This window comes from Heteronotia binoei, chromosome 14, assembly GCF_032191835.1.
Source record: "Heteronotia binoei isolate CCM8104 ecotype False Entrance Well chromosome 14, APGP_CSIRO_Hbin_v1, whole genome shotgun sequence".
Taxonomy (NCBI): Eukaryota; Metazoa; Chordata; class Lepidosauria; order Squamata; family Gekkonidae; genus Heteronotia; species Heteronotia binoei.
The window spans coordinates 31,025,550-31,097,638 of NC_083236.1; the positions used below are offsets into that span (position 1 = coordinate 31,025,550).

The window sequence follows — 72,089 nt, forward strand, 5'->3', positions numbered from 1 at the left end:
AGAAATGTCTGCCTAGGCAAGGCTCCGAGGTCTACAAATTAGAGCCGGGAGGAACTTGGCAATTTCCGATTGGTTTTGGTCTTTACACACACAGCACCCCCCCACCCCCACCCTCCCACTTTCAGCTTGTGTCAAATCCCCAGGTGGCATTGCCTTAGCAAAAGTTCAAATTTTAATTAATGCAGAAATATCTGGTCTGAAATAGAGGTGCTCTGGAGTCTATTCAAAAGAATATGCCAGAGGGCTACCTCGTGGCACCTTTGGATCTTGACAATTTGCAGCTTTATAGCAAAATGTGTTATGATTTGGATTTGAGAGGAACCTTTTCAGGGTACTTCCCACACATTACAAGGGAGAGGAATTCTTGGGACCTAATTGGAAGCTGCGTAAATAGCAAAGAACTGGAACAGTTGGTATCCATTTAAACGCATATACCAAGAAAAGTTTGTTTATCCCCAACTCTTCCTGTTCCACACCGAGAGCCTGCAGATCTCGGGGCCTGCCCCTGGTCGATCATTGCCTCTGTTTTGGTCCTCGGAGAGAATGTAGGAAGCTACTGAACAATGCTGTTTAGTCTAAACCTTAAATTCTCCATGGGGAGGGAGGGATGACTGGAGAGACATCATTCTCGACTTGCCCATGCGCGTGGAAAAGGGCACAAGATGCCGGGGCGCTGCTTCCCTCCCACATCTCCATGGCATGACTTTTCAAACAGCAGATGTTGCTGAATTGTGCTTCACCTGCAGCTGTTCTTTAAAGTACATCCAGATCTCACTGTGAGTTTAAATGTTCTACTATATACTTTTTAAAAACAGGAGGGGGGAGTCCTTCTGTGTCTGCCCCAGGCCCATAGCCATGGGGCTCTTGGAGGCAATGCCCCCTCTTGAATGTGCCCTGCCCCCTCCTCCCCTGGTCGCTCTCCCGTGGGAGATAGAGGCAGCAAACTCTGCCCATTCCTCTTTAAAGCAGAGAACGCAGGGCTCAGATCTTAACTGAGATAAAGACGACTGAGGCTGAACTCTTCTCCACAGCCTTACATCCTGGCACTCAGCTGCTCACATGCATTTAGAAAAGATGATGATGATTATATTGGATTTATATTCCACCCTATACTCTGAATCTCAGAGCGGTCACAATCTCCTTTACCTTCCCTCCTCCCCACAGCAGACACTCTGTGAGGTGGGTGGGGCTGAGAGAGTTCTCACAGAAGCTGCCCTTTCAAGGACAACTCTGTGAGAGCTATGGCTGACCCAAGGCCATTTCAGCAGCTGCAAGTGGAGGAGTGGGGAGACAAACCCAGTTCTCCCAGGAAAGAGTCCGCACATTTAACCACTACACCAAACTGGCTCTCTACCATATACTTTCCCACAGACAGGGTCTGGGGAAAAGAGGGATGGGGGAGAAAGGCACAGCTCCTTCCTGCCCTGATTCCGGAGTCAAGGAGACCCCTCCCCCTATATCTCCCCTGCTATGGGAATGGTGTAGCCATGCAAGTAAACAAACATGGCTGCCACTGCCACATCTGACATGGTCCCCCCAGTGACCTGCTTTAAGGCAGGCTGTTTCACAGGGAGAATTGCAGGGCTTGTGACCTTGCGCATGCGCACCATGGCTTGGAAGAGGAAGCACAGAGTGCAGCATGTTCCATTAGTACCAGCAGGGCTAAAAGCAGCATGTTCGCATTGGGCTCTGCTCCTTCCCTCTGGCCACCCCCACCATCCAGAGATGGTAGGTTGTCCCCAGGAACTCCTTTGCATATTAGGCCACACACCCCTGACGTAGCCAATCCTTTGGGAGCTTACAGTAGGCCCTGTACTAAGAGCCCTGTAAGCCCTTGGGGGATTGGCTACAGCAGGGGTGTGTGGCCTAATATGCAAAGGAGTTCCTGCTACAAAAAAAGCTCTGGCTATCCCTATGACATCAAGAGGTCATGGGACCATCTGTCATTTCTATACAGAAGAAGCACCCAAGGAAGATGAAGAGTCAGTTTTTATGCTTCACTTTTCTCTACCCAAAGGAGTCTCAAAGCAGCTTCCAATCGCCTTGCCTTCCTCTCCCCACCACAGGCACCCTGTGAGGCAGGTGGGACTGAGAGAGCTCTGAGAGCGCTGTGACTGGCTCAAGGTCACCCAGCAGACTTTGTGTGGAGGAGGAGTGGGGAATCAAACCTGGTTCTCCAGATCTGAGTCCACCAACTCTTAACCACTACGCCATGCTGGTTCTGAGTATGGGACCTTTGGAAGGACCCCAAGGCAGCTTGCTCACACTCCTTCAAGACCTGCCTGGCGTTGAGGGGGACAAGAGAGCTCTGCTGTGTTGCCCTGGGCTCCTCCTGACCCCACAAGAAATGGGAGATTGTGCCAAATGCCCATGAAGCCCCAGGCTGCAATTGCTCACTGCCTGGAAAGAACAGAGTGGACTGGAACACATTTGTGACAAGCAGGAGGAGGGGAAACTTCCTGAGGCAGTAAGCCAGAGCCATATTGAGAGAAAAGTACAAGCCTAGGGCCTCACATTTTTTCCATGATGGAAGTGCCCTGTCAGCAGAACACAGCTTTCCTGCCTCCCCCTCCCACTGCAACTCACTGGTTTCCCCAAAAATTCTGCTCCTGGGGGACACGGGATCCTCAGGATTGGCATGAGGGGCAAACTGGGGCTTTACAGAAGGAAAGCAGAATTGGTGGAAATAGCACCTCCTCTTCTGATAATAGGCTGGGGGGCAGAAATGTCTGGATTAAAGCCAATACGACGGATTTCTCAAAGTTGCGTGACTGTCAACTTGCCAGCCCAAGGAAAGAGACTGCGGCGGGATAATACTCTAAGCTGCTTTTGTGTCCACAATTAAGTGGAGAGAAATGAATTAAAAGTACTCTGAATAAACTTATTTTTAAAAGTTCAATCACTCCCAGCCTCCTTTAAATCGTGTGGTCTTAAGCAGACTGAGGCTACAATCTTCAGAGGGCTTCTCTGTGAGCAAGCCTCATTGAAAAACATGAGACTTACTTCTGAGTAGAACTGTTTACAACCTCATCTCAATATAATCCCATCCCAACTGAAGCTCCTCAGCTACCGGACGGCCAGACTCTGGAAACCCAGCCCTGCCAGCAACAAAAATTAATGTTTGCACTGAGCTCGCACAGAGAGGCTATGTATATCGGAAATGAGTAAGATCGGAAATTTTGAAAATGTAGCACCGAGTACGATCGTATGAAATTGTTGGTTTTAATTAGATGGTTTTAAGGGAATTTTAAGGAAATTGTATAATGTAGTAGATTATTGTTTTATTGTGTAATCTTTGTATTTTATATTACATTGTGAGCTGCCCTGAGCCTTTGGCGGGGAGGGCGGGGTATAAATTAAATGTTGTTGTTATTATTATTATTATTATTAGAGAGTTTGTGTTGTTGTTGTTCAGTCACACAAGTCAAGTCCGACTCTTTGTGACCCAATGGACCAAGTCACGCCAGGCCCTTCTGTCTTCCAACATCCTCCGAAGTCTGCTCAAATTCATGTTAGTTATATCAGTAACGCTGTCCAGCCATCTCATCTTTTACCTTCCCCTTCTTTTGCCTTCTGTCTTTCCCAGCATGAGAGTCTTCTCCAGGGAGTGCTCCCTTCTCATTTGATGGCCAAAGTATTTGAGCTTCAACTTCAGCAACTGACCTTCCAAGGAACAGTCAGGCTTGATTTCCTTTAAGACTGACTGATTTGATCTTCTTGCAGTCCAAGGGTTCTTTCAAGAGTCTTCTCCAGCACCACAGCTTGAAAGCATCTATTCTTCTGCACTCGGTCTTCCTTATGGTCCAACTCTCTCAGCCATACATTACTACTGGGAATACCATCGCCTTGACCATGCAGACTTTTGTTGGCAGGGTGATATCTCTACTTTTTATTATACTGCCTAGTAGAGAGTTGCTGTTACTAATTAGCACTTCATCAAAGGCTGCAACCTTTCATCCTCTTTCACCACTGGCGGGTGGGGCCCGACTAGCAAAATCCTCCTTGGCCTTTTTAGAGTCTTAATCTTTCAGAACAATCTTAAAGAGGTGCTGCCCTCTGCTGGCTCAAAATAGGAACCTGTTTTAGCCATACAGCAATTCTCCTTGTCAAACAAGCCTCTTGTGATTAGACAAGTTGCCAACCTCCTGGTGGGTCCTGGGATTATCCTGGAATTTCAACTGGCCTCCAGATGACAGAGATCCCTGGAGTCAATGGCTGCTGTGTAGGGAGGCCTCTAGGGACTTATATACCCCTCCCCAACCCCAGAATCGCCAGGTATTTCCCAACCCATGTCTGACAGGATATAAATCCAATATCATCATCATCAATGGTGGTCTCTGATATTTTTAGGACTGCATACTTCATGTAGATCCCATTGTATACACACTTGTAAAGAAACCTAAACTAATAGGAATGACTGCAAAGATCTGATGTGGAGGAGCTGAAGCTGCCTTCTACCAAATAAGCACATTGGATAATCTAACCCCAGTACAGTTTACTGTATCAGCAGCTCCCCCACACACACAGGTCTCAGGAGGAAAAATCGCAACACCCTCTCAAAACCTTTAACAGGTGCCATAAATTGAATCTGGGATCTTCTGTATACACACCATGTCTTCGATTATTGACAGTGCTCTTCCCCAGCTGAATCCTGCATAACATGCGCTCCACGAAACCAAACGCAGCCCACCCGCTGCATATTGTGACCTGCCCTGCGCTTGATAACACAGAGGGCTGTTGTGATCTCAGGCAGCCAAAGGAGTCCATCAAGCCCTGGTGAGCCAATGAGGTGCACAGGGCTTAAATCCTGTCCAATACTGGGTATTATTATATTGCAGAAGAGGGAACCCAGCACTGTGGTCATTTTCAGCAGGGCTTGCACATTTAGCCCTTGGAAATTAACAGCTAAGGGCAAGTGAAAAGGACATGGCTAAAATCTGTTTGTTCTTAATTGATGGTTTAGGGGCCCAAAATATGACAACCAGAAAAGATCGTTTCTGTGACCAGCCTTTTCCTGGAAAAGCAGCCAGCACCCGATTCTGCTGCACCTGCTGAAATCAATCACATTCTGTTCCAAAAATATGCTACATTTAACCTTGGCTCTGGAGTATTTTAAGGCACAATAAGAGGTCACCCCAAACCAACCTCTGTCAGCTCCTAAGGGTACTGTATGTGAAATGTGATGTGCCCAAAAGACACAGATAAATAGCAAACCCACCTCTTCCTTTTCAGGCCTGGCAAAGGCCAATTATTCCAAAGAATAAAATGGTGGAATTCTGGAGCTAATCTAGCACATGCCTTTTGGGTGACAGACAGAAGCAGCTGTTAAAATGCAGAAAAACACAACTCTCATCTCACAAAATTGTCAGACAACATTAGTGTGCACATCAGCTTATGTCACAAATTCTTAAAATTTGTTTTGCCAAAAGTTTTCAGTGCTTTCTTGGATGAAGTTTAATCTTAGATGTATGGGGAGGCCAGTTACAGGTGATCAGTGAACTAGAAAGCACCCTGCGCATGATCAGAAAAACTCTGTAATAACTGTTAATAGCACCAGTTAACACAGAATAATAAGGCTTCCAAACTGCAACATGACCTTTTGAAACAGAATCCAGGAGACTAACGGAGTGAGTCACTAAACCTGCCCCATTTCACTATGAAACTGATCAGCATAGCCAGAACTACGTGGCTTGTTTCTTGTTCAAAGCATCTGGAGAAATATTTGTTGCCATTTTAAATGTTCTGGGATTTTTCTACTTGCAGGGAGGTCTTTGTTGTAGGGGGAAATTCAAATCCTTTGAGACTGCCACCAAACCACATAAGGAGAGCTGCAGGAGACAGTCTAAACCAGGGATGGCCAAGCTGTGGCTCTGGAGCCACGTGTGTCTTTTCCACACATGTTGTGTGGCTCTCAAAGCCCCCATCGCCCCATCAGCCAGCTTGGAGAAGGCATTTTTCTCCTTAAATCACTTCTCTAAGACAGCTGGCAGCTTGAAGAATGCATTTAAAGTTACTTTCTTTCCACCTTGTTGGAACTATCTGTCTGGGGCAGTGATGCTCTGTATTCTTGGTGCTTGGGGGGGTGGCAAAGTGGAAGGGTTTCTAGATCCACTTGTGAACCTCCTGATGGCACTTGGGGTTTTTTTTGTTTTTGCCCATTGTGTGACACAGAGTGGACTGGATGGGCCGTTGGCCTGATCCGACATGGCTTCTCTTATGTTATGTTCACCTCTCCCATCTATTTTCCTTCCTTTCTGTCTTGCAGCTCTCAAACATCTAATGTTCATGTCTTTCAGCTCTCAAACATCTGATGTTTATTCTATGTGGCTCTTATGCTAGCCAAGTTTGCCCACCCCTGCTCTGTACTCCACGCTTCTGACAAATCCCTCATGATCCATTCCTGATTAAACGTAGCCAGTCATGACATCAGGGTGGGAGGATGGAGCCTCAAGAATGAGGAATTTTTTTAAAGCGCAGGCGTGAACAGAGGCTCCTGAATGAAGCGAAGGGGTACTGTTTAAGCTGTTGACAAATTAGCATCTAAAAAGCAGCAGTCCCTGTGATATCCCTCGGTGCATTTCTTAGAACTCAGCTTGTTTTTGGGTTAAAGTCCAGTGGATAGAACAGGGGGGGGAAGAACAGGGAGTTTTGAATTGCTCCACATCAGCTGACTAACAAAGCATTGAGCTCATATCAGGCAGGGCTGTGTCACAACTACGTGCTGTTTGACCAACTTTTTTTTTTTTAACAAAAAATTCCTCTGGCCATAGAAGAACTCAAGAAGAGCCCTGCTAGATCAGATCAGCAGTTCCTGTTTCACACAGCAGCCAACCAGTTGCCTTGGAGGACCCACAAAAAGGACATAGAAGCCAAGGCCTTCCCTCAGCACTGTCTTTGCATATGGAGATTCCTTTAGCTCACTATGCCTAGCAGCCATGAAGCCTCTTTTTCCCTGCACCCACACAGAGAGCAAGCTTTCCTTTGGAAGCCACACAGCAAGACCCCACTAAAAAAAATAATAATAATCCCAAATTTCCTGTGACTCTTCTGTAGTGCTAAGTAAGCATCAGCCTTTCAGAGAGCCAGTTTGGTATAGTGGTTGTGGCCTCTTATCTGGGAGAACTGGGTTTAATTCCCCACTCCTCCGCTTGCACCTGCTGGAATGGCCTTGGGTCTGCTGTAGCTCTCGCAGGAGTTGTCCTTGAAAGGGCAGCTGCTGTGAGAGCCCTCTCAGCCCCACCCACCTCACAGGGTGTCTGTTGTGGGGGGGCGGAGAAGATATAGGAGATTGTAAGCCACTCTAGAGTCTGATTCAGAGAGAAGGACGGGGTATAAATCCGCAGTCTTCTTCAAAAGGGCATTAGACAAATTTCTGGTGAGTAGTTCCATCAAGGGCTATCAGCCACATTAGGTTAATAGAACTTTAGGCTTAATAGAACCTCTGAACAGCAGTCGCTGGGAGCCAAACAGCAGAGAAGTGTTATTTTTATGCCCTGCTTTTGAGCTCTATGGCAGAGCAAAGGGGTAAGGAATCACAGAATCAGATGACCCCCCAGGGTCATCTAGTCCAACCCCCTGCACAATGCAGGAAATTCATCAATACCTCCCCCTAAATTCACAGGCTCAGCATTGCTGTCAGATGGCCATCTAGCCTTTATTTAAAAACCTCCAAGGAAGGCGAGCCCACCGCCTTCCGAGAAAGCCTGTTCCATGAGGAACTGCTGTCAGAAAAGTTCTTCCTAATGTTGAGCCAAGTTGTTTTTCCTCCCACCTTTACTTAGTAAAACATTGATACCCCCTCCCTTTCTTTGTGGTTCAAAGTAGCTTACAATAAAGAACATTTTCAGTTAAAACCAAAATAACACCCCCTCCCTTTAAAGGATGCCTCTCATTTCAGTCCCCTCAAGCTTGTCTTGTAGTACGTCCTGAAGAGGGGTGGGGGACTGGGCTCACTTCTTCAGGGACCCCATCCCACAGAACAGGAGCCACAATGAAAAAGGCCCTGGCTCTCATCAGTGCCAGCCAGGCCATCCTAAGGGGTAGGTAGGATAGACTGTAGATGGTTGCCTGACCACTGTAGTTGGCACACAGGATACAGGGGACAGTCCTTCAGATATCTGGGTCTCAGGAAAATGAAGGGCTTTAAAGGACCATAACCAGAAACTTGAATTGTACTCAAAAACTAACTGACAGCCAATGCAGCTGTTTCAAAACGGGCAGCATGTGTTCCCAGCAGCTAGTTCTATTTCAGAAGGCATTTGGCAGAGCGTGATCTGTCACAGCACCTGAATGCTTTTAAACCTATTGATGGTCTTTGTTGTGCAGTTTTGTTACTGCAACTCTGCTAAATACGCAGGATATAAATGTTCCAAATAAATATATCCAATCCTCAACATGGCCCCATCTGCAAATTCTTAAATCCACAGACCAGGGCCATGCAGAAAGGGGATTCTTCTACAAGCCTGAGGGGACACTCACGTTTGCAGAAAAATTACAAATCTTTGGGGATAATTAACAATTACAATTCCACATGTGCAAACAACTGTGTCCCGGCACCACTGTGGGTAGGTGGGGAAGAGGACTAGGGACTGCCACACCCCCACCCACTACAGCCAAGGAAGCGCAGGAGGATGGGCAGGGAGAAGCAGAAGTCACTGGCAGGACTGGAAGTGGCAGTCTGCAGGAGAAGCACAAGAACTGTGGAGGCAGCAGGCCGGAAGTGGGTGGCAGCAGGAAAGAGGACCCTGTTGCTAGCAGGTGGGCAACCAGGGGAGGTGGGAGAGGCAGGGAGGATTCTGGCGGAGAGCAAGTGAGTGGGGGGGGGGGGAGCAGGCAGGCAGAGCAGGCGAGATCCTCCCTCCCCCACAAGTTTACCAGGGCCCTGCAGGAGGGGTGCAAACAAGTTCCATGGTCGTAAATGTATATAGGTCAGGCATGAAACACACACTTATTGCACTAACAGGAAACATTTAGTATTCGATCGACTTTATTATGTTATTAAAGTAAACAAATATGCAAAAAACAAACTATTGAACTCAGTCATTCACAAAGGATGTGTATAAAAATGCCAGGCTTCGCCAAGCACTGTTCTATACAAAATACTGTTAAAAGAAGAGAACGGCAGAAGTTGTTGCACAGTCCCTGAATTTCTGAAAGGCTCAAACACTGTCATCCTCCACAAAAGCCAACCTTCGCTTTGGCCTGGCAAGCTCCTTTGCAACTACTGCTCAGCAGTGAAACCTCCCTGAAACCTCACACAGCAGCATTACTTACTTTCTTTTTAAAAGAAAAGGGCCAAAGTCCCATCCAGCACTCACTCTCTACATTTGTCAGAATACATTTGGTCCTAGAAAGGTTTAAAAACACTTTAAAAAAAAATTTTTTAAAGCTCTGATTTTGTACCACAGGGGCCGCCTAGAGAGGTACTGTGAAGAGGGGAGCTGTTGAAAAAAACACACAAGAGATGTTTTCTTCAAGACAACAGCGGCAGTCTGGGTGCAAAGAGAGGCTTTTGGATTAATTAAAAAAGCTTTTGAACCCTCAGTAGAAAAAAAAATTTTTTTTGTCTTTTTGTAGTTCTCTCTCCAAGCTGTATAAAACCTGTTTTAAAACTCTCCTGTTTCAAAAGCAGTTTGTCCTGGCAGATGGGAGGATGCTGTCCTGGAAAAAAAAATCTCATGGGCCAGGTTGCAGAATGTGAAGGATCCTGGTTAAAACCCAAAGCGGAATTTAGAAGAGTGGGCAAAGTCATCCCAATGCATTTTGATACACTGAGGTCTGGCATGTGGCAGGCAGACATTCACAAGTGGGATTACGATCTATCAGACTGAGCTGTGGATCAAACACCTGGAGTACAACTATGACTGACAGCGAATGGCTGAAAACAGCCGAAATGAAGAGCTTACATCCAAAAATCCGTAAGCATGAATTAAAAAAAAGGCATTTACAGGACGCTGATACTTTTATGAGCCAAATGCAGGAGAGGGAAACGGTTATGTTGCCAGGAGACACAGATGGGACATGCCTGAAGATATTAAATGGATGACAACAGCTGGAACAACAGATGAGAAAATTGTCACAGAACTGGAGGCAACAGGGAGGCATGGAATGGAACAAACATCCGGCCCAATGAAAAGGGGCCACACAACAAAGCACAGCTTTGTTACCACTCTGAAGTGGGATTATGCAGTGCCTCGGCAAATAGCAGCAATAGATGCCAGCAATCACCTGCATTGGTATGAGCTCTACCAAAGGGATAATGGATTGTAGCAGGCACATCACAGAGTACACCATCAGGGTTTTGGCTTAATCCCTTAGCTTTCCTCCCCTACTGAAACTAAGCCTGTGCAAGTTAAGTGAACCCCTAATTCTTCCCATGATTCTTGACTGCAATGTCCTGCCCGCTTCTCTGCCTGAGGAGTCAAGATCTACTTTTTTGCAAAGGTTACTCTCCTAAGGACCATTTTGATGGCGCTTATATGCATGATAAGGTACGGGTCAGCAAATGGCTCAAGAAAAATCAGTGTTTTTAGCAATGGGTATTCCTCTCCCACCTTTCCTTTCTGCCAAGACACAAACCTGCTTCCGCAAACACTAGTTTGCATGCAAGTTATTGGGGTATTGGATGGGATTTACCCTCTGTTTCTTTGCCTCAGCCCACCAAACAAGCTCCATGTGCAACAAGAGCTCTGCTTCATCAATGGAAGGGGAAGGTTTTAGCTGCACACTCATCCACAAGTCACTGAACATTATGGTACCTTTAGACTGCAAGGGGACTTAGACAAGATGAACAATCTACTTAAGAACCATAATAATAACCGGGGCAGATCAGCAGGTTCTATTAGCATGAGATCTTGACAAAATCAAAACTCCACAGACTTAAGTTGATATTCAAAGACATGGCTTGAGGAGATGATCTGAGAGGGCCAAGTGTGAAAGAATGTCTGCTGGAAGAATTTGCACAATGACAGGTGCACACCCACGGGGCTGGCAGCTGTGAGTGGCTTTTACTTACACCAGCTGCTGAAGAACAGGAAACCAAACAAGACTGTGCATTTCATAAGGCAAGAAACATACACCAAACATAACTACCTTGGTTTATAAAGGACCACAATTAATGCTAAAGATACTGCACATGTAACAATCAATTATGTCTGAGAACAGGGTAACCTTAAAAGCTTGAGGTAAAATGGAAAAGGTTACACAAGACCAGTAACAGAACTCCATTTTCAGCCTGTGAACAATCACTCTCACTCAAACAGTTTGGCCAGGATGAGGCCTGGAGACTAAGAACACCAGAATGTGTCCACAACTTGCTTTCTTAACTGAAACAACCAGGCTGGCTATAGCTTATTCGGACCAAAGCCAATGCGTCCATGACAAAATAATGAACTTCGAACTTGGGGTTTTGGCACATGCTTGTGGGAAATAATCCCCCTCACACCCTGTTACCCTGTGTAATCACTGACTGAAGCAGCTTTCTTTCTTGTGCTTTTAAGGCTTGCAACACCATCAAGCAACCAATATCCCACAGTACGCCAAGTGAAAGGCAAGACCGTTTGCTTCTTATCTGCAACTGTTAGACCTCCATTATTTTTTCTGGCAGTGAGCACTGATTTGGGAGGTTGGGAATAACATGCACAGATTCTGAAATTCATTCACACTGGGAAGAACTCAGACCAGAGCACACTTGCTGGTGCGTCCTGTTATTTCACTCTTGAGTTTCTCCTCCCATAAGGAACCTACAGAAGAGAGCTGAAGCAACAAGGAAAGGATATTCCAGTGGGACACTATAACCTAGGAACTCCCAACATTTCTGAACAGAATTAGTTCTCTGTGACCCCTTTAAACTCCATAAAAGACCTCCAAGTGACAAGAGCAACTTGCTCATAGAGCAAAGTATTTCGCAAAATATGCCTGGAAGGTAGCCAGCATCTCCCTAGGATTGGGGGAGTGTTGCATCTGGCTAGACGAGTGTTGGCCATCACCCTGTATTTCGAATGCAGCAAGATCAAGTATTACCACTGACTGCCAACTGTTCTCAGTAGTGCAGAGAGACCACACTAAGTTGGTAGAATATATCTCACCTGAAAATCTGCAGCACTACAGTCTCCAAATGACAAACTTCTCCAAATGACAAACTCCTCCTAGGTTCAGTAGCACTTGAGATTTCATTGTCCACAGCCTCTGAATTTTAATTCCACCTCACAAAGACCAAGCAGACAAATCTAGCTCAGCACTAGAAGATCCTGCCAGGAAGCCAAATTCACCAATAGCCCAATGTATGGCTGAATGTGGCTAAACGATGGTAGTATTAAAAACCTGTGTCAGCTTGTCATACCCACTGCTGGGACTTCCCTTCATGACAGATTTCTCTACCAGGACCAATAAAGAAGAACTTGCAACCCTCAAGTTCTCATATCCTCTCCCTCGCACTACAGCTCAACATATATGGAAAGAGAGAAACATCCCTACAATCCTGGAGACCAGTGAGCATAGCACGTTCTCCATGCGAATGGACGCTCAAGTGTGTTGGCCTGAGCATGAGCACTAATCCAAGACAAATGATCATTAAAACCAAAGCAGCTTCCCCACCCTGTCTAGTAAATGGGATTTTAAAAGAGGGAGCCAAAAAAAGACAACCCCCACCCTGCTTTGAACAGATCCCCTCAAGTTAATGCTGTGAATAAAAAAGGTCCTCTGCCCTGTGTCATGAACCAGTGAGAACCTTTTCTACATAGGAAATTGTATGGGCGTCATACAGCATCTCGATGTGTTCACTTCCTGGCAGCTCGTGAAGTATCACCTCCTGCTTCTGCTTCCCCACCCACTTCCGACAATGCAAGGCACTTTCTAAGTTCACCGTTCCATCACCGTCACCGTAGAATATCTTTGGCTCCTTGTCTGGGAAGCTCTCATAGAAGAACGAATCAGGGGTCTCTACTCCAATGCCATACAGACAGTGTATGCGCACCCCTGGTGGAGGCATCTCGTAGACTAGGGCTTCGGTCCCTTTTCTCATAAGCCAGCCATCTTCAAAGCCGATATCTTTGTAGAACTTCTGGAAATCCTCAAGAGTGTAGTTGGCAGTTGGTGTGCTGATGAAGATCTTATTGGGAGGCCATGTGTAGTTGTAAGGCAACAGCCAGTTGGTCGAAACTGCAGATCTCTGTTGGTCCCTGATCTTAAGGGAGCTGATGACTGGGATCCTGTTGTTGTCTCCTGTGGTATTAAATGCAGGTATTGTTAGGTGATCATGGGTCATAACAACTGGGCTCATGCATACTTTAAAATACCTCACAAAAAAAAACAAACAGAAATGAAACTGGACATGCGTTCTGCTTGAGAGGTCACAAAATGGACATCAATAGCTCAAATATTTTATTTGATGGGTGGTCTACACAAGAGGTGTGAAAAACAATTGTTTTCCCCCAGATTTGGATATATTGGACCTGGAAAATTATTGGTATTTCCCAATGTTCCCAAATCTCAAAACCAGAATGGTATTCGGATTTGGAATTTTTCAGGAATCCTGAATTTTTGGGGCGGTACTATGCCCTATGTGGACCATTATACTCAACAGGAAATCTATCTTGGGGTATTCCAAGGGTCTGGAGGGGCTGTTTTTTGAGGTAGAAGCACCAAATTTGCAGCACAGCTGCTGATGCTTCTCCTCAGAAGAACCCCCAAGTTTCAAAAAGATTGGACCAGGGGAGAAAAAAAACAGGAGTGGGAGAAAATATCCAGTGGAGGAAATAACAGCAAAAAAAGGCAAGGGCAACAGAAGCACGGTAGAACAGAATCAAAGTCACAGAGAATGTGCAGTAGAAACTGAAGGGAGGGGCATTTTTGCAAGCCCAGCAGAACCAGCACAGTACAGAGTGCCCAACAGTACCAGTGCAATCACAGAGTGCCCAGAAGAACCCACTGCCATTGTGGCAATGCCAGTTCAACATGACTTATGTAAAGGGAATCACAAGCCGGGGGGGGGGGGGGAGAAGGAAAACAAAAACAAACCTCTTGAAACTGCCAAGACTAGGTTGAAATTGACAGGGGCAATGGGGAAGCACACAGAAACCCCAGACACAAACAAAAAGGGTGGGGGAGATAGACCCCAGGAGCCTGCAATGCCAGCTCCTGACCTTCCCAGAAAATCCCAAGTATATCTGGATTTCTTCAAGAGGAGGCTTTTTTTTTTTTTGGGGGGGGGGGGGAGGTGCTTTCTGAAAAATCCCAAATACTTTTGGAATGCTGAAATATACCCTCCAAATACCAAATACTGATCAAGTCTTTTCCAGTAAATTTTTGGCTCGGCTGTACCCAAATGATACCACTAGTCTACACTAATACAAATAACTTAACTAGTAATCCATCCCTGTATATTTTACCCTTCCTGCAAGAAACTTCGGGCAATATACACAGTTTGTATTTCTCCCTTCCTCACAACTGTACACGGTGTGAGAGTTAACTGTCTCAAAGTCACCCAGTAGGCTTTAAGGTTGAATGGAAATTTAAACCCAGGTTGCTCCAGTCTTAATCCAGCACACTATTCACAATACCGAATAACAGTAGTGTATGGAATGTCCAGTAACCTACGCTCCTTTTCTCTGGGAGAACACCAGGTTGATTTAACAGACTAAACTAGATGAAGATCTCAGACTGCTTCTGTTCTACCCGTTTTGAGTGCTCTGACGATTCCAACTGTGCAAATGCATTCAACTAGAGCACTTTAAGACTATCAGTGGCTTCCCACTGTCCCATAATTATGGAATTCAGTCCTCCTGCAGGTTTCAAACTCCTATTATCCAGAAGTGGTCCATTCTTCCTCTGCTTTTCAGCAGTCGAAACTAGCATTGACATATTTCACAGTTACAGGTGTCAATGGGTATTTTTACTCTGTTCGTTTTATTATTGTTATCTGTGTGAACTGCCTTCAACATAAATTTTTGAAGTCTACACACAGTATCAAAAATGTAGCAATTTTTGCTGTGAAGAATAAGCCTTCCTGAGTCCATTCACAGAACTGCCACTACATTTCAGCCCAGAAATTGCCATCAGGTTCTTCAGAAAATTATATTTTTGGAAGCAGACTGTGGAGGTACAGAAGCCTTCCCAACCCAAAGGCCACTGCACCACTGTAAGACCCAGGCAGAACTATGACAAATGTCCTTCCTTTCAATGCCAGACACAAATTTTCCTTTCTTCCTGAGCCCTCCCCATCAGCATGAGCTTGGTCAGAAATAACTAATTTCAACAGGTGCCAGTCTGCTGTGAGCAAAAGCTGTCACTTCCCTTCATGGTTTTCAGCCACATTCAGCAGAATCAGAAAGCAGAAGGAGCAGTGACTGCCCAGCTTCCTGAGGCTAACTAAAACAAATTCCAACACAACCAGTTGCTAAACTCTGGGGATGCTGAATTGTTTCTCATCACTGCACGCCTTGTCTAGGAAAACCCCTTGTTGAAAGCAACCAAAGCCCAATCAGAAGTAAGCTATGTTCAGGAGTTCTGTGGAACTCCACACAACTGGAAAATAGAAATAACCACGGATTTTTCATCTGCACCACTTGGTACCTCATTCCCCAATGAAAAGATTAATGCCAAAGAATTTCACATGCAAGTTCTTAGGGCAAAAGCCACCTGTCCCAAGCGACCTTTTAATTTGTAAAATTAAATTCATCCTTTCTTGTGGGCAAAAGACTCCTCAGATTCTCTTGTACAGATGTGGGTCTTTCTCCATCATCCCCAGTGAAGGCTGAAGAAAAGAAACGATTTAGTTTCTCCACAGACTTTCCCACTTCCTTCAGTATGCCCTTCACATTTTTGTCATCTAAATGTCCTATCGCCTCCTTGGATGGTTTCCTGCTCCTGATGTAAAAGAAATGTATGTTGACTGTTGTTTATGCCTCCAGCAATGCTCCCCAAATCTCTCCTTCGCTTGCCTTGTCACCTTACATTTGTTTTGCCAGTGTCTGTGTTCTGTTTCTTCATTACAGCTAAACATAAACTTTTTGAAAAGGAAGACTTGACAAATTTGGAAGTGGAAAAACTGCTGAAGCAGATGCCTTACTGTTTTCCATCCCCCCAAAATGGGAAATCCATTTCCAATGCCCACATCTCACTGGACAGAAGGCATTTGGACAAGTTTGCTCAGTATAACTTTTTGCAATGCATTTTTAACCTGCCCCCTCCTCCAAAGGAGCTCAGGAGGGTATTCATTGTTCTCCCCATTTCCATTTCTACCCTAAGAATCCTGTGAGATAGGTTAAGCCAAAAGAAAGTGACTAGCCCAAGGCCACCCAGAGAATTTTATGGCAGAGTGGAGATTCACCCTGGGTCCCAAATTCTAATCCAGCACCCTAGCTGCCACACCACGATGATGGAATGCTCTATATAAAGGGGAAAGTGTACAATGCCATCCAGTCCTCTAAGCTACACCAGATGTGAATCAGCTAGGGCTTCAGTGTGCAAAATTGCATCAGTGCCCTCCCCCTGAAACCTTTAGCCCCCAGTGTATTCCTGGTACCTACCTGATGCCAATACACGGAGGGTTTTAGCCACACCTCCCCAAGGAGCACCTAGTGACACAAAGTCTCTTATGTATTTGTCTTTCCAATCCTGAGGCTGATGGTTGAGGAAGTAGAGGGTGTACATATTCCCCATGCTGTGGGCGATTAAGACTACTGGTTCTTTGAACTCTTCATACATTATCTCTATCAGCTTCTGGAGGGCCACAAAGTAGTCTCTGTTCTCATCTAGAATGATCAAGACAAGAAAATTTATCATATTAATAAAATGAATTCATTATCAGTTTTTTTTCCCCCACTGCAAAATTACCACAAGCATAAAATGCTTTGACACTCTCTGACAAAATGGTTTTATACATTATAGACAAGGATGAACCCAAGAGGTGTTTATATATTATAGATGTATGTGGATCAAGGAAGCACACTTGCTCAAGAGGAGAAGCATGAATTTCACTACTTTGTCATTCATGCACCAGATGTATGCAGAAATTCATCCATCTTACCACAAAGGAAGATGTACAAGTCACATCTTCACTGTTACACAGGAAGTTAAAATCACTTGTACTTCCTGTGTTGGCCCTTGCTTGTCAGCTTATGAATTCTGGGCAACATGTAGCTCAAGATGCACTGATTCAATCTACGAGGGCATTCAGAGAGCTGGCTCTCATTTTAAAAGAGGTTTAGTCATCTCAACTACAACAACTGCTTAGCAGATATCATGACTCTTACAGGAATAGCTGGTGAAGTAACTCTTTGGCTTGTTGTAACATCTTAGCTCTGATGCATGAAGGTCACCACAGTCTGTTTATTAACTAATCAGGTGATACTCAGCTGCATCAGAAGCTCAGCAGTTAACCAAGAAAATTCACACCAGCTTCCAAGAACTCTGTGTTCAGTGCACAGAACTGTTTTTTGAGCAGAAAAAACCTGGTTTTGGTAATCCCCTTCCCCTTGTCTCAGAAATGAACAAAGAAGAAAACAGAAGTTGGGAAAGCTGTAAGCATGAACATTTTCCCATCTGGATACACGAAATTATTCATGTCAAACACACTACCTATAAGAACATAAGAGAAGCCATGTTGGATCAGGCCAATGGCCCATCCAGTCCAACACTCTGTGTCACGCAGTGGCCAAAATTTTTTTATATATATACACACACACACACACTGTGGCTAATAGCCACTGATGGACCTCTGCTCCATATTTTTATCTAAACCCCTCCTGAAGGTGGCCATGCTTGTGGCCACCACCACCTCCTGTGGCAGTGAATTCCACATGTTAATCACCCTTTGGGTGAAGAAGTACTTCCTTTTAACCGTTTTAACCTGTCTGCTCAGCAATTTCATCGAATGCCCACGAGTTCTTGTATTGTGAAAAAGGGAGAAAAGTACCTCTTTCTCCACTTGCTCCATCCCATGCATTATCTTGTAAACCTCTATCATGTCACCCCGCAGTCGATGTTTCTCCAAGCTAAAGAGTCCCAAGCGTTTCAACCTTTCTTCATAGGGAAAGTGTTCCAGCCCTTTAATCATTCTAGTTGCCCTTTTCTGGACTTTCTCCAATGCTATAATATCCTTTTTGAGGTGCGGCGACCAGAATTGCACACAGTACTCCAAATGAGACCGCACCATCGATTTATACAGGGGCATTATGATACTGGCTGATTTGTTTTCAATTCCCTTCCTAATAATTCCCAGCATGGCGTTGGCCTTTTTTATTGCAAACGCACACTGTCTTGACATTTTCAGTGAGTTATCTACCACAACCCCAAGATCTTTCTCTTGGTCAGTCTCTGCCAGTTCACACCCCATCAACTTGTATTTGTAGCTGGGATTCTTGGCACCAATGTGCATTACTTTGCACTTGGCCACATTGAACCACATCTGCCATGTTGACGCCCACTCACGCAGCCTCAACAGATCCCTTTGGAGTTCCTCACAATCCTCTCTGGTTCTCACCACCCTGAACAATTTAGTGTCATCCGCAAACCTGGCCACTTCACTGCTCACTCCCAACTCTAAATCATTTATTAACAAGTTAAAGAGCATGGGACCCAGTACTGAGCCCTGCGGCACCCCACTGCTTACCGTCCTCCACTGCGAAGACTGCCCATTTATACTCACTCTCTGCTTCCTATTACTCAGCCAGTTTTTGATCCACAAGAGGACCTGTCCTTTTACTCCATGACACTCAAGCTTTCTAAGGAGCCTTTGATGAGGAACTTTATCAAAAGCTTTCTGGAAGTCAAGGTAAACAACATCTATCGGGTCTCCTTTGTCCACATGTTTGTTCACCTCCTCAAAGAAATGTAACAGGTTAGTGAGGCAAGATCTTCCCTTACAGAACCCATGCTGAGTCTTCCTCAATAACCCGTGTTCATCAATGTGCCTACTCATTCTGTCCTTGATAATGCTTTCTACCAACTTTCCCGGTATTGAAGTCAGACTGACTGGCCTGTAATTTCCCGGATCTCCTCTGGAACCCTTTTTAAAGATGGGGGTGACATTTGGTACTTTCCAGTCCTCAGGAACGGAGGCAGATTTCAATGAAAGATTACAGATTTTTGTCAGAAGATCCACAAGTTCAACTTTGAGTTCTTTCAGAACTCTCGGATGTATGCCATCCGGACCCGGTGACTTATTAGTTTTTAATTTGTCTATCAGTTCTAGGACCTCCTCTTTTGTCACCTCAATCTGACTCAGGTCTTTCAACACCCCTTCCAAAATTAGTGGTTCTGGGGCAGGCAAAAAGTTCTCATCTTCCACAGTGAAGACGGAGGCAAAAAATTCATTCAGCCGTTTCCCTATCCTCCTTCAATAATCCTTTTACCCCATGGTCATCCAAGGGCCCCACTGCCTCCCTGGCTGGTTTCCTACTTCTAATATATTTGAAGAAATTTTTATTGTTGGTCTTTATGTTTTTTGCAATATGCTCCTCATAGTCCCTTTTTGCCTGCCTGATCACAGTCTTGCATTTGATTTGCCATAGCTTGTGTTCCCTTTTACTAATCTCACTTGGACTGGTTTTCCACCGCTTAAAGGAGTCCTTCTTACCTTTTACAGCTTCCATTACTTTGTTTGTTAACTATGCAGGCCTTTTCTTATGCCTGTTTATGCCTTTCCTAACTTGTGGTATGTATTTTATCTGAGCTTCTAGGATTATAGTTTTAAATAGTGTCCAAGCTTCCCCAAGGGTTTTGACCGTATTTACCTTTCCTTTCAGTTTCCTTCTCACATGCCTCATCTCAGTGAATTTACCCCTTTTAAAGTTAAACGTGGTTGTGGCGGTCTTTTTGGGCAACTCCCTATTTATACAAACGGTGAAATCAATAACAGCGGCGCAATCACTTTTACATCTCTCACCAAGTCTTGGGCATTACTTAGCACCAAATCCAGGATCGCCCCACTCCTGGTAGGTTCTGAGACCATCTGCTCCATAGCACCTATATTCCACAGAATTATATAAACCTGTCTGAGTTACAGTTTCACAGACACATTTCAAATGAGATGTCATCTGTCTGCAATCCCCCCTTAATCACAACTAGTGCTATTTTATTTACTTGGTGCCTTCCGCCAGTCATAAGGAGCGCCTCTGATGTCGTCATCCCGTCGATAACCCAAGCTCACCAGATGCTGCACCAGTGTGTAGAAGTAGGTGCCTGTGGATAAAGGAATAAACTTTAACAGCAAGACACACCAGCACAGCACCTTGTGCAGAATAATCCTAGAATTTTAGGATTTCCTTTAGCCTGTTCCCATAATCTGGCACTGAAGCAGGAGTGAAAACAAGAGTGGCCACATCAGTAGGCAGATAAAATGTAGAATAGGTGCAAGGTGAAATTTTTTTTAGTTCTTGTGGATCCCTACGCATTTTGCAATTTGCTTTGTGAGAGGATCTAGTATAACATAAGTTAAAATTACAATTCAGTTAATTAAAAATATATCATACAGAAGTCAAAACTATATTTGTAATAATCAAAGCTTTTTTCACCTTGCACCTGTTTTTCTACTTTTTTTTTAACTGAAGTAGGGGAACAAACTCACCAACTTAACATGCTTCAAACAATGCAGGCTGGGCAAACAAAAAGAGTGGTTAATATTGTGTTAGCGGTTAATTTGTTCCCATTAAGCAGACTTCAGTGCAGGTCATAGATTTTGCAGTGCTGATTATCTGCATCAACACTTCAGCAGCTACAAAACTAAAAGATTTTCAGATATATTTTGGAATTTTAGACAGCAGAAGCATTTAACTGTTGCACTAATTAAAGTTTTTTTTCAAAGCATTATGTTATATGCCTGCCTGGAGGCATGAATATTACAACGGAGAGTTGCTGCCAGTCAGAGCAGACAATTTTGAGAGAAATGGACCAACAGTATAAGGCAGATACACTTCTTCATACACAATCGCTGCTGTTTTTAAAAAATGCCATTCGATGACAGACTACAAACTCCATGTCCAGACTGGACATCAGGTGCTGACCTCTGGGAAGAACAATGTGTTTTGTATAAGCAAAAAACCTGAAAGTCTAAAGTCAAAAGTCTAGCCATTCAAAATCAGAATGCCTTTCCTCATTTTCAAGCCCTTGTACCCAAAATATGTTCTTGTGGTCTTGTGGCCTTTTCTCTTAATTTCTGTTTGCTAATCTGATGTATAGTGTGTTTCTTGATTTCAGCTTTTTAATCAAGCTCCAAACTTTTGGCTGCATCCTGTTCCTTGTCACAACATTGGAGCAGCTTAGTTCTGCGACCTTTTAGCACAGCAATGAAAAGCTACCCTTTTTGTGACAATATGTAGTTCAACGAAAAAACTTTAAACAAAAGAAAACTACTACACCGGAACAAAATAGGATTTTCTTGGAAGAGAAACCTGTGATATGTTTAAAGAATGCAAAGCAATGACCACTCCCATATTGACAAAGGTCAGGAGGAGAAAAAACATCACACCACAAAAGAAGGCAAACAGGCACCTCCACCACAACAAGGCTATGAGTGATTAAAGCCAAAGGTTACAGAAGTCCTGCCAATATACCCATTATCATGGTCAGGCAGCAACTGGCTTAAGTCTTGACTATCCTGCATCATTGCCATATACTCTGGGGCTTTCCAGTGCTCATATATTGCAGACCTGTTTCACATAATCAGCTATAAAGGTACATGACCACACAGAATACAGGCAGCCAAGGAAAAGGCTACTAGCTCACTAACTGGTCAAAGGCTCATGTAGTGAAGATGAATGAGTCCCAGGTTTTCCATCCTGTCTCCTGTTAAGTTCAGGTGAGAGGAGGAGACCGGAAGCTGCCACAGCACAGCATCACTAACAAGACGGGAAGATGGAATGAGGGAGATCATGGACAAGTTTTATGCTTGAGCCCTACATGATTAAAGACTGGCCTTATTACCCCAAAGTTCTGTTTTCACCTTCAAATGCAACATAACCCAAACCAGGACTTTCAAAAAAGCAATCCATAAACTAGTCTAAGAGCACCACTGAGAGCACATTCAACCACTGCTCCACCAGCTGCACTGGCTTCCAGTTGAATACCACATCAAGTTCGAGATGTTGGTTTTAACCTTTAAAGCTCTATGCAGTCTGGGACCAGCATACCTTCAGGACCGTCTCTCCTGGTATGTCCCCCGAAGAGCGTTATGCTTGATAGATCAAGATCTACTGGTGATCTCCAGCCCTAAGGATGTTCGCTTAGCCTCAACCAGAGCATTCTTGGCTCTGGTGCTGGCCTGGTGAAGCACTCTCCCTACTAGGACTTAATGCAATTCCACAGGGCCTAACAAAATAGAGATGTTCTGCCAGGCCTGTGGTTGAGGTGGCAGAGATCTATTTATATGGGCCTGCCCATGGCACTGTTATCAACTTGTGTTATCTTTCATCCATTGGCTCTCTCCCCTCTAGTACTGGTTGCCAGCCACCTGTAAATATAGGGGAACCCACGCAAGAGCAGAAAGGGATGGATTGGTTAAGTAATGCCATCTACTTGTATTGTTAATATTAATTGATTTTAGTGTTACTTGGGTTTTAAGAATAGTTATTTTATGCCCTGACCTGGATAGCCCAGGCAAGCCTGATTTTGTCAGATCTCGGAAGCTAAGCAGGGTTAACTCCAGCAAGTACTTGGATGGGAAACCTCCTCAAAATACCAGGCGTCGGGAGGTGGGGGCAGGCTTTATTCAGCCACCTCTCTGAATATCCCCCAGATCCCCAGTAAGGGTCAGTCACCAGAAGTCACCATGACTTCCAGGTGCAGACATACACAAAAAATGATATATATAGAGAGAGAACACTATATTACTCATTGCTTTATTGTAACCTGCCCTGAACCTGCTTGTGTGTGAGGAAGGGTTAGAAGCCAAAGTAAATTTTCTGCTGCAGGGCTTTTGCATTCAAGAATTTTTAGGAGAAGTGGTTGTTTTTGTTTATTTGCATTGTACACATATATCTGGGACATTTTTTGTCACTGGCCTGAAGCTTTAAAGGGGTCTGACAGAGCACAAATACCTACCAACGCTTCTTTTACTTGGGTCAAGGAATTCCAAGGAAAAGGTTTGCCCAAATCCAGGGACTTTGACATCCACCCCATCAGGTGGTCCGGTGGTTCCACTTGTTCGGTTGTACAACAGCCTGGAAAGCAATAAAGACAAAGGTAAACATCATCCTTTCCTACTGTAACCATGCATTCCAGTCAAAATGCACACAAAAACTGCAAAGAGAGCAATGGTTTTCTAACTCCTTTAGGTCAAACCGCTCAGTAATGGATACCACTCACTCCAAAGCTTCTTTTGCTAACTCATCTCTAAGTGGGACCTGCATCAGGGAACATATTTTAACCAAGTTCTTGAAGAAGTCACTCAATAAGCCCGAGAAAAATAGCTGCTTAGCCAAAATAGTATTTGAGAAAGTCAAAGCTAAAAGCCATGGAAGCTTCTTGGGAAGTAATTGGTTAGTTCCATTATAGCTGCAAGACAGCTATCCCTCCTTGCACTTTGTGTAATGTAGTTAAACTACAAGCACAGTAGATGTTTGCCCTAAAATACCTGCTTCAAACAGCTGCAACCAATATTCATCTCAAGTGCCAAGCATTTGGTTTTCAGTCATAAGTGATTGAAGTAATTAATGACTCTGCTTTCTTCTGACAGGTAGGTGAAAAAACAGGTTGTTTAACTGTAACTAATGATTTTCAAGTGGTCATTTGTGCATTCACACTCATGGGATAGAGCGTCTGCGCTGATCACTGGATTGGTACCTAAAAAGCCTGGGATTTTTCACGCTCTGCCCCAGTGAGCATGCGCAGAAGCCCCAGTACGTATGCTCACAAGGACCAGCACGAGGATCCCGCCAGTTCCTTCCTGACCGCTGGAAGTCCCTACAGCAGGGAAACTGTCAGCAGTGGGGAAGGTGGACAGGTAGTGTGAATGCACAGATGACCACTCAAAGATCAGTTACAGATAAGCAACCTGTTTATCTTCTTCGTGGTCTCTGTGCCTCACACTCATGGGAGATTAGCAAGCTAGACATACCTGGAGGCGGGAGTAGACGGTCAACCAGAAGAGAAAGTTTGAAGCACCACAGTTCCCAATCGAGTCCAGAGCGTAATGCTTCATGAAAGTGTGAGGAGAGGACCACGTGGCTGCCTTGCAAACATCCGTCAAGAATATGCCCTTCAGGAATGCCACTGACAATGGCATAGCCCTAGTAGAATGCCCTTGTATGGGCCCAGGCAATGGCTTTTTTGCTAGAAGGTAACAAAGTCTGATCATCTCAGTAAGCCACTTCGAGAGACTCTGAGAAGAGATTTTGGAGCCCAACTGAGGAGCAGCATAGAACACAAAAAGATGTGGGTCCTTTTGGAAGCTCTTTGAGCGACTCAAATAGAAAAGCAGTGCACGCTTCACGTCTAGTGCATGCAGCCACCGCTCCTCATCAGAGGTAGGCATTGGGTAAAACATGGGGAGCCAGACATCCAAATTGAGGTGAAACTGGGAAACCACCTTAGGGAGAAATGAAACGTCTGGAGCCAAAGACACCCCTGACTCATGAAAGACTAAGTATGGGTGGTCACAACGCATAGCCATAAGTTCTCTCGCCCTTCGTGCTGACGTAATCGCAGCCAAGAATGCAGTCTTTCAGGATAACAGTTGGAGGGAACAGATCGCCATTAGTTCAAAGGGTTGCCTAGTCAAGTCTATCCAGAATTAAAGGCAAATCCCATGACTGTGGAGGTGATCTCGTGGGAGGATGCAGCCTGAGGAGTCCCTTCAGAAACTGTTTCGAGTGAGGATGCGCAAATACTGAGTGCCCCTCAATCGGTTCGTGCTGGGCAGATATAGCCGACAAATAAACCTTCGCTGAGGAAAAAGCAAGGCCAGCATCAACCAGAGGGAAAAAAAATCGAAAATCACAGGTAAACTCACCAACCGGGGTGGGGCATCAGTAACAGACAAGAACTGGACGAACTTAGCCCATTTTATCGCATAGGATCATCTAGCAGACAACTTTCTGCTGTTCAGAAGAACTTGCTGGGCCTTAACTGAGAACCCTCGAGGTCGATGAACCAGGCAGTCAAATTCAAGTGAAGAACACTGTGGTGGAGTACTTGGCCTTCTTGTGCCAACAGGAGATCTGGCTCCACTGGGAAGTGATGGAAAACTTCCTGCACGAGTTTGAGCAGAATCAGAAACCAGTTCTGCCGAAGCCACCAGGGCGCTACCAGAATGCACCTCAGCCGCTTCCTCTGAATCTTGTTGACTACTTTTATAAGTAGTGGAAGAGGTGGAAACAGGTAAAGAAAAAGGCCTTTCCAAGGGAACAGAAGACCGTCCCCCAAGGACGTTGGATCCAACCCTCCCCTGGTGCAAAACAAGGGACACTTCCGATTCAGAACTGTTGTGAAAATGTCAATCTGGGGATAGCCCCACTGCCGGGACACTGGTTGGAGAAAACACCATTGTATTTCCCATTCGTGGGGAGACGCAGCTCCTCTGCTCAGGGAATCCGCTTGCAGGTTGAGTACCCCAGGAAGATGAGAAGCCTTCATGAAAATGTCCAGCTCCAGGCACTCTGTCCACATCTCCAGCGCTATGGCAAAAAGTCTGCGAGAGACCGTCCCGCCCTGCTGGTTGACATAGCAGAGGGCTGTGGCATTGTCCGTAAGCACTGCTACAGCTTTCCCTACTATCAAGGGATGGAAAGATCGAAGAGCAAAATGGATTGCTAGAAGTTCCAGGTAGTTTATGTGGCAATGGGTCAGAGGTAACATCCAAGGTCCCCACACACACAGAGTGTTCATGTAAGCACCCCATCCCCACAGGAAAGCGTCCGTAGTGATCGTAACTGTTGTGATAGCTAAGTGGAAGGGTGCTCCTTAACATATATTGTCTATTGAGGTCCACCATTCTAAGGACTGTAGGATAGAGGGAGGAATCATGAACTTCTTTCGCGGGAAATCCTGTAGAGGGCGAAACCTCTTGAGGAACCAAATTTGGAGTACTCGCATGTGGAGCTTTGCAAACGCTAATACATTGGTGGTTGCCGCCATCAAGCCCAACAACCTCTGTAGCTGTTGTGTCATGCCCCACCTCCTGCATTGGAGGGGATAGATGAGGGTTATAATGTCCATCACTCTCTGCTGAGGTAGAAACGCCCAATGTAGTTCCTTGTTCAGAAGGGCCCCTATAAACTGAACTTTCCTTGATGGAAGCAAATGTGACTTTTTTTGTGTTTACCTGCAGGCCGAGGGTTTGAAGGAGCCGAAGAGTTATGGAAATATGACGGGACAGACGATCCTCCAAATCCACCACCAGGAACCAATCGTCTATATATGGAAAGATGACTATCCCTTGAAGCCTCAGATATGCGGCCACCACACTCATCATCTTGGTGAACACCTGCGGCGCAGTGCACAGCCCGAATGGAAGAGCTTTGTACTGAAAGTGGTTGGGGCCAATTACAAATCTGAGGTACCGTCTGCAAGATGGATGGATGCTGACATGGAAGTAGGCATCCTTCAAGTCCAGGGTGGCCATCCAGTCCCCTTGGCAGATGAGAGGGAGGATTGTTTGTAGAGTGGACATCCAAAATTTCTGGTACATGATGAATTTGTTCAAGTTTCATAGGTCCATTAGTCTCAGTCCACCATCCCATTTGGGGACCAGGAAATACCAGAAGTAGAACCCCCTGCTCCTGACTGCTGAAGGAACCGGTTCTATGGCTTGTTTCTCCAAAGGTTGCGCACTTCCTCTACCAGAGGAGGGGAGGGAGGCGTGATGATGAAGATCAACCGAGTCGGAACCTGAACTCTAACATGTACCCCTTTTCTATAATGGAGAGGACCCATTTGTCTGTGGATATGGACTCCCATGCAGGTAGGTAGGGGTGGAGGCGGATGGGTCCAGAAGTGGGAGGGAGAAATGTGGTTGGTAGGGCAGGAAAGTCAAAGGCCCTGCTTCGGGGCACAGGAGCCTTTGGGCTTGTTTGAGTTGTTCAAAGCTGAAGTAAACTTTGATTTGTTGTTTCCCCGATAGGGTGACCTGCTACCAGTTTGTGAAGAACGAGGTCTCCAGGATTGGTCAGGTGAGTATTTCTGATAAGGTCTCTTTGGCCAAGGCTTCTGCCACGGCTTAGGTTTTCCAGGATGAGAAGCAGGCACCCCAAGATTCCAGGAGGTTTTAATACTCTTGTCCAATTCTTGCAGGACACTGTCAGTGGTGGAACTAAATAGCTCTGGTATCTGGCTGAAGGGCGATGGAATGCAACCAGGAGTGGCGGCATAGCGAGATGGCAGAGGTGAGTGTCTTGGCCGAAACATCCACCATGTGATTGGAAGCGGCTAACTGCTGTTTAGCTAAGGCAAATCCTTCTCTTTGCAACTTCTTTGCTAGAGATCGCTTATCCTCCTGCAGAGAGGAGAGTATGGGTGTAAGTTGTTCCCAAAGAGAGTACTGATACCGTGCCATACAGGCTGCATAATTAGAGATCTTCACCCCCAAAGCCCCAGCAGAGTAGAAGCATCTACCAGCATTGTCTATCTTTTTCCCTTCCTTATCCGGAGGTGTAGAATGGGTTTTGCGAGCCTTCAACGACAAGGAGACCACCACCAAGTTAGGCTTGGGATGGGTAAAGAGAAATTCCACCCCAGATTGTTGGATCCGGTACATGTGATCTAAGCGGCGTGAGAGTGGTGTGGATGCAGGCTTCAGCCAAGGCTCCTTGACCACTTGTAAGATAACTTCGGTGACAGGAAGAGCGACTGCTGTTGACATGTCCCACTGCATAATGTCAAATACTGTGTCGTTAATAACAGGATGCGGCTGCAGCACCGTAAAGGAGAGAGATTGTGCCATGCGCTTGATTAGGTCCCCATAAGATTTGAGGTCTTCTGAAGGGGATATAGGCAGGTCATCTGCAATATGAGAGTCAGGTGATGGCTCAGCTTGTGTCTTATCCAGATCCTCCTCCCCGACATCAGAATTCAACGTCAAAGATGCTTCTCTCATGTCGGAATCCTCCAAAAGCTGCAGAGTCGAAGCACACTCCGAAGGACGTATCGATACCGACGGGGCCACCTGGGAGTCTCCAGTCTTCCCCTTGTGTCTATCTGGAGAAATCGCTATCAACACCGAAGGAGTACAACTTACCCGTGAATGGTGCGAAACTCTCAAAAAATGGGAAGCTTCTGAATGCTGATCCCATTCCGGTAGTTCACGAGGAGGATACCACGGGTATGGCGAATGGTAAGGGTAGGCCCCTTACTAGTATGGCCATGGATGCTGGTCCCACATCGGGGGTGGTGGAGGTCTACGGAGAGGAGCTGTTGACTCTACCTCTCTATCCCACAGATGTCCCTTATCCGGCCTGAGTGGAGCTAGCGGCTTGGTCAATGCAGATGCCTCTAGCTTCGATACCGAACCGCTGTTGCTCCGCCAGCGCAAGCCTGACCGGGAGGAAGTTATTTGCTGGGTCAAGTCGAACTCTTGCTCTGATCCCCAAAGACGGATTGGTTCTGATCCAAATCTCCCCAACGCTGATGGGCTTTGACTACTGGGAGAAGCTAGGCGCTTCCATGGTGGAGTGGCTTGCACCATCGCCGGACTCAGCGTTGAAGCATCCCAGCATGGGGAAGGAGCGCAAGAAAGTCTGTCCTGTCTCTTACGCTTCTCCTTCGACTTGTGCTTCTTCAGGATCGACTGTTTGGCCCCTGAATCATCCCAATGCTTTTTAGTCATGGTATATTCCACTGCGGTGTTGGCTGCCCACTTCATGGCCTGACCTCAGTCGGGAAGTGTAGCCGCCGATGACTCGGCTGAAGGTCCCGTCGACGCTGCGACTGCAGGCTGTGTCAATTTGCCCATTGATGCCAAAAGGCCCGACACCATTTTCAGTGGTAAGAGCCGATTTGACTAAGGCCACCGACAACCTGGCTGCTCAATTTTTCCTCGTCTGTTTGGAAAATGTTGAGCAATGCGGGCACAAGTCAACACAGTGTCCCTCACGCAAGCACAGAAGGCAGAGGGAATGACCATCTGGGGTAGCCATCTTACTTCCACACTTCAGGCACTGCTTGAAGAAACCCCAACGTTTTTCCATAAGAAGCAGGAGCTGAGAGGTAAGGGGGGAGGGTGCCCCTAGGGCGAAAGTCCAACTAAGTCACTACAGTCTTTTTTTTTCAAAGTAACAAAGTCCGGAAGAACTAAAGAAGGCCAGCGGGCTGAGGAAAACACTGAAAGGAAGAAAACTGGGAAGAAAAAACGGGTAAGTACCGACCGGAGAACTGAAGGAGATCCTTTCAACACGGCAGTCAAGAAGGAACTGGAGGGATCCCCACACTGGTCCTTGTGAGCATGCATACTGGGGCTTCTGCACATGCTCACTGGGGCTGAGTGCGAAAAATCCCGGGCTTTTTAGGTACCAATCCAAGGATCGGCGCAGGCACTCTATCCCATGAGTGTGAGGCACAGAGAAGATCAAGTTAAATGATCACCCATCAACATGGGTTCTGTTGACCTACATGTGCATTTCAACAACAAAAGAAAGACATTACTTGTGTCTCCTCTAACAGATAAACTGCTCTCAGAAAGAATTCTGTGTCCACATGGCAAGTCAATTCATCATTAACTCATAAGCTAACATTTCTGACACACAAAGATAGTAATTAAGTGCTAAAAAGCGCAAAAGCAGGTTGAGCAATGTGCAGAAATCAGAGCCACTTGCCATTGCTCTTCATGTACTTCAACAGCTATTTAAACCCTGGAGTGCAGCTCTTTTCCTTAAGTAGGTCATGTGTCATGGCAGGTCTCCCAATCAATTATGAACTCAAGTCACTGGATCAATTCAGACATGACACCAAAGCACAGTTTGTGCTCACCAATGAAAGCCACAGTATGAACATCACGGTTTAAATCTGCATGTTGGCTTTTGTTCTCTGCCTGTTTATTTCCAGTTTCTATAGCACAAGTAGCCTCTGAAGGTGTAACTACAGCCGTAACATGGTTTGTCAATTAAGGTATCACTGCAAACAATCTTGGCTAACATGATGTCACATGGCAGCCTCTGAACTGAGACACTTTAGTGCTAAAGTGAGTGAACAGCGACTCTGCACCACCACTATAAGCTTGCAAAGAATGGCACTGGATTGTAACTCCAGGAAGAAATGTGCTTGGTTTAATTTGCCACCTGTCCACTAGATCAACTGCCAGCGTGGCACCCTTTTAAACACAGCATTCTCTAAATTATGCAAACACCAATGTACAAGGTGTCCTGTTTGAACTTGGTCACCATGTGGCACCATTTATGTAGCAAGGGGTCACAGCATGAAGAAAGATGACCTTGGGACAGGAGGCTGAATTAAATTATCATCTTGCTACCCTTCCATTTATAGCTCAGTGCCAGTGTTTCTTCTGCATAGATGAAGCACAGCTATTAAGTGGTCTGCTTCATAAGAAACAAAACCCCTTCTACAAAATATGTTTCCACTAATGGACTGATATGAACCCCACAAGTAATTCACGTTTTGATGAAAGCACATATTCTGTCAAGTATAATAAATGCAGCAGTAATAATTGTAATCAAGAGTTCCTGCCATGCACAGTGTTCCTTACAAAGGAGAATTAATATGCACAGCACTACTCCATATGGCAGGGGTGGCCAACGGTAGCTCTCCAGATGTTTTTTGCCTACAAATCCCATCAGACCCAGCCAGCATGACCAATGGCTGGGACTGATGGAAGTTGTAGGCAAAAAACATCTGGAGAGCTACCAATGACCACCCCTGCCATATGACATTTTTTTCTTTTGTCCACAAATAATGAACCAAAATGGTTAACTCGCTCTTACATATGGGGTTGATTCTTGTTAATGCTGCTGCATCCTCACCTGATATTATCAATCCAGCAGTCAATGATCACAGGAAGAAGCAGTTCTAAGTTCAGCCACAATGTGAAGTAACTGTCTGTCTTCTTGGAGCAGAGGTAATGTACCACAGAAGGTTTGTCCAGTTTTGCTTCTAGCTGGTTACCCAGATCTCCTGGCACTGAAATAAGAATGAGGGGAGGAAAGTTACAGTAGGGTCTGAGGCTTTGTCCAGGTATTTTTTGTGTGGTACATATGTCTTTAGATGACTGAGAATACAAACAATTAACAGGAAAATGCCACATTTTGTAAAACCACCAAAAATCCATGGGATGAAAGCATGTGTATTATTGGAAAGTTGGCTAGTATTGACTTAACTTTCAAATGAGTCAGCTGATCTTCAGAGTTACAAGCACTCTTTCATACTTCTAAATCTTGAAACTGTAAGTAATGTGACTTTGTTGAAGCAGACACTGTGTTTGGGGGAGGCGGTGTTATCTCAAGACATGTGAGTTAAGCTGTGTGGAAAGTCTTATTCATATGTTAGGAAAGGAAAAGTCCCCTGTGCAAGCCCCAGTCGTTTCCGACTCTGGGGTGACGTTGCTTTCACAACATTTTCACAGCAGACTTTTTTACAGGGTGGTTTGCCATTGCCTTCCCCAGTCAACTACACTTTCCCCCCAGCAAGCTGGGTACTCATTTTACTGACCTCGGAAGGATGGAAGCCTGAGTCAACCTTGAGCCGGCTACCTGAAAACCCAGCTTCCGCCAGGGATCAAAGTCAGGCCATGAGCAGAGCTCAGGACTGCAGTACTAACACTCTGCGCCACAGGGCTCTTAGTATTCATATGCTAACCTTTATTTTAATCATGCAAAATGCTCTTTTTGAAAAGTTCCCATTACAGGCTGATTCGAAATGGAGAATCTTTTTTCCCCCTGCAACTTCTTCAAAGTATGCTTGACTACACTACACAAAGCGCATTTATCTATCAGCATGGTATTTGCTTTGGTGCAAATTCCTTATTGTCCTCAAAGGTGCTTTATGTAGACATCTGAAATATTCATCAAAAAACAAGTTTTAGTGCCATATCCAAGGGCTGAAGAAGGAAAGAATGCAGTGTGAAAATTAAATCTCATTTTCTTGCAATAAAGTTCTACATTACTGAATAGATTTTCTTGGAAGTAACAGTTAGTTAAAGGGAACAGAAGTATGTGTACGCTCGCAAACGAATAACTCAGTACTATGTTTACTCAGAATTAAGGTTCACTCCCAGATCTGGATAGCCCAGGCTAGCCTGATTTCATCAGATTTCAGAAGCTAAGCAAGGTTGGCCCTGGCTAGTTTTTGGATGGGAGACCTCCAAGAAACACATATGAGAGGAAAGCAATGACAATCCACCTCTGAACATCTCTTGCGTAGAAAACCCTACAGTTGCCATAAGTCAGCTGTGACTTGACAGCACTTTCCACCATTACCAAGGTTCACTGCATTTAAGGGAGCTTAGTCTCAAGAGTACAAAGAATTACAAGCTTCAAATAAGTTATTGGACTTATAGCAAAATGGTTCCCAACAGCTTCACATATGTGTCTGATGGAAAGCATACTCATTTTGAAAGTAGTGCTGCTGTGATCCAGCACAGATCTCCTTTTTTATTCTTCTTCAAATGTGGTACTGCTGAGTTCATTTTAGCTCACCGGTTTAAAATATCCTACATACCGTTTCAAAGTAAAGACAAGCCTGCTTCAATAAAAAGAGCAGTCAGTGTTCCCTAGGACTTTGTGAAGCTGTATCAAATTAGTGATCAGGGCCAGACCACAGAGGATTTCCATCCTTGTCAGTTAAACAAAAGAATAAAGTGATGTAGTACTGCAGACTTGGAAGAAGGTTAAATTGCACATACAACATTCTGCTGAGAAAGCTGGCCACCCAAAGCACAGGGAAAAGTCAAAGCATCATACATCTCACCTCACATAAAATATTAAACACTATTACAAACATTCTTTGAGGCATGGTTACTTTTTCAGGTTCAAAGTAGATTTGATTAATATGTAATTCCTCCCTTACCTGCAGTAGTAATGTGGTAGAAAATATTTGCAAGCAGCATTAATGTTAAATCAAGTGGGCCTTATGAAAAAAGAGCCATGAAAACCAGCTTCTGTTTGCAACGCAAATGCAACACTATCTTCACAACTGTTAATGAAATCAGATCAAATCAAAACTTAAGATAAAGGTGTTCCTCTGTATAAGCCATAACAACTGTCCCATCAGCAAATAAAGGAACCTCGTCTGCAATGTAGCAATGGTATGGGACTCTGGGTTCACTATCTGTAGAATAGCTGTGTCCCAGATTCAGTGGATGAGTGACAGAAAGGCACTAATTAGCTTTTTTCTTTTTAATTTTACATTTCATCAACGCCAAAAGCAGCGAGAGCATTGCATGATCCTATTAAGTTCTCCCATCAAATATATTACGGTAATAATTGCACTTTGCAAAATTAACATGCATAATGCATGCAGCCTAAAGGTTGAACATTAAGCCTATACTTAAGACCAAAGTGAAACCCCAAGTGGCAAAATGACTGTGGCTCACAGGGCTTGGGAAGAGATAACTACAATTCCATAGCCATTACGTAACTGGCTCTGAGCTGAATTACTCTAATAATTATTGTGAATTGACAGCTGATAAGACATAATTGTTGTCATTATTAAGAGTGTTATTTTCCTAGTATTTCCTTCAGACTACCATTACGATTTCTGGATGCAAGCAGTTGGCATCAGAAGGTAGATGGTCAAGTTTTGTTACTTTCACCGAGTTGCCTGGAAGGCTTTTTAAGGTTAACATAAGAACATAAGAGAAGCCATGTTGGATCAGGCCAATGGCCCATCCAGTCCAACACTCTGTGTCACACAGTGGCCAAAAAAATTTTATATATACACACACACACACGCTGTGGCTAATAGCCACTGATGGACCTCTGCTCCCTATGCTTGTAGCTGCCACCACCTCCTGTGGCAGTGAATTCCACATGTTAATCACCCTTTGGGTGAAGAAGTACTTCCTTTTATCCGCTTTAACCTGACTGCTCAGCAATTTCTTCAAATGCCCACGAGTGCTTGTATTGTGAGGAAGGGAGAAAAGTACTTCTTTCTCTACTTTCTCCATCCCATGCATTATCTTGTAAACCTCTATCATGTCACCCCGCAGTCGACGTTTCTCCAAGCTAAACAGCCCCAAGCGTTTCAACCTTTCTTCATAGGAAAAGTGTTCCAACCCTTTAATCATTCTAGTTGCCCTTTTCTGGTCTATTTCCAATGCTATAATATCCTTTTTGAGTTGCGGAGACCAGAATTGCCCACAGTATTCCAAATGAGACCGCACCATCCATTTATACAGGGGCATTATGATACTGGCTGATTTGTTTTCAATTCCCTTCCTAATAATTCCCAGCATGGCGTTGGCCTTTTTTATTGCAATCGCACACTGTCTTGACATTTTCAGTGAGTTATCTACCACGACCCCAAGATCTCTCTCTTGGTCAGTTTCTGCCAGTTCACACCCCATCAACTTGTATTTGTAGCTGGGATTCTTGGCCTCAATGTGCATTACTTTGCACTTGGCCACATTGAACCTCATCTGCCATGTTGACGCCCACTCACCCAGCCTCAACAGATCCCTTTGGAGTGCCTCGCAATCCTCTCTGGTTCTCACCACCCTGAACAATTTAGTATCATCTGCAAACTTGGCCACTTCACTGCTCACTCCCAACTCCAAATCATTTATGAACAAGGTTCCTGCTGTCCAACCAACATTGCATCTCAACCTAATCTATATAGCAGGGTTGATGAGAGGAAAATGGAGAAGAGAACAACATAACCCTCTAGGTTCCCAGAGGTGGGGTATAGATGAAGTAAGAAAAGGAACTCTTGCACATCCTCCACAGAAGACCAGTGTGTTCCATCATGCTTCAGAGAATTTAGAGACATGCTAGAGGGCACATCCTAGTTGCATTTGCATTGTTACTCCACTCCAAACACATTTGTGACATGGCACATACCCAATATTCTTTCCTGTGTCTGCTCACAGCAGCAGAAACAGATTGTACTGAGCAGACTATATTTCAGGAAAGATTATTCAGCATTAATGTTATTGTGAGATGCTGATAACAATCTCTTGGATTCCCTGCAAAGTACTGCATTAAGCCAGAGAAAGTTAAATCTGCAGTCATCATTTGTGCCGGAATTCTACCAGTACCTTATCACAACCATCCTTCACATTCCTCTCTAAGGTAGCCTTTTCCCTGAATCAACGGGACTGTCATGTACCAAACAGAAGAAATTAAAATTAGACTTTAACACAGGTTTGGTCTGTAAATTTAAGCTGGGGTACTAAACTCTTCTCTACCTACCTTTCTAAGTTTACTTTCTGGACATGCTGTTTCTGCTCTGTAGCAAAGCTGCAGGTGTTAAACCAAGGTTAAAAATAGAAGCAGCAGTGAAGAAAGGACTGTAGTCACTTCTGTTAAAAAATAATAATAATTTAATTGTAGCATGAAAACAGTATATTTTGCATCTCAAGGAGAAACATTTTTACTACATCCCACACAAAGATCCCAACACATTTAATGCGCTTCTTAATCTGGAGAACTGCAAAACCATCTTTTCTAATGATATTCTCATTGAGGGAACATCCTTAGAAAGGTTGCTTTACAGATCCCCTGGCAAACAGTGTGCAAAATGGACAGGGGTCTTTGTGTGGAATGTAATAATAAAAAAACTCCCACTGCACCATCATTTTTGTCCCTCTGCTTTGACTCTGTATTGGTGCAGCCCCTCACTTGTTCATCAACTGATTCTGGCCTTCTGTCATCCAAGTTATTCTGCCCTCCAGCAGAATGGACCAAACACAGCAAGATTTGTTCCTTCTGCTCCATATACTCCAAGTTATTAGCCTCATGCACAACACAGCTCAGCATCACAAAGAAAACTACCAAAGACACAGATAATTCACCAGGCATTTTGTAACAGGAAGAACAGGACAATTAAGAGAGCATTTATTAAATCCAAATGAGACATTTAAAGCTTTATAATTTTGTCTGTTTTCCCAGCAAAAGTCGTACGTCAGGTCGGCATCACAAGAGTAACACTAAAGCAAAGCACCTGAATATTTGGTAAAATGTTTAAGAATGTGACACAAGTAGCCACTCAAATGTCTGAACTTGTTTGCTAAATATGCAGGGCCTCCCTTTGTTACTCCCAACCTCCTTTAACTAGGAATGTTGAAAAGAGCACAACTATATTTAGAGCCTCATGGCTAGCCAGATTGTGGGGTACACGTGCCACAAGCCGCTAATTTTGTCCGCAGTCTCAGTGCCAAAAAGAAACTGAAGTTACCTAGTGGATTCAAAATTCTGCTCCCCATGTACAAGAAACAAGTCTGAAACAATTTAAAACACTTATTGTAATGTAAACTGGCATGAACCAGAGTAACAAAAGCGTTCCAGAATATTTAGCAAACAAGACAAACTTCTGACTGAGCAAACTCTAGCCAACCGTAGCTGATGCCATAGTATACTTCTTAGGGTTTAACGTACACATGATTCATGGCTTCAGCTATCACTTCTCAAAAATGTATATATCTGATTTACATCATAGCAACAAGCATTCAACAATTAATGCTAGAATCAGCCCTAACACTAAAATAGGGATGGCTGAAATGCTAGCGACTGTCAGGATAAATTACATTTCAAAGGCTAATGAAGGCATGTGAAAGGGAATTTAGATACATCAAGATTTCTACAGAACTTGAACAAAGTAGCACTGGTATTATAAGAATGGATTTATCACTAGTCTAATTATATTTAGCATGTGATTCAAATTTCAATGGAATTAGGAGGACTTATTTTCCCATAGGAGCAGAATGTCATACTTTTAAACCAAATAGCCTTATGGGGCACTTCCCTGAATCAAATATTCTGAATATGTTCTTTTATATGGACGGCATTTTGGATAAATTTGAGTGAGGGATGAAGCAAAATTTACCATCCTTGCCTCACATTTTCAAAATATAAATGGCTCCTCGTGGTTACGCCATTAAAAAGCACACTTCTCAGCCCAAACTAGGAAAATTTGTTTTTGTTTTCTCATGTGTATGAAGACCTAACCATATAGTAACATACTCATGAAATATGCTGTCCGCCACCCTGAGCCCAATCTTGGGAAATAGGCAGGACAGAATTTAACTTATTATCATTATTATTAAACAAGCACACTATCAAGGTTGAATATTAAAATTCCTTCAGCATAAATTTTACAATCCGTACATTTCAAATAGTTGAGAGGTAAATAGTAACTTCTTCCTAAGGGAGAAGCTAGCAACTGAACAAAACGGAGTGTAAAGAAACAGTATCTTTACAAAACATCAGAGTAGGTTAAATGCTGAAGAGGTGGTGAGCTTTCCTCAGGCCAATGCCTTGAATTATGCATAGAAAATAACTGTGAGCAAAAACAGACTCTGCAGTAATAGCATAATATGTATCCAGGAACTCTTCCCTTTCAGAAGACAGGCTATAATGCTCAGCAGTAGATGAAGGTTCTGGAAATTCATCGGGGCAGCACAAAGGATACTGGATACGCAGGTCAGTAAATGTCAACTAGTCAATCTACAAAGGAACCTTATCCAAGACATGGTTTCAGGGTCCCATAACATTATGCATTATCTAGACACAAGCGAAAAGGGCTGCTGTTTCCTATCTATGACTGAGATGACATCCTGACTTCCACCTCCAGACAGGCATAAAATACACTTAACACATCTGCTAATAGCACATTTCTTTAGACAAGCAAAAACAAGCCAGCACAGGATGTAACACTATGATGGCAATATACTTTCTTTACAAATGTAGTTACCCAAAAGGTACAGAATAAACCTAAACAGATTAAGGGGCTGGAGGGGATAATTCATATATGATGGGCTTCCTGCTGCCTCCTCCCACCGGTTTCAAGATGGCTTGGCATTGATAAATTTCATAAAGGTAACTAAGAATTTGAAACATTTTAAATTGTAAAAGTGGACTGGTGCTTTAGCATTTGGAATAGTGTTTCTACCCTTTATGATGCACCGGAAGGCAGTTTTCCTGTTTTTGTCCTTCCTCCTGTATAAATTAACAGAAGAAACAGAGACTTCAGCAATTTCCACCCCCCACTTGCTTAGGTTTTTCCCAGAAAAAAATCCACATATTCCAAGAGAAGTCTGCTCTCCAAAAAAAACCCCTTTCTAAATTACATTTAGGACTGGGAGGACTGGCAACTCATGTGCTGAAGATCACATGCTGTCAACAAAGACTGCTGCAGATACTAAGAGATACCTCAAAAGAAAATTAAGGCTGAACAGTGGCAGGCATCAGATCACACTACTAGTATCTATGAAACATGGTACAGTAAATCAGAACATCAGGAGCATATAGTACTGAATCCTTTCGTGGCCTGTGCTTCCCTGCCAAAGCTGCTTGTCCCCATCCATTTGCTTCTGTCAAGGCAGCAAGGCCAGAACCAAAAGAAAACAAAAACCAAAGTAGCAGCTTGGGGGGAGGGGGAAATAGTATAGACAGGAAAATGTTCCCTAATCTCTACCCATCCCACTTGTGCTTTTAGGCATTTCAAAATCCAACCATGGTACCAAAAGCCAACTCAAGCTTTTTACTGTAGGCATTAGTAATACTCAATCATCAAAATATAACCAATGAACTAACTCTGATCACAAAGCACAGTCTTATGCATAGAGCTGCCAACTTCCAGATGGTGGCTGGAGGTCTCCTGGGATTACAACTGATCTCCAGGTGACAGATCAATTCACCTGGAGAAAATGGCCACTTCAAAGGTGAACTATGTCATTATACTCCACTGAAGTCCCTCCCCTTCCCAAACCCCACCCTCCCTAGGATTCACCCCCAGAATTTCTACATATTTCCCAACCCAGAACTGGCAACCCTAATTATTCATTTAATTAAAGCCCAGTCAGAATGAAGAAAAAAACTGAAAGAAAACCACCCAGATATACAACAGCTTTTTAAAAAGATATTGACATGTAGGTTGCCTTTAATAAGTAAATTCTTAGAGGTTTCCACTAATATACTATCCTTGATGTCAGTCTATTTGGTTACACAAAGCAAGGTGTGTATGATTAGTATGGACTGCAATTATTTTAACAAAATATTGTTTCAAGTTACATTAACTGGCTCCTTCATTAATGGCCACAGGTCAGATAATCTATAGACACTCTTCCCTAAAAGAATTAATTTTGCCAGCTCCACAGACTTTGGCACAGAAGTCTGGTATGCAAGGTTCTCCTAAAGGTTCTGCATAAAAAGTACACAAGAGCTCTCAGAACTATGAAGTGCTGACTTCATAGCTTTTCTGCCCTTTTCAACTGAAAACACCTTACACACAATGTGCAACCATATCATCCTCATCACTGGACAAAATGAAAAGCAAACCTGTTCTTGACACCTATATTTCAGATGCAGCTCAAAGCAACAAGGCAGCACATCACCTAATTTAGATCCTACTTACCCATAACTGTCACACAGTTTCATTTTTATTAAGTTTTATAAGGATGTTGTGGAGAATGAGACTGGATTAAAGGCTTCTGCCAAAGAAACCACTTCTACTATCACTGTCTATGCTTTTCATCAAGTGAGCTGTAACACCAGTTTAGCTTATGCAAACAATTTGAAGCTCCTTTACAAGGCTCAATTAGAACTGGCAATGTCATAAATGAACTTTGATGCAAGATTCCAGTATTTAACTACAGATAGCCCAGGCTAGCCTAATCTCATCAGATCTCGGAAGCAGAGCAGCGTCGGCTTAGTATTTGGATGGGAGACCTCCAAGGAATACCAGGTTTGTGATGCTGGGGGGCAGGCAATGGCAAACCACCTCTGAATGTCTCTTGCCTTGAAAACGCTACAGGGTCGTTAAAAATCAGCTGTGACTTGACAGCACTTTTCACCACTGCCACAAAGAACATAAGAACAGCCATGTTAGATCAGGCCAATGGCCCATCCAGTCCAACACTGTGTGTCACACAGTGGCAAAAAAAATTATATATACACACACACACACACACACACACTTTGGCTAAGGGCACTCGTTATTTCAGAAGAGAACATTCTAGAGGTGCCCATGGGACTTTCTGGAATCCATAGTGCTAAAGACATAAAAGGAAACCAGGAGCACAAAATATGAACTTTATTCCTTCGGTACATATCCGGGGTGATAAACAGAGTGGTAAGCTGCAGTACTGCAGTTCAAGCTCTGTTCACGGCCTGAGTTCAATCTAATCTATTCTTAAATTTCATCAGCCTCAGTATGTCGCCCTTATAACCCAAAGCCTAATTTCTTATAAATTAATAATCAGTAATGTAGATTTGTATAATTAATTCTACAACTTTGTGAAGTGTCATGTACACCAATACAAAACAAAAACACATACGCTTTCCCATCATTCTTGTAAACAGTCTGAAAGACATACACTGGAATCTGTTACCCTACATTCAAAATAATTTTAAACACTTAAAAAACTTAACAGTCAAAAATCTCTACTTATCCAATATGCAAAGATATAGATTCTTCCATGGAAAGATTCCAAGTTTGCTAATCAGAAAATCCAAACACTGAATGAAGTAAAATATGTTATACATGTGTGTATTTTTCCACATACAAAACAATAGTCTGGATTTCTGATTTCCTGAGATGCCTATGATTAAGACATAGGGGGAATCAGTAGACATTAGATATGCCTACCTCGGAGTTACGCCAGCTGAAACAAGGTCTCAGACGGCTAGAGAGGCAATGGTGGCGTACCCGTGACGAAGCGGCCAGAACATCTTATAGGAAGTTTATGAAGTCCTATGAGATGGCAATCAAGGCCGCAAAGAAAACATACTTTGCGGCCAAGATTGCGTCTGCAAACTCGCGCCCGGCACAATTGTTTAGGATAATTCGGAATTTTACTACATTGCCCCAGGGCAATCCAAACGCTAAGGAATTGGAGATAGGCTGTGAGGCTTTCGCGAAATTCTTTGCAGACAAGATCCAGTCACTCCGCCACGACTGCCCTGCCAATTTAGATACAGTAAATGAACTCGAGGCCCAAAGTGTGTCTTCTAGTTTGATCTTGGACTGCTTTGACCCACTGAGCTTGGAGGAAGTCAACAGAATCCTTGTCACAGCACGCCCTACGACTTGTGATCTGGACCCATGCCCCTCCTGGCTAATTAAGGCTTGCCAGGAGGAGCTAAGATGTCCTATATGGGACATCATAAATAGATCTCTTTCAGAGGGTTTCTTTCCAACACCCCTGAAAGAGGCAGTGGTCCGCCCTCTCCTGAAAAAGGCTACATCAGACCCGGCCAAATTGACTCATTACCGGCCGGTCTCAAATTTGCTCTTTTGGGGCAAAATTATAGAGAGGGCTTTGGCGTTGCAGTTGCAGGATTTTCTGGATGACGCTTCCACCTTAGATCCGTGCCAGTCTGGCTTCCGCCCGGGCCATGAGACAGAGACAGTTCTGGTCGCCCTCATGGATGACCTCCGGCGACATCTGGATCGAGGCGGCTCGGCAGTATTGCTGTTGTTAGACCTGTCGGCTGCGTTTGACATGGTCGACCATCGGCTGCTGACCCGCCGCCTCGCCGATGCAGGAATTCGGGGGCTAGCCTTACAGTGGCTCTCCTCCTTCCTTGAAGATCGGGGACAAAGGGTGGCAATTGGAGGAGAGCTGTCCCAGAGACACCCACTTAATTGTGGGGTGCCTCAGGGGGCAGTTCTCTCCCCGATGTTATCTAACATCTATATGCGCCCCCTTGCCCAGATTGCCCGGAGGTATGGGCTGGGTTGCCACCAGTATGCTGATGACACCCAGCTTTATCTATTGATGGACGGCCAGACTGACGATGTCCCTATAAATCTGGACCAGGCGTTGCAGGCCGTGGTGGGTTGGCTCAGGCTGAGTGGGCTGAAGCTGAATCCAGCGAAGACTGAGGTCCTTTGCGTAGGTCGCGGCGGGCCAGGAGGGGAGATCTCCCTACCAACCTTTGACGGTGCGTCACTGATACCAGTGCGCAGGGTCAAGAGTTTAGAAGTGCTACTGGAGCCTTCCTTGACAATGGAGGCCCAGATAGCTGCCACTGCTAAATCCGCCTTCTTCCATCTTAGGAGGGCGAGGCAGTTGGCCCCCTTCCTGGAACGCAGAGACCTAGCAACTGTGATCCATGCAACGGTCACCTCGAGGCTAGACTACTGTAATGCCCTCTACATGGGGCTGCCCTTATACCGAACGCGGAAACTGCAGCTAGTGCAGAATGCGGCGGCCAGGTTGTTAGTGGGACTACCTCGGTGGGAACATGTGCAGCCTAGGCTGCGGGACCTGCACTGGCTGCCGATTGTGTACCGAGTTCGCTATAAGGTGCTGGTTATTTCCTTTAAAGCCCTATATGGCCAAGGACCTGCCTACCTTAGGGACCGCCTCTCCCCATATGTTCCTCAGAGAGCACTGAGATCTAGTTCTCAAAATCTTTTAAAAGTCCCTAGACCAAGGGAGGTTAGATTGAAGACAACGAGGGAGCAAGCCTTCTCAACAATGGCTCCCCAATGGTGGAATCAACTACCAGAAGAGGTGCAAGCCCTGCGAGACCTAAATCAGTTTCGCAGGGCTTGCAAAACTGTCCTCTTTCAGCTCGCATTAAGATGAAACCCAGGAAACGACACCTAGCCATCCTATATATAGTTTGAACTGTAGCGCCGAAATCTATAATTTATAATGGTTTAACTGTCTTTCTAATTTTAACTTAACTTATGAATGTAATTTTATCTATTTTAATTGCTTAATTGTTTTGTTGTAATGATTGTATTTTACTGTAATCATGGTGCATACCATGTCGTGTTAGCCGCCCTGAGCCTGCCTTTGGCGGGGGAGGGGGGGATATAAAAATAAATTTATTATTATTATTATGCCTAGATCTATTTTTAGAGTTCTGGAAGTATTAGCAATTTTTCCAGCTTCTGCTCTTCGAACACATGCCTTCATAACTTTTCCTGTTCCTAAAATAAAGGACGGAAATATGCTATGGTATCAAATAAAACAGGCTGAACTGTATGAAACAGACTGTTTTCAGGCTGAACCTCAAAAAGGATATTATAGCATTGGAAAAAGTGCAGAAAAGGGCAACTAGAATGATTACAGGTTTGGAACACTTTCCCTATGAAGAAAGGTTAAAACGCTTGGGGCTCTTTAGCTTGGAGAAACGTCGACTGCGGGGTGACATGATAGAGGTTTACAAGATAATGCATGGGATGGAGAAGGTAGAGAAAGTACTTTTCTCCCTTTCTCGCAATACAAGAACTCATGGGCATTCAATGAAATTGCTGAGCAGTCGGGTTAGAACGGATAAAAGGAGGTACTTCTTCACCCAAAGGGTGATTAACATGTGGAATTCACTGCCACAGGAGGTGGTGGCGGCTACAAGCATAGCCAGCTTCAAGAGGGGGTTAGATAAAAATATGGAGCAGAGGTCCATCAGTGGCTATTAGCCACAGTGTGTGTGTGTATATATATATATATATAAAATTTTGGCCACTGTGTGATACAGAGTGTTGGACTGGATGGGCCATTGGCCTGATCCAACATGGCTTCTCTTATGTTCTTATGTTCTAACTATCTAAGCACACATAATACTGCCCTGTAAATTCTCTTGTGTCCTAAAATGGGAGTATTATTGACTTCTGAAGTCCTTTTACCATCTAGGTATCCATTATGTACCTGTTATTTTTGGTCACATTTACAGCCTTGGAAATAAGGGCCAACGTGGACAAAACAGTGAAGCACAACTAGGATCTTCTAAAGGTTCCCCCAAGCCAAAAAAAATTTAAAACCAGCCAGGTGAAATTTCTAAACTGAACGGAGGGAAATGGCATTGAGTGAGATGCCTCAGCCACTCCGCACCACTTCCCTAATTTAAATCTCTTTCTCAAACTTTTAGCCTGGCTGGGGTGGGGGGATACAGGTACTGTTGATGTGCCTGCACCAGTACTTCCCAATCTTTTTGGGTATGGTGCCCTACAAATCTGGAGTTGGTGTGGTTGCACACTTTTAAAAGCAGAGCATGCACAAATCAATAAAACTGCAAAAGCCTGGGACCCAGAGATTGGAAAACATTGATCTATACAACACATACCCTGGGGCCAGGACTAATACCAGCATGGAGGCCAATTTAAATCTAGGAAATCACAAGGAGAAAATAGATCTGAATCCCCTTTCTTCAGAACCATTCTCCCAATTAGTTCCACCTCTCAGCAGCTTTGAAGTTTAACAACATCAGTGAACCTGTCATAGTTCCCAGGAAATCAACAAAAACAACTAGCCTGCCTACACACACCCATGTTGGCACAACAGAATGGCTATTTACAAGGCTGAATGCACAAATGGGAAACAACCAACCCTGCAATAAAGGGTTTGCAACCAATCTGGGTAATGTGTGCAGCATCACTTGATTTCCCTGATGGTGTCAAAAATGCTCCAAGTTAGCAACATGGATTAAGCTCAAGCCCTCATTGCCAATATGCAGACTACAGAACTGTGACATTTGTGTACCAGTACTAAACAAAGTTTGCAAGCAGCAGCATCAGACACAGGGATTACTACCACCACCAGTCTACCAGCCAAAACACCCTGCATAAAAGTATTTCCATAAGTATTACTAGGCATGATTCTCAATATGATACATCTAGGATCTTTAGGCAAGAAAGACCAAGACTCACCTTGACCAACACAACTCAAACCCACTCCAATCAACCAGGGCATCCCATAAAAATCCTTCTATCTCTTCAGGTTTCTTAAGGGACCTTCAGCTATGGCTGGCACAGCAATGAACTGATGAGTGAAACCTTGTCAGTTCACTTTGGTCATGTAAACCATGAGGCCAGGAATGTCACTGAACAGCTAGCTGGCCTTTTACTTTCTCTATTTCACAAGAGTATCATTTATTTCCAGGGTCTGACATTTCTGTTCTGCTTGGCCCCTTGCCCCAAAACAAACCAGGACAGAGCAAAGTGTTTCCTAGTAGACTGACAGACATCTCTACACAGAACAGGCCTGCTTTCTGCTCAGCACAACTGCCTTTAATAGTTGAGAGGATAATATTTACTGTTAACAGTCAGCTGACTTCCCCAAGCCTCTTGCTCTAGCCCGCATTTCCACCCCATAAGCTACCTAATAATTGCCGTCTCGCCAACCTTTGAGAGCTTCCTCTGAACCCACTTCCCCAAGCCTTACTTCTAATAAACTCCCAGAGAGTTCCATGCCAATGCTATTTCTCATCCACAAACCCTAACAGCCAGAGACAGAAAAGGTATGCAACTTGCCTCTTCTGTCCCTACTAAATTTTTAGATAACACCTACGAGCACTATGGAAAAAAAAATATCTGCTAAGCTTCACGTCTTCACACATCATTCAAGCATGCCCACTCTTTTTATGCCGTCCTTTCAGAATAAATTCTTCTGCATCTTGTCTTCAGGCATCGCCTGCACAAACACCAAGCAGAAACACCCTCACCCTCTCCAAACAAATGCATGTATACGATCATGCTTTTGATTGAGAGAACCACTATAGCAGTTAGAGTGCTGCACTAGAATCTGGAAGACCCAGGCTCAAACTCCCCACTCGGCTGTGGAAGATTGTTGGGTGACCTTAGGTTAGTCGCAGTCACTCAGCCTAACATAGTAGTGGAAAGTGCCATCAAGGTACAGCTGACTTAGGGCAACCTGGTAGGGTTTTCAAGGCAAGAGACATTGCAAGGTAGTTTGCCATCGCCTGCCTCTGCATCACGACCCTGGACTTCCCTGTTCATCTTCCATCCAAATACTAACCAGGATTGACCCTGCTTAACTTTTGAGATCTGATGAGATGGGGCCTAACATACCACATAGGGTTGTTGTGAAGATAAAATGGGAGGCGAGAAGAAGGATGCAAGCCACTTAGGATTCCCACTGAGAAGAAAGGTAAAATATAATTAAAGCTAAATAAAATATTCTATCCTTCTTCCAAGGAGCTCAGGGCAATGTATAAGGTTCTCTTCTCCTCCAGTCACCCTGACAATGATAAGGGTTCCAGAGTGGCTTGCATCTAGCTTTCCCAAGTCCTACTTGTCAAGCATACTACTAGCCACTAAACACACTCTACACAACAATTCCATCATCACAGTACTACTCAGGAGTAACTACTACTCATCCAAATCACTAACATGCATAAGAACCTTGCTCTCAAGCATATATTTGTTGGAAAAATCAAGACTTTTAAACCACCCTATAAGAGTGCTCAAAAACAGTGTTAGCAAATCTGCATTTACTGTCCTACTTAATCTTTAAAACTGAATTGTATTTCCTCTAAGCTAATTTAGGGACCCTTTTGTATCAAAAAAGAGCAACAGAAAGCAATACTCCTCTCCTTAATCCATTAAGTCTCATCTTTGATATACATCCCAGCCAAGCATCTGCGGAACAAAATGTGTGGGACCAGGGGTGGCCAAACTGTGGCTCGGGAGCCACATGTGGCTCTTTCACACATACCATGCAGCTCCTGGAGGTCGAGGAACTTAATGCAGGCTTACTCTCAAGTAAGTGTACTTAGTATCAGGACCTCAGTCAGCCTTTGAGCACTGACTATTTCTGCCATGGAAGCAAGGAAGGAGATGGAAATAAGCAAGCTTGCAAGCTCTTTTCCACCACAGAGGTCACCCATTGATCTAGAGTGGGGAAAGAGAGCACAAGAGCCAAAGGAAGCAGGGACAGAATTAAAGAGAGTGGTGCACAGTTCCCTCTTGGTTTCATAGCTCTTGGAGGAGCTGTATTTACTAACCTTGGTGTCAAGCCAGAGAGATGCATAATGATGCAAACAGTGGTCAGTGATTTATACGGTACATATATGTTTCCTTCTCTCATTGGTGCCAAAAAATAATTTCCTAACCTTTCCCTATGCTGGTATAATGGGGATTGTTATTCCCATGTTTTGCTTTTTTTCAAAAAGTCTCCTTTTAGCACGGCTGAGTTGTAAAGTGCATGCATATGTATTTAATTTTTCTATGCAAAGAAAGTATTAAGAGTTTTAATAAAGACACATGTGTAATATTTGTTCATGTCCTGCAGCTCTCAAACATCTGATTGTTTATTCTATGCGGCACTTAGGCCACCCCCTAGTGTAGGCATAAAAGACTTACTAATTGCAGTTTTCCAGTAATCCATACCATGATATCTTTACAGCTAAACACAAAGATGGTAAACAGGTTGCTATAAGAGTCATTACAGCCCCTTAATCATCCCACAAAACCAGTTTTCAAAGTTGGTTATGGCCTACAAACCACTACCACAACACATTGTTTCCATACAACATCCTTTTGTCACTCTAAAAAACCATTCGCTAAATATATAACTATGGTTTCCCTTCAAGAACCAATTTCTGGAAAACAACCGCATAACACTGACTGTGGGACACACAAAAATTTATGCCTCACAAGAACCCATTAAAAAAAACCTCCTCCAATTTCCACATATTCTGGAGTGCTGCATTCCTATAACTGTTTCTGGTCCAAAAGACTAAGAGTAAAACTAGAAATAACATCAGAAAAGTTGTGAATAGATGCTCCATAGGTTTCTAACGGAGTAAACCAGGGATGGCCAAACCATGGCTTTCACACATATTGTGTGGCTCTCAAAGCCCCCAGCACTCCAGCTGCTGGCTCAGAGAAGGCATTTGTCTCTTTAAGTCACTTCTCCAAGCCAAGCCAGCGAGCATCTTAGATCATGCATTTTTAGTTAAAGTTGCTTTCTTTCCCACTCTCCCTCCCTCATCTATTTTCCTTCTTTCCTCCCTCCCATCAAACATGTAATGTTTGTGTCTTTTGGCTCTTAAATTTCTTACATTAAGCAAGTTTAGCCACCCCTGATGTAAACAGTGACTGTGTCTCTCTCAAGTCAGGCAATGCCACAGCATGGTCTGGGGACTTCAGGATACTGCCAGACAACAGAGGACTGACCTAGCTGGACCAAAGATCTGACTCAACAGAAGACAGAACTGTGTGAATATGCACTAACTCAGGCAACTATGCAATGCTGCATTATGAGAGCCAGCAAAACAGCTAGGTTCAAATCTCCATTGTGCCAAGGAAGCCTGCTGGGTGACCTTGAATCAGTCATATACTCTCAGCCAAACCTATTTCACAATGCTCTAGCTAAAAGTTTAAAACAGAGGAGACAACAAGAGGCATAAGCCATCTCTGGGCCACACTGGGAAGAAAAATAGGGCAGACATACCTAAATAAATGATGAAGCAAGACATTCTGGATAAACCAAGACGCTAACTCAACTTCGTGATTGTTTCCAGCTGGAAACACTATTAATGCCAATTAATTTGTCACCTGCTCTGTCATCAGGTGGTTTTAACTGTTTTATTGTCATGTTTTATTGATTTTAATTGTTTAATTTTGTTGTAATCCACCCTGACCCCATTCACAGGGTAGGGCAGAATGTAAATCTGCTAAATAAATAAAGCATGGCTATGAAGTAACCAACCTGCTGTAGCCATTACAGTGTCAGACTAGGAGCTGGGAGACCCAGGTTCAAATCCCTACTCTTGCCATGGAAACTTAATGATGCGCCTTGGGCCCATCACCCATTGTCAGTCTAGCATCTTTGGCCCACACAGTCTACCACACAGGCTTGTTGTGAAGATAAATGTGAGAGAAGAGACCAATGCTGTAAGCTGTTTTGAGTCTCCACTAGGAAGAAATAAAGAAGCAAATAAATAAATGGGGAAACGTGATCAGGTTCAGGCAAAGCATGTATTGCTATATTACACACCCATTTCAGCATGGCACTTACTTCTGAGTAAACAGCCCCCACCCTCTGCAATCCTCCCTGTTTGGGATAGGAAGGCGCCCACATATTTCCCTCTCTCCAAGAAACACTCCAAGAACGGGAGCAGCCTAGACATCCCCCTCACCCCGTTCCTCTGCAGGCACCCTTACCCAGCAAGACAGGGGGTCCCGGGGCCCTTCCCCCGCCGCCTGGCCGTGGGTGTCGCAGACAGGCGCCGTGAGGCGAGCACAGCAAGAGAAAAAGAAGGCTGGCCGCGAAGACACCGCCCTCCGCCGGGCTTGAGAGCAGCCGTTGACGCCTCGGCAACATCACTTCTGCTCGTGAGCCGCCAACCTACAAACAACCTGCCCCGTGGCCGAAGCCTCGCTAAGGCGGCGAGCCATCGGCCACCTTGGTATATATAGAGAAGAGAGCTGGCCAATCGACGCCTTACCGGCTGCGTTAGAGCCAATAAGAGGGGAGAGGGCGCTCAGCTGCTGCCAACCCTCCCTATTTCTCCTGCAGGCTTCAGTGTGGGAAAAGGAATACGGATGCATCGATTCAAAAACAAAACAAGGCGGAAAAAAAAACCCGCACACGTTCGTGCGCCCTCCCTCTTTTTTCCGCTCTGCCGCCTAAGGAAAAGCAATCGCACATCGACTAGCGGCAGCGCTCTGGCTGCCTTTCCATCTGTGAAGCGTTTCTCCTTGTAGCTTCGAGTCTTTCAGCAGCCCCTTTAAAGCTGGGGTCAGCACTGGGTGTAACTGGCAAAATCCTGAGCCGTGGAGGAGGAAGACGCTGCTTCACATCACATGCCCGCTCTGCTGCTATGAATAAATGAGAGGCTTGTGGCCTTTTAAAAGACTTTTCAAAAATCCAGTATAAACGTTTTGCCCACTCCATTGGCGTTGAGTAGATCTTCACTATGCGGATGTTTTATGTAGGTGGATAAATTTTTAACTCCATAAACTTTTGAGTTCTGAGGCCAGGTGTTTTTTTTAATGTAATAAGGAGATCTCATTGTGCAAATATGTTAAGTGATAAGTGTGGAAAGGGGGAAAAATTCCTGCAGGGTCAAGGAGCCAAAAAATGCAGGAAGTATAAGGTAAAATGTAATAAATGACTCTGTTGTTTGTGTTATTGCTGGCTGTTCTAGAATCGTGATAAATTAAGTAATAATGTAATCCTGAAATCTAGTCAAGAAAAATGCAGAGATCATCTGTAAATGGGTGGGGAGTTACAGGTTTGGCTAAACTAAATGAATCACTCTCCAGTTTGACCCAGGGTAGGGGTGGAGAGATAGCCTGCCATTAGGAACTCATAAGGAAGCAGGAAGGGATTTCTAGTGCCAGTCTACTTTATTGAGTGGTAAATATGACAGCAAAATGATATATCTGAAGAGCTTTGAATGGAAAATGTTCTATAAATGTTAAGCGTAATTACTGTATTGAAGATGGGTGGTTACCCTGGGCTGTGGGTCAAAGGTTATTAAACTGGGCCTGTACTGAAGTCCAAGGTAATAGGAATCAAATCTCAACAAGAAAGGTGATCAATAAATGAAATAAATAAGGAATTACATTAAAGGCTTTTAAGAAAACACTCTTACCTACTCAGTCTTCATATAATTCTACAGTATTAGGATACAAAATGATTAACTAAGCCTACATTCTAAATACCATTATATTGTACGTATTCATATTAACCTGAAAGGAAGGCAACCCTGAATATAAAATGACCCCCACCACTAAAAAAATGGTATACACAAAACGTTTTATTGCTGCGCACACTTGTAACTAATTTGTGTATGAATATTCTTTCTTTATCAAATATAACAGAAGGGGAACACAGTGTAAATATCCCAAAGCAAACACACCCAATAATGCTACAAAAATATACAATGTACAAAAAAATATATTCAACAAATTCATGCAATACACTGGCACAGTCCTTGCTACAAAAAGTCTCTTTGCAATAAAGCCATTCCAACCAAGCCGTCTCTTTACTCAAGCAGTCTCTTAAAGATATTCAATGTTGTCTTCAAATATATTCTTGAAAATAGTAGCCTCGAATATAACTCCACACTACGCGATTTCCAGATTTTGAAGTGCATTTCAGTCCGTGACCCTTCATCATAAGAACATAAGAGAAGCCATGTTAGATCAGGCCAATGGCCCATCCAGTCCAACACTCTGTGTCACACAGTGGCAAAAAAAAATAATTATATATATATATATATACACACACACACTGTGGCTAATAGCCACTGATGGACCTCTGCTCCATATTTTTATCTAAACCCCTCCTGAAGGTGGCTATGCTTGTGGCCGCCACCACCTCCTGTGGCAGTGAATTCCACATGTTAATCACCCTCTGGGTGAAGAAGTACTTCCTTTTATCCGTTTTAACCCGACTGCTCAGCAATTTCATCAAATGCCCATGAGTTCTTGTATTGTGAGAAAGGGAGAAAAGTACTTCTTTCTCTACTTTCTCCATCCCATGCATTATCTTGTAAACCTCTATCATGTCACCCTGCAGTCGACGTTTCTCCAAGCTAAAGAGTCCCAAGCGTTTCAACCTTTCTTCATAGGGAAAGTGTTCCAGCCCTTTAATCATTCTAGTTGCCCTTTTCTGGACTTTCTCCAATGCTATAATACCCTTTTTCAGGTGCGGCGACCAGAACTGCACACAGTACTCCAAATGAGACCGCACCATCGATTTATACAGGGGCATTATGATACTGGCTGATTTGTTTTCAATTCCCTTCCTAATAATTCCCAGCATGGCGTTGGCCTTTTTTATTGCAAACGCACACTGTCTTGACATTTTCAGGAAGTTATCTACCACGACCCCAAGATCTCTCTCTTGGTCAGTCTCTGCCAGTTCACACCCCATCAACTTGTATTTGTAGCTGGGATTCTTGGCCCCAATGTGCATTACTTTGCACTTGGCCACATTGAACCACATCTGCCATGTTGACGCCCACTCACCCAGCCTCAACAGATCCCTTTGGAGTTCCTCACAATCCTCTCTGGTTCTCACCACCCTGAACAATTTAGTGTCATCCGCAAACCTGGCCACTTCACTGCTCACTCCCAACTCTAAATCATTTATTAACAAGTTAAAGAGCATGGGACCCAGTACTGAGCCCTGCGGCACCCCACTGCTTACCGTCCTCCACTGCGAAGACTGCCCATTTATACTCCCTCTCTGCTTCCTATTACTCAGCCAGTTTTTGATCCACAAGAGGACCTGTCCTTTTACTCCATGACTCTCAAGCTTTCTAAGGAGCCTTTGATGAGGAACTTTATCAAAAGTTTTCTGGAAGTCAAGGTAAACATCATCTATCGGGTCTCCTTTGTCCACATGCTTGTTCACCACCTCAAAGAAATGTAACAGGTTAGTGAGGCAAGATCTTCCCTTACAGAACCCATGCTGAGTCTTCCTCAATAACCTGTGTCCATCAATGTGCCTACTCATTCTGTCCTTGATAATGCTTTCTACCAACTTTCCCGGTATTGAAGTCAGACTGACTGGCCTGTAATTTTCTGGATCTCCTCTGGAACCCTTTTTAAAGATGGGGGTGACATTTGCTACCTTCCAGTCCTCAGGAACGGAGGCAGATTTCAATGAAAGGTTACAGATTTTTGTTAGAAGATCCACAAGTTCATCTTTGAGTTCTTTCAGAACTCTCGGATGTATGCCATCCGGACCCGGTGACTTATTAGTTTTTAATTTGTCTATCAGTTCTAGGTCCTCCTCTTTTGTCACCTCAATCTGACTCAGGTCTTTCAACACCCCTTCCAAAATTAGTGGTTCTGGGGCGGGCAAAAAGTTCTCATCTTCCACAGTGAAGACGGAGGCAAAAAATTCATTCAGTTTCTCAGCCATTTCCCTATCCTCCTTCAGTAATCCTTTTACCCCATGGTCATCCAAGGGCCCCACTGCCTCCCTGGCTGTTTTCCTACTTCTAATATATTTGAAGAAATTTTTATTGTTGTTCTTTATGTTTTTTGCAATATTCTCCTCATAGTCCCTTTTTGCCTGCCTGATCACAGTCTTGCATTTGATTTGCCACAGCCTGTGTTCCCTTTTACTAATCTCACTTGGACTGGTTTTCCACTGCTTAAAGGAGTCCTTCTTACCTTTTAGAGCTTCCATTACTTTGTTTGTTAACCATGCAGGCCTTTTCTTATGCCTGTTTGTGCCTTTCCTAACTTGTGGTATGTATTTTATCTGAGCTTCTAGGATTATAGTTTTAAATAGTCTCCAAGCTTCCCCAAGGGTTTTGACCATATTTACCTTTCAGTTTCCTCCTCACATGCCTCCTCATCTCAGTGAATTTACCCCTTTTAAAGTTAAATGTGGTTGTGGCGGTCTTTTTGGGCAACTCCCTATTTATACAAACGGTGAAATCAATAACATTATGGTCACTGCTCCCAAGCGGCGCAATCACTTTTACATCTCTCACCAAGTCTTGGGTATTACTTAGGAACAAATCCAGGATCGCCCCACCCCTGGTAGGTTCTGAGACCATCTGCTCCATAGCACAGTCATTGAGAGCATCAAGAAACTCAATCTCTTTCTCTTGACCAGAACACATATTGACCCAATCAATATGCGGGTAGTTAAAATCACCTATTACGACACAGTTTTTACTTTTAGCCGCTATCTTTAAGCCTTCCATCATATTATAATCATCCTCTCTCTTTTGATTTGGTGGGCGATAACAAACAGCCATAGTTAAATTTCCTTTTGGGCCCTCTATTTCAATCCAAAGCATTTCTAAAAGTGAATCTAATTCTCTGACCTCAGTCTTACTGGACCGTATATCCTCTCTGACATACAGAGCCACCCCACCTCCAACCCTTCCCTCCCTATCCTTCCGATATAACATATCCAGGATTCACCGTGTCCCACTGATTCTCCTCATTCCACCAAGTTTCTGAAATTCCCACAATGTCTATGTTTTCTCCCAACACTAAACATTCCAATTCACCAATTTTACTTCGAACACTTCTAGCATTTGCATACAAACATCTATAATTTCCCAGGCAAGCTAGGCCCGCCACCTTCCTCCTGCCGCCTCGAGACTCTGGCAGACAGTCCATACTGTTTGTCACCATCACAGTGGACAACTCTGATCCGTTACCCGGTAGAAAAATAGCAGCCAACCCTTCATCTCTTTGAGACGAGTCCTCCCGAACCAGAGACATTTCATCTCCTGTCGGCTTTCCCCCAAGATTTAGTTCAAAAACTGCTCTGCCACCTTTTTGATTTTAAGCGCCAGCAGCTTGGTTCCATCCGGGGACAAGTGGAGACCGTCTCTTTTGTACAGCTCCCGCTTGTTTCAGAAAGCATCCCAGTGCCTAACAAACTTAAACCCTTCCTCCTTACACCATCGCCTCATCCACACATTGAGACTTCTAATTTGTGTCTGTCTCTCCTGCCCTGCACGTGGAACAGGTAGCACTTCTGAGAAGGCTACCTTGAAGGTCCTGGCCTTAAGTCTCCTGCCTAGCAGCCTAAATTTTTCCTCCAGGACCTCACGACTGCATTTCCCCACATCGTTGGTGCCAACATGCACCACGACCACAGGCTCCTCCCCAGCACTGTCTATCAGCCTATCTACTACACGCATAATGTCCACTACCTTCGCACCAGGCAGGCAAGTCACCATATGGTCAGTACGCAGTTTCGTCACCCAGCTGTCTACTTGCCTAAGGATCGAATCACCAACTACCAAACCGCCCCCTCTCCCCCTGCTCAGGGATGGTAGGTCTTATTTCCTTCAAGAGAAAGTTCTATCCATACATTCGTTCCAGACACATATGGAAAAAGGTATATATATAGCTTCCTTTCAGGGTCCCGATTAACAATGTTACTCAGCTTTACAGCTTCACATGATTCAGAGTTTAGGTCTTACCCCTCTTTATGGCACATCTCGGGAGGGAATAGTCTTCCTATTCAGCAAATTGTTTCATGCATAGCCATTCTGAACAGTTTGCCCTGAAGACTCCAAAACTGCAGGTGTGAAAAGAAGACACTACCAAAAACACATGAAAGTGTGGTGAATCCAAAACATTGATTTTGAGCTGGTGCATGGGATAGAAAGCAGAGGTCCCCCCAAACTTGACACCACAAATGTCAACCTTAAGCACTTTGACATAGAAAAATGCAACAGAGCTAATCAAAGAGAGCTTCTAGGCTAAGATAGTGGGGGGAAAGTTCACTCTAGGTCTCTGTTAGCATCCAGACAATGGTAATACACTGTGGCAGTTGACCACAGGTAATCCTGGAAAACACTGTTGAGTTCCAACATTCCAGTTAAATCAGTGTACTGTGTTTCAGAAAGCAAGGCAAATGTCTAAACCCTTTCAGAAAGATGAGTTATATTTTCTCCATCCACATCTCTTCCTTTCTTGTCCCTAGGAAAGGCTTGTCTTCCAAAACATCCAGGTTCTGTACAGAAGACTTACTCAAAAGTGGTGTGGTTTGGTTTCAGTTGCTTAAGATGTCATTCTGTTAAGGCCAGTTTAAACACTGTTGCAAAGCTTCTGGAAGAGAATGCTCTGTGTCATGTGACTACCTCTGTTGTTTGCTGAATGGCTTTGTGTTTAACTTATAATAGATAAACTGGAACCAATTGTGATGCTTCTTAAATCATCCTTGTTGGGAAAACAGCTTAACCAAATATCTTTTTATCCAGTATCTTTACAGGTCACCGATTGCTGTTAATCAACAGGCTTCTTGCTGACAAATCTTTTAGTTGTCAAGACCGATACTCCTTCTATGATGTGGAGTCTTGAGAGCAAAAATTCTATTGTGATTAGGTGCTAGGCAGATCACAGCAGGGAGGTTGTTCCAAAGATGTCCCTCATCTTTGAAACAACCACCCTCCTGTGATTCCAAGCCATACAGACAACCAATGCAGGTGGGCCAGAATTGGTCTTATGCATTCAGACCTCCAGGTCCCAGATATCAGTCTGGCTGCTGCAACTAGTACCAACTAGCACTTCCAAACCATCTTCAAGGGTAGCCCCATGTAGAGTGCATTACAGTAATCCAATCTGGAAGTTACCTGATCATAGATTACAGAGACCAGACTATCCATGTTCCATCAGGGACACAACTGGGCCACCAGCCAAAGCTGATAAAAAGCACTCTGAGCCACCAATGCCACCTGAACATCAAGTAACATAGATCAAGAAGCACCTCCAAGCAACGAACCTGCTGTGTGACCTTATCTAGGACAGGTTGAACACACACACACACCCCAATCTGGTCAAAGGAATCACCCACCAACAATATTTCAGTCTTGCCTGGATTGAGCTTCAGTTTTTTAACTTTCATCCAGTCCATTATCATAGCCAGATGCCAGCTTAGCACCTCCACAGCCTCATCTGCCAGTGGTGAAAAGGAAAAATATAGCTGCATGTCATCAGCATAGTGAAGGCAACACACTGCAAAACTCTGGATGACCCCACTCAGTGGTTTCATGTAGATGTCAAATAGCATGAGGAACAGAACAGACCCCTGATGAACACTATGCTGAAGAATCCATGGGGCTGAACAATATTCCCACCTTCTGGAGACAGCCCTTCAAGTAGGAGCAGACCCGCTGCAATGCAAGGCCCCCATTCCCATATCTGCTAGCCACGGCAGAAGGATGACATCAAAAGCCACCAAGAGGTCCAGTAGTATCAACAAGGTCACACTCCCCCATCTTACTTCTGGCATAGGGTGACCAAGGCAAATCTTTCCCCCAGAAGTGCCTAGTGAGTAGATTGCAACGGGCCAAATAAAGATGGTTCCAAGATGTCCTAGGGGCTAGCATCTAATAAATCCCAAACAACCTTGAAAAGCTCCACTGAGCAGCAAAGAGAGGAATGAATAGAGACAATGATATATTGTTTCTTTGATGCCCTCAGTGCCTCAAAATATACCCAATTGTTAGAAAGTAAATGTAGTACATGGCCAAAGCAACTATGGTTGCCAACTTCCCATTGGGAAATTCCTAAGGATGGAGATTTGGGGATGGAGCCTGAAGAGAGCAGGGTCTGGGGAGAAGAGGGATCCCACTGAGGTATATGACACAGTCCACCTTCCAAAGTAGTCATTTTCTCCATGTGAACTATTTTATGTCACCTGGAGGTCAGTTGTGATTCTGGGAGAACTCTAGACCCCCCCCTGGAGGTTGGTAACCCTAAAAACAACACACTCTGCTATATACTAGACAAACTGGTAATTGCAAATTTTGTTCAAGTATATTTGGGCTTTTATCCCTTTTTGCCAAGGACCGTCATTGTGGCTTACATAGTTCCCCCTTTTTGTTCCACAACATCCTGTGAGGTAGAGTAGGCTGAGAAAGAGTGACTTGGGCCCCAAAGAACTTTACTGCTTACAGAAGGGGTGATCTTCTTTGTCTCTCTTCTTCAACAGCACTTCCGTATACCCTCCAGCACGCCAGCTGTCAGCAGAAGAAGAAAAAATATAACACCATTAGTAACATAATGACAGTACTCTCTAGAAATCTCTGGAAACTCCGTATTTCACGGGTGGCCAACAGTAGCTCTCCAGATGTTTTTTGCCTACAACTGCCAGCTGCCCCAGCCCCCAGCCAGCATGGCCAGTGACTGGGGCTGCTGGGAGTTGTAGGCAAAAAACATCTGGAGAGCTACCATTGGCCACCCCTGCCATATTAAATCTGGATGACATCATTTCCTGGTTTTCCCAGAAGTGAGGTCACAGCATTACTGACCCTTCCCTTCCCCCCTCCCCCCCGCCCCCCAGCTCCTGGCTATTTTAGCTGTATGAATCATGCTTGGCTTGGAACCTGCTAACATTTCATAGAACTTCCCAGTTTTTCAGAATTGATCTGAGACTCCAGTGGCAGCCGTTTTGTGGCTGGTTCCAGCCCATGGCAGTCTTTTTGTTGTGGCACTCGGTATCTGTTCTCAAAATTCTGAAAATGGTTACAGGTTCAACCAGTCTTAAGAACTCCTAGGTCAGAATATCAGACTAGAATGTGGGAAGCCTAGCTTTGACTCCTAACTGGCATGGACCAGTTGGCCTGGCGACCTCCCTCACAAGATTGTTGTGAGGACAAAATGGGGACTGGATAGAAGGATGTATGCTGCCCTAAGCTCCTTGGAGAAAGAATGGGATAAAATGTACAGGTGAAGAGGAGAGCAAAACTATGCGCCCACACCCTCCATCAGTGGCCAGTCAATCTGTGGAAGGGCAGGGGGGACAGGCCAAGACCTCTTTCACTGTGCATTAGCAAGAATAACACATATATTGCTGGTTTTGTAAAGGTGATCTGATTCTTGTTGTTTTCTGCCTTGTAGATTTGTTTATTTAAATACATTCCACTTCACGCCCCCCCCACCCCCACCCCATGGAGACCCAAAGTGGCTTACAACAGGGCTTTTCCCTTCTCCATTTTGATCTTCACAATGACAACCCTGTGATGTAGGTTGGGCTGTGTCACCCAACAAGTTTCCACAGCAGAGTGGGGGATTTGAACCTGGGCCTCCCCAGTCTTAGTCCATTGCACTCTCATAGGACACAAGGGACTAAAATAAATAAATAGAAAATCAAACATGTTGCTATGAGGACATGCAAATCACTTTCAAGATTTCACACAACTCTTTCCCACGCTGTTATACGAAACAGCTTGAAAGGGAACATTTTCAGTCGTCCAAATGTGTAGGTTGACTTTGTGCTGACAAGCCTTTTTTGCCTTTTAAATTGCCACCTGAAGCCTTATAAAATGGGAATAACTGCTAAAGCATGTAAGAGTTTAATAGCTCTTGCAATATGAATTAGAGACAAAGGGATATAAATCCGGATTCAGAAGATCATGGCTCCCAGATTTACTCTGACCTTTCTCCAGAAGTTTGTCAGCATGCTCAGAGATGGGGCAGCTGCCACTGTTACTGACCTCCACACACACACACACACACACACACACACACCCTTCCATCTGTCTTTACCTGCGCTCTGAACTGCTCAGCATCACTAAGGAAGAAAAACATGTGGGTGGTACACAGAGTGGTGGCACTCCTGGGCTCAATGGCACCAGCACTCCTAGCTGCAGAAACAGGACAATGCTGTCAGGGAAAGGATGTGCAGGTGGTAAACAGCACTTAGCATAGGCAGGAGGGGCTTGCAAGTGGGCGAAAGATGGATGGGTAGGTGTAGGGATGGAAAAGGAAGGCATGAGGAAGGCCCTGATGGTAGGCAGATGGGGTGACCTGAGCATGATTTGGAATCAGCCTTGGTTTGTAATTTAACTTGAAATTTACAGGAGGCTGGACATTTTCTTTAAAACACAAGATCCATTGTGTGTTAGAACAACATTTGCTTTAACTTAGAGACTTTTAAAATTGTTGTTTCCCACACGACAATACTTTCATGGTGCTGAAGAATTCCTTTAAAGGAAATCAAAATGGTATTCCGACAATCTTGAGTTTAATACTAATATTCCTCAAACTCTAGCAATCTTCATCCGCACAGGCAAGACAAGATTCTGCTTTTAGGCTTACTCAGAAGCAAAGAACAAATACCATTTGGTAACAGCTGTGTTTCTCCATGAAATCCTCCCTACAATGCAAAACAAAAAAAATTCTTCAACTGTTACTTTTACCTTCTGAGCTCTTTCCTATGCTGAGTTAATTATTTCCTGCTAACTGGAGACGGCTACAGGAAGTAATTTAGCTAAGAAGTAGAGGCTTCATTAAAACTAGAGGAAGCAAGGACAATAAAAAAATGAGACAGTTGCTGTGGAAAGCCACAGCTCACAATCTCCTTTATCTCCCTCCCCCACAACAGACACCCTGTGAGGTGGGTGGGGCTGAGAGGACTCTCACAGCAGCTGCCCTTTCAAGGACAACCTCTGCCAGAGCTATGGCTGACCCAAGGCCATTCCAGCAGGTGCAAGTGGAGGAGTGGGGAATCAAACCCAGTTCTCCCAGATAAGAGTCCACACACTTAACCACTACACCAAACTGGCTCTCATGTGGATATCTAGTGGTGGAGTTGTAGTTTAAATGTCAGGGCTTTTTTAAAAAAAAAGATCAAAAATGCTGGAATGCAACAGGTTGCCAGCTATTAAGGTTACCATCCTCTAGGTGGGGCCTAGCATTCTCCCCAAATCACAAATCTCCAGGCTACAGAATTTAGTTCCCCCAGAGGAAAGAGGGGCTTCAGAGTGTGGACTCTGTGGTATACCATGGTATCTAGGAGAAATGGATGTCATCAGGGGTCATTTTGCAGAAAAATAGGTGGTGGAGCTCATCCAGAATGGTTATGCAGTTGCACCTACTATTCAGTGGACAAGGTGGGAAGGAGGAGGTGGAACTCTCAGAAAGGTTCAGGAGCTGTACTCCTGTGCGCTCCCGCTGAACCAAGGCCTAGATGTCATAGAGAAACATCAAGGCTGCACTGAGCTCCCTCCCCAAACTTTCTCCTCCCCCAGGCACCACTCCCAAATCTCCAAGAATTTCCGGAGCCAGAGTTGGCCCCCTAATTCAGAGCCATGCTGTGAAACCAAAGGAACCAAAATTGAAAGGGGTGTTAGCATGCAAATTCAACGACTGTCCTGAATGAGATTTACTGACCTGTGAGGCAAACCTCCCCTGGCCTCCTCTCAAGGGTTAATGTGAATAGTAATAGGCCTAGTTCATCCTTACTAATTGGTCTCTCAGCCTGAACTGTTATCTTTTTTTTCCCCCAGTTCAATATTTCAGCATTTATACCCCACCCTCTCCTGGATCCACCCCCCAAATTCTCCAGGTGCTTTCCAACACAGACCTGGCAACCCTAACTTTCCTTGGCATGCTCTCTGACATAGACCATTTTTCTTCCTAGTCTGGCTCACTTTCAATAAATCTGGAGCTGAACTAGGAACCAAGAGGCTACTACAATGGAGTATAGAGAAGGAGGGTCATGAGAAGGGTTGCCAGATGGCCAGGGGGGGAAATGCTGTCTGATGTGTGTAACTGGGCAAGTAAAGTTTTTAGTGATATGGAGGTCAATAACTTCAGGTAAATAACACCCCGTTAAGCATCCATTAAAGGTAGGATTGCTAAATGGGGGTTGGAGATCATGCAGAATTACAACTGATCTCCAGTCTACAAAGATCAACCCCTCTGAAGAAAATTGCTATTTTGGAGGGAGGACTCTATAGTATTATACCCCACTGAAGTTCCTTTCCATCCCAAAAGCTGCTCTCCTCAGACTCTACCCCCAAATCCTACAGGAGTCTACCACCTTATAATTGGCAACCCTAATTAAATGAACTGACAATTTTTTTCCCTAGGCCAGCTGGCAATCCTAGTCAGGGGAGAGTACTTCTGTGCATCTATCAGCATAAGCTGTAGACCTATTTTACAGGCAAACAGGACAGCCTCAAGAACCAGAAATGCAGCTGCTTTCCTCACACCCAGATTGGCCAATTTCATTTCTATGGAATAAATTCTGCAATCCTACATCATAATATTTTTATTCCTCCCTCTTGCAAAACGTCACTTGGCTACAGTCTTGCAAAACTTCATTCCAAGAAGAAGACTGAGTAAAAGGAGATGTTTCCTCCTTCCCCTGAACTAACAATCAGTGGTTCCTGAAGTGGGTTGTGCCACTTCTGGGTTTGGGGGGAATTTCCGGGGAGGGGGGGTGCTGGAGGTCGGTACCTCTGACCACATTGTTCATTTATTTATGATTGACCAGGCTATGGTACCACACTGACAAATGGCACTCCACGTTTCTGCCCATGTAGTGTTAAAGTAAGTTTTTGCTGGCAAGGCCTTAAGATAATAGCATTATGTTATTTGTAAAGAGGAATTTTAGAGGAATTTTCCAGCTAGTTCCAAGTTAACTGTTCTCTGATTCTCTTTAGGTGTTAGCCACCCCATACCCCACCCCATACAGGTGAGGGCAAGGGATCCCCCGGTTTGGAGGCCCTTCCCCCCCCCCACTTCAGGGTCATCAGAAAGCAGGGAGGGGGGAAGGAAACATCTGCTAGGACCTCTGTTATTCCCTGTGGATATTTATTCCCATAGGAAATAATGGAGAATTGATCCACGGGTATCTGGGGCTCTGGGGGTGGGGGGGCTGTTGTTTGAGGTAGAGGCACCAAATTTTGTATATAGCATCTGGTGCCTCTCCCCAAAATACCCCCACATTTCAAAAAGATTGGACCAGTGGGTCCAATTCTATGCACCTCCAAAGAAGGTGCCCTTATCCATTATTTCCTATGGCAGGAAGGCATTTAACAGGTGTGTGGTCCCTTTAAATGCAATGGCCAGAACTCCCTTTGGAGCTCAGTGATACTTGTTAGAGGGAAAATTCAGAGTATAAATAAAAACATTCTAACAATACGAGGAAAATGTATGGTAAATAAATATAAATATTGAGTCCACTCGCTTAACAAAAGATGAAAGTTTAGCTCAAGAGATGCTATTTGCAAGGCAACTAAGAACAGATGGTAAAGAGGAGTCAGTATATTGTGTTGTTGAGCAGTTCTTCAAAGACAAGGAAATTCTGCTTATTTAACCTACCTGCTTTTGCAACTGATGATGTACCATTAGTGACTGGTCACTACTTTGGGTTGTTGCTTACTTGAAAAAAATAGTGCCAAATGTCTGTATCATTCATTGTGTCATTCATTGCCAACATCTGGTTGCAAAAAACCTTAGAAATCACCTGCACACGTGATTATGCGCTATCATTACTGCAGTGAATCCAATTAAAGCCCGTGCTCTTAACGATCAACTATTCCAGGAGCTCTGCATTGAAAATGAGGAAGATTTTGAATGTTTGCTGCTTCATACTGAAGTTCATTGGCTATCAAAAGGCAACTGTGTGAGATGTTTTCACAACCTTTTTGATACTGTGGTAAAGCTTTTTAGAGACACAAATGCTTTGCTCAGTGATGAACTCAAAGAGATCAAGCATGACATTGCCTGTTTATCAGAACTATTTGCAAAGTTCAGTTAAATGACTCAGTCCAAATGTATCCATTAGACAATTTCTTGCTCTGCTCAAGGGGACACCTGTAGCCCTTATGAGGGTTGAACTTGGTGTGCCATCAGTTAGGGCCCATATCTATCTCACCTTACTTACATTTTGGAGCAAAGGCAACACCACTACCATCAATTCACCCAGTAATCAGTGTTTTTTGTTAATGTCATGTAATGGTACAATCTGGGCTGTATGCTACAATAACATACTTGCCTGTTATTCTATCCCAGATGACGTTGGGGACTTTGAAAAATGGCTCCAGCTTATGAAACTGGGTATATAGATGTGATGCCTTCTTGGATAATTTTACCATCTCTAATTCTAAATTTTCTCCAAGCCAGGCCTTGAATTCAGCAGGAGCTCACAGGAGCACAGCTCCTGAACCTTTCTGAGGGTTCCCCCTCCTCCTCTCCACCTAGCTACCTTGTCCATTGAATAGTAGGTGCAGCTGCATAACAATCCCTGGAGGAGCTCCACCACCTATTTTTCTACAAAATGACCCTGATTCAAACTAATCAAAAAAGATCACGTAAGATCTTCTTACTTCGTAAATATTTCATCTCAAAACCTCAGAAAGGCATTCACTTCTCTATGTTTTCAGACAATGCCAACAGCTTTTCTATATGTGGCACTTCAGTGCCAGAGGATATATTCCACTACATTTTATTTTGTATGCAGAAGTTAGAACTAAATTCTTTGAAAACCTGTTAAAGGGACAAAATTTTTCCTCTGATCTCAATAAGCTGGGTGTTTATATTCTCTGATACTGACTCATTTGTTAGTGTCACTTTTTGTCCTGGCTGCAAAAAAATTAGGGCCAAGACTGCTGTCTCAGTAAATAAATCTTATGACTAACTAAATCTTATGACTAACAGCAGCTAGACTGTTGTTGGGGCTTCCTAAATGGGAGCACATACAGCCTGGACTGCGCGAACTGCACTGGCTGCCAGTTATATACCGGGTTTGTTACAAAGTGCTGGTCATTACCTTTAAAGCCCTATATGGTCGAGGACCTGTCTACCTTAGGGACCGTCTCTCCCCATATGAACCCCAGAGAGCACTGAGGTCAGCCAGGAAAAACTTGTTGACTATTCACTAGGGTTGCCAAGTCCAATTAAAGAAAAATCTGGGGACTTTGGGGGCGGAGCCAGGAGACTTTGGGGGTGGAGCCAGGAGACACTGGGGGTGGAGCCAGGAACAAGGGTGTGACAAGCATAATTGAACTCCAAGGGAGTTCTGGCCATCACATTTAAAGGGACAGCTCACCTTTTTAAATGCCTTTCTTCCATAGGAAATAATTAAGGATAGGGGCACCATCTTTTGGGGCTCATAGAATTGGACCCTCTGGTCCAATCGTTTTGAAACTTGGGGGGTATTTTGGGGAGAGGCACTAGATGCTATACTAAAAATCTGGTGCCTCTACCTCAAAAAATAGCCCCCCCAGAGCCCCCAATACCCACGGATCAATTCCCTATTATTCCCTATGGGAATCATTCTCCATAGGGAATAATAGAGTGCCCAGTAGACATTTCCCTCCCCCCCCACACGCTTTCTAAAGGGGGGGAGGGCCTCCATACGAGGGAATCCCCCTCCCTCTCTCACACACACACACACACAAATACTTACTTGGTCTTCTTCCGGAGAACTGTGCCTGCTGTGAAAACGAAAGCAAAGAAGGGAGGGGCCGTTCTCCGAAGCCCTTCCTGTTTCCTCCTTCCTGCCCAGCCTTAAAGGGACAGGGATTTTACAAACTGCTCAGGAGCTCTATAGGTATGTTCTCCCCCCCTCCCCCTCCCCCCCCCCCGGTTCTCAATTTTTGAAGACCGGGAGATTAAGCTGGGAACCCAGAAGTCTCCCGCTAAAGCGGGGGGATTGGGACCCCTACTATTCCCAGACCGAGAGAGGTGAAGCTGCAAAGTACCTGTAACCGGGCCTTCTCCTCTATAGCCCCGAGCCTATGGAACCAACTTCCAGAGGAAATGCGGGCCCTGCGGGACCTTGAACAGTTCCGCAGGGCCTGCAAGACCTTCCTCTTCCGACTGGCTTTCGCTGATGAAAAAGGAAACTGCTAAGGAAAACCGCCATCATAAAAAGCAAACATAGCATTAGCACTTTTACTAATTTAATTTAATTTAATTTTAAAAACTTAATCAGAATTTTAATTAAAATGTTCATAATGTTTAAATGTAATTTTATTTATTTCTGTATAACTAAGACTTGAATTATGCTGTTAGCCGCCCTGAGCCTGCTCCGGCGGGGAGGGCGGGATACAAATAAATTTTTGTTGTTGTTGTTGTTGTAACTGGTTTCATTTTAGGTGTTTATAACTTTACTGCATACCAATATTTGTTACTAATTAGATCTATTTTGGTTGAGTCTAATGGTCATTGTATTTCTGAAATTTAATATTACTTGCTTCTGTCTTGTGTCTTATAACAGATTTTATAATGATATTTTTAGTTTTGTTTGACCTTTTAATTATTACGTTCTTAATTTTCCATTGTGATGGCCTTTGGCTGTATACAATAAATATTTCTGTTCTGCTCTGAATTTGTAGTTGCAAGGAAATGAGGTCAGCATTAAGATCAAATCTGTCACCTTTATATTTATTTAAAAGCTAACTCTTTTCAAATGCAATATTGAGATTGCCAGGTGTCCAGTTTTGAACCTGACAGTCAAGTATTTTCCCTTTCTGTCCAGTAAATAAACTGACAAAATATTGGACACATGCATGTCCAGTATTTTCTAACCAAGTAAGCCTGTATCCACTGTGGCCAAGCTCCCAGCATGCAATCTTCCTTTCCTCTGAGGCTTGACAAAGTGGCAAGCTGGCAACACCTCCCATCCATTTGCTCTTCATTGCAGCCAGCAAGGTTTGAAAAGAATTAGAACTACCACTCAGCAGCCAAACAGGATGCTCTCAGAGAAATCCTATTTGCTTGACTGAAGAAAACTGGAAAAGGAGAGATTTTCATGGCCAGCCAGTCAGCTTCAGGAATTCAGTGGTTTTGTTTTTGAGAACCTATAAAATAGCACTACAATGAAAACTTAACCTAAGATTGGCTTTGTCTGTTGAATTTCTAAGTATTATATAACTTTCAAACTTAGAAATTTCTGTAGGTATTTTTTTATGAATAAACAATTTTATTAGTAACATATGGTAGCAAAACTATATCTACAACTTATAAAAACTTAAAGTAAAAGAAAAAACTTTCTACCCCATATCTTACTTTTCCCCCACCCCTCCCCCCGTTACTTGACCCCCGCCAGTGTTATTTACTTAAAGGAAACAAATATTAAAGGTACGCTTAACTATTAAAGAAAAAAAACCCCAAAAGTTATATTCTTATTTTAAAAACCTTAATCGTTATCAAAGATTGTCCAATGTCCTTTTATTTTCCACTCTTTTTCTACGTATCTTCTGAATTTCTTCCATTCCAACTTAAAAAGTTCCAAATCATAGTCTCTTAATTTTCTTGTTAATTTGTCCATTTCACTCCATGACATAACTTTTGTAATCCAATCCCATTTCTCTGGTATTTTTTCTTGCTTCCACAGCTGCGCATACAATGTCCTAGCAGCTGAGAGCAAGTACCATATTAAAGTTCTGTCTTCTTTTGGAAATGTTTCCATTTGTAATCCCAGCAGAAAAGTCTCTGCCACTTTATTGAATTCATATCCCAAAATCTTAGAAATCTCTTGCTGAATCATTTGCCAAAACTTTTTAGCCCTTTCACAAGTCCACCACATATGGTAGAAAGAACCTTCATGCTTTTTACATTTCCAACACCTATCTGGCATCTTGTTGTTCATCTTTGCTAATTTTTTTGGAGTCATATACCATCTATACATCATCTTAAAACAATTTTCTTTAATACTATGACATGTTGTGAGTTTCATAGAATTTTTCCACAAATATTCCCAAGATTCCATCTTTATTTCTTTATTTACGTTAATTGCCCATTTTATCATTTGAGATTTCACTACTTCATTTTCTGTAGACCATTGTAAGAGTAATTTGTATACTTTTGAAATTAATTTCTCATTATCTCCAAGCAAAACTCTTTCCATTTCTGTTTGCTCCTTCCTTATTCCTTCAGTTTTGATATCATTCTCCACCAAACTTTTTATTTGTTGCATTTGAAACCAATCATACTTGTAACTCAGTTCTTCTGCAGTTTTCAGTTCTATAGAAATTTCTGTAGGTATTTTTGTTGGAGTGAGTCAGCATGCCTGGACATGGGGGGGTGGGGTGGATTACATCACTCCAAGTTAGGGTTGCCAAATCCAATTCAAGAAATATCTGGGGACTTTGGGGGTCGAGCCAAGAGACTTTGGGAGGAATTAGGAGAAAGGTTGTGACAAGCATCACTGAACTCCAAAAGGAGTTCTGACCATCACATTTAAAGGGACCGCACACCTTTAAAATTTCTTCCCTCCATTGGAAATAATGAAGTACAGGGGCACCTTCTCTTGGGGCTTATAGAATTGGACCCCTAGGTCAAATCTTTTTTAAACTTGGGGGGTCTTTTGAGGAGAGGTGTTGGATGCTATGTGGCAAATTTGGTTCCTCTACCTCAAAAAAAGAGCCCCCCCCCAAGCCCTAGATACCTGTGGATCAATTCTCCATTATTCCCTTTGGAAATTGGTCTCCATAGGGAAGAATGGAGTGCCCAGCAGACATTTCCCTCCCCCCTGCCACTTTCTAATGATCCTGAAGCGTGGGGAGGGCTCCAAATTGGGGGGGATCCCCTGTCCCCACCTGGGGATTGGCAACCCTACCCGTGTGTACTTGTGTTATCTCCTTTTGTCTTCACCTGGGAGCTGCCCTCCGACCCCTCCTCTCTCTCTTTGTCCTCTCTCCCTCTACAGCAGGGATGTCAAACTCATTTGTTATGAGGGTCGGATCTGACATAAATGAGACCCGGCCAGGCCATTTGTGTCATAAAATGTAATGCCAGGTTGCAGAGATACAAACTTTATAAAGGAGATAGAGAAACACTAAGATTTTTTTTAAACTTAAAATAAAACATGCTTAAAACATTAGCACTTGTTAGTCTTAAATGTGCTTTCTTTGTTATCTCTCCTGTGCAATCCAGGCTCTCTCAGTTGCACAGCTCTCTTTCTTCTATTGGCAGAAGCTCCTCCCCATCCCGGCCCCCTAGGGAAGGAAGGAAAGAGCCAGGGCTCCCTTTGAAACAAGCTGTCCCTCCCCTCCTTCCTCCCCAAGGGAAGAGCCTCGACCAATGGAGAAAATAAAGACTTTCCTCTTTAGCTCCTATATGATTGAGCAAGCCAGGCAAAGCAAACTGTGATGCAGAAGGAAGCAAAAGAGAGGAAGAAGGAAACAGATGACAGCCAGTTGCTCAGGGGCCTGATAGGAGCCCTCCAGGGGCCTGATTTGGCCCCCGGGCTGCATATTTGACACCTCTGCTCTACAGGGCCTTCCACGGAGACACATCTCTGCAGTTCTCTCCTGTAAAGGCAATCTCTCATACTCCCGCACACATGATGCCAGGCAAGCTGGCCATTTGTGGTAGGGAAAATACACTTTAGATTAGGCTTTTCTCTCTCCTTTGAGTGCAACCTGAATGTGAACTGGATCTACTTGAATAAATGTAAGTTTACCTTTTTTGCAATATACTTGGGTTATTTATTTACTGCACTCAGTATCATGCTTCAATGACCGGGCAAAACTCTACTATATTAACCAAATCGCCCAATAATTTGTATATATTAAATGGGAATGTGTGGTATAGTAGTGCTTAGCATGTCAGACTAAGGTTTGGGTAGATCCTATTTAGGGTAGACAACTGCCTGGAGAAAAGTCTTGTCCCTTTAATTAGGGGCTTAACAGGATCTTATTTACCTCCATTCCATTACAAATTTCAATGACTCATTTCCACATATAAGCCTCTATTAAAGGGCATTTTTCTTTGTTATTTTGTGCATGTGTTGGTTGCCCTATTTTACCAAGTGTGTGTAGTATTTTTGTTGAAACCAGCTGGCAACCTTATGCAATATAGAGCACTGTATGCTATAATAATTTCCAAGCCTGTCTGAGTGTAACGTACTGAGACGGGAGACGTTGGTAGGGCAATATGCTTTAATGGAGACACGTTACAAGAGAGCGAGCATGCGGGCCGGGTCCCGCTTATATACATTCCCAGAACTTCTTCCCCGACAGGCCAGCCCAATCCTGGCCTGTTGAACTTCCCGGCGCTGCTGGTGATTGGCGGGCTCAGCGCTTCCCGCGGAGTCGCCTGGGTGTCCCCAGTCGCCTCCGCTGTCCGGCTACGCGGACTAACGCTATTGCGTCATAACGAAATGGTTGCTGTATTGCTTTATAATGAAATGGTTGCTGCATTGCATTATAACGAAATGGTTGCCGCCTTATGCTATCACAATATGCTACACTGAGCTGGAAGAAAAAGGTGGGATACAAGATGATGATCTGGAGGGTTTTTTGTTACCGTTTGGATATGCTGCATGATTGCATGTTTGAGAGATTTGAGGATCTTCTTTTGATGGAAATTCCAGTCCATTTTGAGATACTGAGGAAGCTGAGGTAGTAGAGGACGAACTAACGGAGCTACAAAATGATACTGAGCGGAAGCTAAAGTTTCTTACCTCTTGGTTACAGAAGGAAACTTCTGATCACTGTCTAGCACTAATATCCTTGACTTGGATAGCCCAGGCTAGCCCAGTATTGTCAGATCTTGGCAGGGCTTTTTTTGTAGAAAAAGCCCAGCAGGAACTCATTTGCACATTCAGCCACACCCCCTGACACCAAGCCAGCCAGAACTCCATTCCTGCTCAAAAAAACCCCTGGAACTCAGAAACAGCTGTCAACCCTGGTCAGTATTTAGATGAAAGACCACAGAATACCAGGGTTGTGATGCAATGGCAAACCACCTCTGAAAGTCTCTTGCCTTGAAAACCCTATGGGGTTGCTATGTCACCACCACCACCACCCTCCGTTAGGGACAGTGGTTAAGAAGCTCCTTGTTACGTTTCTAGCATCGTATTTGGTGGAATGTGTTTTTAGTGCGGTCATCCGTCTTTTCTCCAAGCAAAGAAATTGACTCTAGATTACTAAACATGGTGATTTAAGAATCCTGCTAACTTTAAACCAGAGACTAAGAAACTGATATCACTTCATCAAGCCTATTTGTATCCCATTAAGAATTTACTGAACAGTGGAGTAGTTACTAAATGTGTGTTACAAAATTTCTTGCTAAATTGCTATCAGGCTTTGAAAAGCTGGTATCAGTTTTGTGGAATGCTTTAAACTAAAAAGTTTTAATTGGATTTTGAGTAAATGTGCAATTAGAGAGCCAGTTTGGCGTAGTGGTTAAGTGTGCGGACTCTTATCTGGGAAAACCGAGTTTGATTCCCCACTCCTCCACTTGCAGCTGCTGGAATGGCCTTGGGTCAGCCATAGCTCTGGCAGAGGTTGTCCTTGAAAGGGCAGCTGCTGTGAGAGCCCTCTCCAGCCCCACCCACCTCACAGGGTGTCTGTTGTGGGGGAGAAAGATAAAGAAGATTGTAAGCCGCTCTGAGACTCTGAGATTTGGAGGGCAGGATATAAATCCAATATCATCATCATCATCATCCTCAATTAATTACTATTTTGAATTTTATTATTATCTTCCTTAGTGGGTTGTGTTAACTGCTGGTCTGAATAGCACTTATGATAGAGTTGGGTGGGGGCATTGGGGATACGTTTATGGAACCACAGGGTGACAGCCCCAAAAAGTTTGGGAACCATTGTTATAGATGGAGCCATCATAGCTTTAGGATATCGGCACATGTGTACGTGCTCATTCATTCAGGAGGTTCACGGGTTTCGGTAGTTCATTTATGCCCTTTGAAACAATTCCAGCCTTCCATTTGGCCATGGTAGACTATCAGTGGAACCTAGAAAGCTCATGTAAATTTGCCCTGGCTTATGAGCACAGATCAGCAAAAGAATATATGGTGTCACAGAGCTTTTTACTCAAATGCTAGAGCATCCCAGCATGATGACGACACTTCCAGGTGACATCGTTGCACTGGGCATGTCGCTCACTGACACAGCTCTTCAGGAGCGGGGTTCCCCCGCCAGTCAGTTTTGTGCTGGTGGGTTAGAGGCACTGAAATCGGGAGAAAACCCACCCCCAGTGGGAGGATGGGAACCCTACTCCCAAGCAGTGCCCTGCTTTGCGATTTTTATAGCACTTTCATTTATCAGAAGCAGCCCTACCCATTTTTAGCAAAAATGACAAGACTTTTTCCTCTTATCCAATTATTTGCTTCAAAGCATAGTCAGCATTACTGTTAGGTGGGCTCTCCTTCCTTGGAGGTTTTTAAACAGAGGTTAGATGGCCATCTGACAGCAGTGCTGATCCTGTGAATTAGGCAGATCATGGGATTCTATGAATAAGGCAGATCATGAGAAGGAAGGCAGGAAAGGGCTGTGTGGGGGAGGCATTTGTGAAGCTCCTGCATTGTGCAGGGGGTTGGACTAGATGACCTTGGAGGCCCCTTCCAACTCTATGATTCTATCTTCCCAACCCTCAACTCCTCCTTTTAGGGTTGCCAGGTCTGTGTTGGAAAATACCTGAAGACACTGGGGGTGGATCTGGGAGAGGGTGGAGTTTGGGGAGGGGAGGGGCTTAACATAGTACAATGCCATAGAGGCCACCCTTTAAAGTGGCCATTTGCTCCAGTGGAGCTGACCTCTGACAGTTGGAGATCAGTTGTAGAAGTGGGAGATCTCCAGGCCCACCTGAAGGCTGGCAACCCTACCTCCTTCCCTTGTCAATTCCATTCTCATCCAAGGAACCCTTGACCCCATCCTCCTCCCTTCATGCAAGGTCATCTAGTTAATTATAACGCTAGCTCTGGGCCTCTGGCAGTTCTTCAGCTATATTATACATCCTGTCAATTATGCAGCAAAGATATGCAGCCTCCTTCTTCCCACCAGCCAAACTGCTGAATTATAGCTTTCCCATGGCCTTTGAGCTTCTTTAAGGAAGTGATCAAATGGCTTCCACGTCAGCAAAATTCATCTTGTCTATCACTACTAGACCTGTACGAAGCAGGGCAGATTCAGAATGCTTCAGGATAATCTGCACAGAATTCTTCAGGGTTCAGTGTCCACACTAGAGGGTTGGATTAAGGCTTGTCTAAATTGGTGTTAAAGGATCTTAGTAAAGCCAAGAAGTTACCATCTGTTACAGCCCTATGAATACAGGTGCTGCAGGTTTGGGGCCTGTTAGAGCCCTATGAATATAGTCAC

At 44.1% G+C, this 72,089-nt stretch overlaps 1 protein-coding gene across 1 annotated transcript; it reads right to left on the reverse strand.

Annotated features, from left to right (window-relative positions):
- Positions 1 to 8,968: 8,968 nt before the first annotated feature.
- On the reverse strand, positions 8,969 to 49,178 carry PLA2G15 (phospholipase A2 group XV). Its single transcript, XM_060253927.1, has 6 exons — positions 48,955 to 49,178; positions 30,903 to 31,059; positions 23,038 to 23,156; positions 20,083 to 20,181; positions 16,527 to 16,751; positions 8,969 to 13,221 (listed from the first exon to the last, which is right to left on the reverse strand). The coding sequence occupies exons 1-6, from the start codon at positions 49,112 to 49,114 to the stop codon at positions 12,710 to 12,712; spliced, it is 1,272 nt and encodes a 423-aa protein (XP_060109910.1). The 5' UTR covers positions 49,115 to 49,178; the 3' UTR covers positions 8,969 to 12,709.
- Positions 49,179 to 72,089: the final 22,911 nt, after the last annotated feature.

What these genes read in the sequence shown, in the direction of transcription:
- PLA2G15 (XM_060253927.1), bottom strand. Translation starts at nt 49,114, where the DNA reads ATGTTGCCGAGGCGTCAACGGCTGCTCTCAAGCCCGGCGGAGGGCGGT. An exon ending in CCCAAGTAAAAGAAGCGTTG is followed by an intron (nt 20,182 to 23,037) that starts GTAGGTATTTGT and finishes CTTTATCCACAG; the next exon opens with GCACCTACTTCTACACACTG. An exon ending in TGACTGGCGGAAGGCACCAA is followed by an intron (nt 16,752 to 20,082) that starts GTAAATAAAATA and finishes TGATCATTCTAG; the next exon opens with ATGAGAACAGAGACTACTTT.